The sequence below is a fragment of the Furipterus horrens genome, unplaced genomic scaffold (assembly GCF_987537825.1).
Source record: "Furipterus horrens unplaced genomic scaffold, mFurHor1.1.pri manual_scaffold_11, whole genome shotgun sequence".
NCBI lineage: Eukaryota > Metazoa > Chordata > Mammalia > Chiroptera > Furipteridae > Furipterus > Furipterus horrens.
In genome coordinates, this window is record NW_028327181.1 from 2,536,437 (window position 1) to 2,604,848 (window position 68,412).

Genomic DNA, 68,412 nt, shown 5'->3' on the forward strand with positions numbered 1-68,412 from the left:
ACTCCTGGCGCTAGACTTATAAAGCGTTAGTTCATACAGCTCCTTAAGGAACTCATACAAAGGCAATGGGTGATTTTTTTTTTAACTTAATTATTTTCCTTGAAACATTTACATAAGAGCCCAGCAGTTGCCTGGCTGGGGTGGCTCAGTGGATTGAGCACCAGCCTGCAAACCGAAAGGTCGCCAGTTTGATTTCGGTCAGGGCACAGGCCTGGGTTGTGGGCCAGGTCCCCAGATGGGGGCATGTGAGAAGCAACTACATATTGATCTTTCTCTCCCTCTCTTTCTCTCTCCCCTCCCTTCTCTAAAAATAAACTTTAAAAAATCTTAAAAAAAAAAAAAAAAAGCCCAGCATCCCAGTGAATGAGACCGTGGAAGCAGAACAGCACTCCATGTAATGGAAATTCTACCCAGACTAGCCCCGACAGGTAACCTCTCTTCAAGTGGAAACACATAAATTCAGAGAGCCTGCCCTATGCACTTGAAAGAATCCCATCGCTAAGGTTACATCTTCCTCTCTTCCAGATACATTTGGGGATTGTATCTTCTATAGCCTTGAAGGGAGTCTCGTGATATTTCTAGTGTTTAAAGATGTCATCATGACATCAAAATTGTCCACGACCACCTCAAGTCTGTCAAATTAAAGAACGGGGAGGTGGGGGTGGGGTGGCCAGGGAATGAGAAGCCAGAACAGCAACCACAGGAAGTCCAGAGAATGGGTGGGTAGAAGAGAGGGCAGGAGGCTATTACTTCAGGTTAAGTCCGTGGGATCACGACCAAGGGAGTGGCTAAGTAAAGGAGGGGTGCCCTTAGAATATCTTAGCTTGGTCTGCTATAACAGAAATACCATAGACCAGGTCCTTTATAAACTCAGGCATTTATTCCACATGTTTCTGGAGGCTGGGAAGTCCAAGGTCAAGGCACTGGCAGATTCAGGGTCTGGTGATGGCCATCTTCCTGTTTGAGAGATGGCTGCCTTTTTTGCTGGGTCCTCACATGGCAGCAGCTCATTGGGGTCTCTTTTACCAGGGCACTACTTCCATGCCTGGGGGCCCCAGCCTCATGACCTCACAGCTCCCAGAGTTCGCCCCCCCCCCAATCCCACTACATTGGGGCTAAGATTTCACCCCATGAATTAGGGGAAACACAACATCCAGTCCATGCGTAGTTAGTGGCAACTGCACAGGAAAGCTACTCCCGTGGCCCAGAGCTGCCTCTCAAGGCTGTGTGTGGGTTTTGAGGGCCCTGAGGCCTGATTTTCCAGGAAGCGGTGACTTCTCCTTCCACACAATCACGGCTTTCCTCTGTCATGTGCCCTGCCCGACTGACTCCCAGAGGGAGGAACCGCCTGTCATCTGCCCACAGCTCTTCCTCCTGCCCCTAACTGTGAGTGGTCCCCAGCACCCACTCGACCTTCCATTCCTGTTGGTGACATCAGATCTCTCTTCTTCAATCCATGGCTGAAGCAAGACTTGGGGTCATCCCAGGAAGTTAATACTTTGGCCTCCTTCAAGCCATAGTCTTTATAAAAAAAAATTATGAAAAATTGCTAATATTACCAAAGGAGGGAGAAGTGTAATGATCTTCCATGTTCCTATCACCCAGCTTCAATACTATTAACAAAATGGTCAGTCTTCATTTCATTCATATTCCTAGCCATCCCACCCTCCCAGGGGGTTATTTGAAAGCAATTCGCGGACATTATATAATTTTATTCTTAAAGATCTTAGGAAGCCCATACTCTTTAAATAGCTGTTCCTTGTTAGGGAGAAAAAGGCTGAGTGTCATGCGTGTGGAATGGATGAAGAAAGAGGCCCTCTAGTGGAGGGACCTTTGATCCCCCCATTCTATTGTTTCTCAAGAATTCTGCTCTGGCCCAAATTTGCATGCCCTCCTCCACAAGTCACACGTTGGTTCCTGCTCAAGCGTAGGAGCTGGCCTGCTAAGTGTGATTAATGAAATCATCCGGAAACTAGAGTGTGGTCATTACACAAGTTTGTGAATATACTAAAAACTACTGAATTTACCAGAGAAGGAAAACTCTGACTCCAAAAAACCTCCACTGCCTTGCGGCATACCTCTTCAGGGGAAAGGCTAAGGGAGTAAACCCCAACAGAAAATCCGGAGCAGGAGTCCCTAAGGCGGTTCGACGTTGTAGTCAACACCGGCAACTCCTGCGGCGCACCTGAAGCCAAGCTGTATTGACTCCGTCTTTCCCTTGGACCCTTCAGCTGCGAAGAGAGGGGGGGTCTGCTGCATGGGCAACAGCAGACCCTCCATATCACCCTGCCCAGGCTCTGTAGCTTCAGCTTCACTGGAGAGGACACTCCAGCGTCATCGCAAGATGTCGATTCAACACGGGAGGAGACAGATACCGTGTCACTCCCGAGTCGGACTGCACAACCATTCTCTGCGGTGCAGATAGACATTTAAGAAGCTACACCATCGTCTCTCGAGACGGACGGCTGCCGACGACGACGACGACGACGACTGAATTTACACATTAAAAGGGTGAATATTACTGCATGTGATTTATATCTAAATAAACATTAAAAATGAATTCCCCCCGCCCCCCGCAATCCTGGCTGCTGTGGCTCAGTGGATTGAGCGTCAGCCTGCAAACCAAGGGATGCTGGTTCAATTCCCAGTCAGGGCACAGGCCTGGGTTTTGGGCCAGGTCCCCAGTTAGGGGTTTGTGAGGAGCAACCACACGTTGATGATTCTCTCTCGTTCTTTCTTCCTCCCTTCTTCTCTCTCTAAAACTAAATAAAATATTTTTTAAGAATTAAAAAAAGAAAAAAAAAAAACAATTGAAGACCCTCGAGATTTTGTTCAGTGCATAGATCTATGGACATCAACTGTAACCGGAAACTTAAACTCATGTTTTTTTTAAAAATATTGATTACTTTAAAAATAGACATAACATGTCTTTATTTTTAAAAATTATTTGTTCATTTATTTTTTAGAGAGAGGAGAAAGGAAGGATGAAGAGAAGGAGAGAAACATCAATGTGGGAAACATGGATCAGTGGTATGTGCCCTGGCAGGGGACCAAATCTGCAACCCAGGCCTGTGCCCTGACCAGGAATCCAACCAGGGACAGCATCCAACCAAATGAGCCACACCATTCAGGGCTAACAGAAATATGTTTAAATAAAAATAACCTCTCCCCCAAACAACAAAGTACTGAGGCCAGTGACGTTATTTATATATTCATTATAAGAGCCAGATCCTCAAATCTGCTTCTGCATATTCAGTCTGTCGTGATGCGCTGTTTCACGGTAAGAACACAGAACATCTAGCCTCTCCCTCATAGAGCGGCACAAGGGACAAACTCAGAGACCCTTTGGATATTGGGGAACCCCGAGTCATCAGGCTGTACTTTGAAACTACATGGAGTAAGGATGAAATGAGGAAATATTTCCAAAGCACTTAGGATAATGCCTGACACATGGTAAGGATACGTATTATATATTTTAAAATAAAATATAAAACAAATGCCCTACACGTTTTAAATCCTAGTTTTAATCCACATGCGCCAGGTTGGAGTGGGCTTTATGATTCCAAGGGCATGGGGTTTTTTTTTCCGCCTTCAAGGAGTTCCCGGTTTGCTGGGGGCGTCATATGGGTAACCGCAAGGTTCCATCTCGATATGCTCATTTATGGGAGAAGGCAGCGGGCTGTGGGTGCGCAGGAAGGTCCCCAACCCCTGCGTGAGTGTAGGGGGGAGGGTAGTGACCCCAGGAGAGGCTCTCCTGGTGGTAGTGGGGCGTCTTGAAGGACGAGAGGGTTTAGCCAGGTCCAAAGGACAGGGGCCTTGGGAAGAGAAAGCTCGTGGGGCTGGGTGGGATCCAAACCCCGGCCTCGCCTTCTCTGTAAAGTAGCCTGTGTGGCACCAGGACCCCTCGACCCCTGCGCCCCTCCCCGGGGAGTGGGCGTGGGGGAAGCCTCTACTGGAGCGCAGGGTCCAGCGCGGCCAGGTCCGCCTGTGACCGGGCTGGCAGGAAGGGTCTGCGGGCCGGGCGTGGGGGCCCTCGCTTCCTCCCCATCCTGGAGCCCACCTCACGACCCCTCGTCCCCGGTGCTCTCCAACAAGGGGGCCGCCCCCACCCCACCCCTGGCCAGCGAGTCGTCCAGAAACAAGCGACCTCCGTCGGCGTCACCGCAGTCCCTTCACCTCCGCGATAGCTCGACCCCTCCGGGGCGGGAGTGGGAAAGGAGGAGCCAGGACCAGCGGGAGGAGGGGGCGGCGCGTCCGGACGCGCTCGGGGGGTGCTGGCGGGTGGGGAGAAGGTTGGCCGGGTGGAGCCGAGGTCGGGGGGGGGGGGGGGGGGGGGGACTCCCGAGTCGGCAGGTGGGAGGGGTCGGCGCCCGTGGGGACCTCAGGGCGCCCTCGGGCGGCTGAAGAGGGACGCGCCCCTCTCCAGGCCGGGATCGGGGCGGGGCGCGGCATCCCTGCGGGGGGAGTCGGCCACCCGGCTCCGCCGCAGCCAAAGTTTCCCGGAGCAGCGGCGGCTGCCCTTCCTTCCCAGGCCCTGCGCGTGGGCACGACACTCGCGCGAAAACTGTTTCCGAGGGCAGCGGGGCTCCCTCTCCAGCCAGACCCCGCGCCTCCATTGCTCCCAACTCGGATTCCCAACTTGGGAGGCGCCGCGGGCCTGCGCACGCGCGCCTTCCTCGCCTCCTCCACCTCCTCCTCCCCCGGCCTGGAAGCAGGATCCCGGCCGAGCCAGCGCCGAGACCCGCACCCTGCGCTCTCAGCCGGTTCCCGGGGCGCCGCTCCGCCCATGCCGACGCGGGCCGGCCGCCCGGTGCGCCCCCGCCCGAGGGCCAGCTAGGCGCGGGCCGGCGCGGCGGCGCGGGGTGGGCCCTGCGGGCGCTGCCCCCGACAGCGGCAAGTTTGGGAGTTGCACTAGTTTGCGGGGTCGGGGAGAGGCCGGGCGGGGGGCAATGGAGGAGGACCCGGGGTCGGCCGCCGACTCGGTGCTGGAGAAGAACGTGGCGGAACTCACAGTCATGGATGTGTACGACATCGCGTCGCTGGTGGGCCACGAGTTTGAGCGGGTCATCGACCAGCACGGCTGCGAGGCCATCGCGCGCCTCATGCCCAAGGTCGTGCGCGTCCTGGAGATCCTGGAGGTGCTGGTCAGCCGCCACCACGTCGCGCCCGAGCTGGACGAGTTGCGCCTGGAGCTAGACCGTCTGCGCCTGGAGAGGATGGACCGCATCGAGAAGGAGCGCAAGCACCAGAAGGTGAGCCGCGGCCTCCGCCGTCAGCCCATCCGGGCAGTGGGACCGGGACCCCAGGGCCTTTGAGCGCTGGGCACACACACGTGTGTGAACAGGGGGGACCAGATGAGAGGGGACCGACCGCGTGACAGACGAGTAAGGGAGGCCCCTGCTCCTCTTTTGCCCAGCTGGAGGCACCTGTCATAGACCACCCCAGGGAATAAGGGCAGTTCTATGGAGTCAGACCTGGGTTCCAATCCCACCTTTACCGTTTATTGGCTCTGTGACCTCGGGGGAGTTACTTAACCTCTCTGTGCTTTATTTCCTCATATGTCAAATGGTGGTAGTAGTAGGACCCACCTTACAAGAATTAAATGGGGTGTTACCTAAAATGCCTAGGTAATATTACCTTTTTTGAGAAGCGAAATCCGCTTCCTGCCCTTCGGTGTTACCCAAGACGACGAAATACCAAGCCCCTTTTTTCCTTCTCCCTCAGAACCCCCAGAGAGCAAAGGGGATGTGACCACCAACCACTGAGCTCACTGACTCCCCGTCTCTGGGTTCCTATTTGTAAATTGCTTCCCAAAGCTCCCTTCTGGTTTAGTAACCTGTGCTCTGAGGTGCTTTCCCCTCCTTGATTTTATCTTTAATCCTCACAGAACTGTGTGAGGTAGGAATTATTATCTTCATTTCACAGATTAAAAAAACAGAGGGGCTGTGTGGGAGGGGCGGATGTGTCCCCAGCTCCTGCTGAGAGAGCCCCCCCTGTGAGAGACCTCGAATGTGTGTTCCCCATCTGTTTAAATGGGGGCAGATTTAAAGCTAAGCTTCTGTCCTATGAACAACATTCCCTCTGGGCTCATGGATCAGGGCCTCCCCCTGGGCCAGGCGTCTAGACGAGGTCCCTGGAGAAAAGGAAGTGGGACTGTGGTTTCCTGCCCCAACCTCAGCCCAGGAAGCTCCTATCAGGCCGTTTCCACTGATAATAGGCGGAAACGTCATTCCTTGGGGGACCAGGGTGCCTAACCGGCTCTGGCTTGCTGTGTGGCCTCAGGAAACACACTTAGCCTCTCTGAACCTCGCAGGCAGGCCATCCCCTGTCGTGCAGGTACTTTGAGGTCCGAGTGTTTTCACGGACAGTAGCCCTGTCTGCATCCGTGGGGGGTCAGGGCGTGGGGGGTCAGGGGCACCAGGGTTTGTGAGGTTGGACTGTGTTTGTCCTCATGGGTCCCTGTGCCCTGGGGTCAGAAAGGAAACTCAAACACCCAAGTTAGGCAGCATTTCCCAGATCACAGTGGCCCATTTAAAACGGCCCAGGCCTGTAATTACTGTCAGGATTCCCAGGAGCGGGGACGTGGGAGCTAGAGAGCCTGGTTTCAAACCCTGCTGGTCACGGGCTCTGTGACGTTGGGCAGGTCACCCAGCCTCTCTGGGCCTCAGCATCCCCAGCTGTAAGATGGGGACAAGAGCCGCTCCCATCCTGTGGGGTGGGGGTGAGCATTAAAGCAGTTCACATCCATAAAGGGCCCAGGACAGAGCCTGGCTCATTGCGGCGGCAGTGGCGGGGGGGTGGGGGGGCTTACAAGTGTTAACCTTGTTTCAGGCCTGGAGGGGCTTCCACTGAGGTGCTCATAGTCTGATATTGGGGACCCACCCTCACCCCATCTCTCAGGGTGGGACGGGATCTTTGACTCCTCTCATGCAATCAGGGGCCAAGGGGCTCAGCTCAGGTCACGCAAGTCCTGGCACCCGCGTCCCCAGCCCTGGCATTTGGTTCTGCAGCGGGGCTGGGAGGCAGCGGAGGCCACAGGCCGGCGTCAGCTGGAGTTCCCGGCCCGCTGCACTTGTCGCCTGTGGAATGCTGTCAGCTGGGGAGTCAACACCAGGGAGCGCAGAGCAGGGCTTGTTTGTAAACACAGGAGGAGCGCTCATAAATCAGAGGGCTCCGTCCCTTTACCCGTCCCAGCCCCGGGCCCCTTTACTGAATTCATGGGGATCTGCGCCCCCACCCCCACTGTCTCAGAGGCTCTTCAAGGTGTTATTTCCACAGACGCGGAAAATGTCCTTGGTCTTACCGGCTTGTCTCTTCTTTCCTTCCTTCCTCCCTTCTTCTCTTCCTTGTTCTACCTGGTTACTGAGTCCGGAACCCCGTGGACACAGTGCAGCTAAACGCCCTCCTAGGTGACCTGTGCAGAGAGAGAACAGGAGAGCGGGTCCCCACCTTGGGCAGGGGCTGGGTGACAGGAAGGGCAGGGAAAACACAGATGGGCGTTAGAAAGCAGTGGCTGTGTGGGTACAGTTGCACATAATGTAAGTAGCATATGTTGTTCATTTAGTCATGAAGCAGATGTATTTATTGAGTACCTACTATGTGCCTGGCACTGCTCTGGGAGACAGCAGTGACCACCACAGATGAGGTCCTGGCCCTCGGGGACCCAAATGTTTACTACCGCGCTGTCCCACGGAAACATCACGTGGCTTGTCGCGTTAATGAAAAGACACAGATGAGGGTAACTTGTAACATCTCAAACCCAGTCCGTCCAAAATACAGGGATGGGCAGAAGTAGGATAACGGATATGAGTGACGTTCTTTTGAGTTCATGGAGCCTTTGTTCACGTCATCACGGTCATAACCTGCGTGTCTTTCCATGGGAAGAACTAACTGTAAACTGCTTTTGCCCATTCCTTTATGATTTCAACATGGGACCAATGTCACACGTTACTTTAATTGAGCTGTAATTGACATAGTGTATTAGTGTCAGGTGTACGACCTAAGGATTGGATACAAGTATATGTTCTGGTGAAATGATCGCCAGAATAAGTTTGGTTAACATTCATCCTCTCACGTAGTTACAAAACATATTATTAATTACATTATCTTTTTGTACTATGTCTTCTAAATCCATTGTTTGGCCTGCCCCAGCCCGTTATACTTGACTGATATGTGGGGGGGCTCTGTGCACTCCGCCCCTGCCGGGGGGGGGGTGCGCACAGGATCGGGCCCCCCAGCCTCCCCTGCACGGGGCAAGGTCGCATGCCCACTCTGTAATTCCGTCAGCACTTCTGCCTTCTGGCCTTGCTCTTCACCTCTCCTGGTGACCTTGAGCCAGCTCTGCAAACACTTGCTTGTGATCTCATTTCCTCAGTGCCGTGAGCTTCCTGACAAAGAGGATGGGATGTAGGGACTTACTTAGAAGGTGAATGGAGGTGATGCTGACATCCGGCCACCGGGGCTGGCGGAGGAACAGCAGTCTGCTCGCATGTTCTCCGCCCGCTCTGGGTGCTGGGCGCCGTTCCAGACGATTCACACCTATTAACCATTCAGTCCTCCCAGCAGCCCTCAGGGGTAGATATTACGCTATTTTCCTCATTTGCACGGCTCCCAACGATTGAATAACTTGTCCAAGATCAGCTAGTGATGGAAACAAATTGAATTGTATCCATGCTTTAAATATTTCATTTTATTTATTTACTTTTAGAGAGAGGGGCAGGGAGAGAGAAAGAGAGGGAGAGAAACATCGATGTGTGGTTGCCTCTCACGTGCCCCCAACTGGGGACCCGGCCCGCAACCCAGGCCTGTGCCCTGACTGGGACTCGAACCAGTGACCCTTTGGTTCGCAGGCTGGCGCTCAGTCCACTGAGCCACAGCAGCCAGGGCTGTATCCGTGCTTTAAACTGCAAGAACATCCGACACAGGCAACGGCGATGATGTTCTGTTCAGTTTATGGTTTTACAAAAGGCCTTTTATTTTCCTTTGGTAACAGCTTTATTGCATATAATTTGCATGTTATGCAATTCACCCATTTAAAGCATCCAATTCAATGTTTGTAGTCTATTCACAGAGTTGTCCAGCCGTCGCTACAATCAGTTTTAGAACACTTTCATTACTCAGAAAAGAAAACCCGTACCCCTTAATAGTCACTCCTTCCTGACCCCCCAGCTCTCTGGGCCTGGACAACTGCTGGTCTGCTTTCTGCCGCTGTGGACTTATCTCCTCTGGATATTGCACATTAGTGGGGTCCTACAATATGTGGCCCCTTGTGTCTGGCTGCTTTCACTTAGCGTAATGCTTTCAAGGATCATCCGCATTGTAGCAGGTGTCATAATTCGTTCCTTTTCATGGCTGAGTAATATTCCATTGCACGGAGAGGCCACATTGTATTCACACACGCAGTGCACGGATGGACATTGGGTTGTTTCGCTCTTTTGGCTGTTGTGTGTAGTGATGGGGTGAACGTCGACGTGTGTGTTTTGTGTGGACATGTTTTCATTTTCTCCTGGGAAGATCCTAGAAGTGGAATTGCCCAGTCATATGACCAAAAAAACAAACAATTTATTAATTAAACATTGTGTGTTTATTCTAACATGTTTAAGTTTCAGTCACCTTCAAAGTCCTCTCCTTTTGATGCAACACACCTATTGAGACTTTATTTTCCCACTGCTCACAGCAGTTTTGGAACTTACTGATTTTGATGCCTTTTAGTGCTTTTGACATTTTTTGTTTTACCTTTTCCACATCGGCCAGACATTTCCCTTTCAGGGCTTCCTTTATCCGGGGAAACAAAGAAAAGTCGCTCAGGGTGAGATGGGTGAATAGAGAGGGTGGGGCATGGGGGTCCTGCCGTTTTTGGTCCCAAACTGCTGAATGCGCAGCGCGGTGTGGGCAGGTGCGCCTGTAAATCACCCACCATGAAACGGGCAGGCGCACTGGAAGCCTGTCCTACAGAGCCCACCCTCCAGAGGATAATTCCGTTTTGAGGGGCCCCCCTAATATGGAAACTTTAACACTTGGAGGACCTGCCAGGCTGCCCTCCGTTTTGCACCCCACCCCCAGCAATGCGTGGGGTTTACAATTTCTTGTAGCCATGCCAGTACCTGTTATTATCTGTTTCTTTGATGACAGCTGTCCACGAAACTATTTTAATAGAGGAAGCTTGTGTGTGTTCACACGAGCCCGTGAGCCCCTATATGAGGGCGTCTGGGAGGGAGCCCTGCGTGAGACATACGGGGAGCTCTGGGGCCGCGCGGCCGCCCCAGGGTCTCTGCAGCCTCTTGTCTCCCTTGGAGGGAGGTTTGTCCTGGCTGAGGGTCTGTCCCAAGGTCAGGGATGAGGGCTCCCCGGAGAGAATGGGAATGTTGGGGTCCCCGTAGCTCCGGGCTGCTCACTCCTCTCTCCTGTCTAGATGGTCAGCAAGTGCAGTTGGGGCTCCGCATTGTCCTGGGGCGGTTCTGTCCTGGCCGGTCCTAACGCAGGAAGGGCGCCTCCTGGTCCTTGCAAAGTTGCCACGCAGGCCAGTGGTGGCTGAGGCCTGCCGGTCCTGGGGAACGCAGCCCGGGAGGAGGTGCCGCTCCTGCAGGCTGTGGCCCCACGCTGGCCTGTCCCCTCCGCAGGAGCTGGAGCTGGTGGAGGACGTGTGGCGAGGGGAAGCGCAGGACCTCCTGTCCCAGATCGCCCAGCTGCAGGAAGAGAACAAGCAGCTCATGACCAACCTCTCCCACAAGGACATCAGCCTTTCCGAGGAGGAGTTCCAGAAACACGAAGGTGAGAGGAGGGGTGGGCCTGGGGGGGTCAGGAGAAGGCTGTCCCCACGGTCCTCACCAGTGACTGATGGTGACGGTCCCTGAGCAGTGGCGTGCAGTGCTTTCTCCTTTCCAGACCTTCGTCTCCTATTGTCGCCGTCACTCTGCCCGAGGGACATTGTGTAGCCTAATGACAAATGTTGAAGCTGAGAGGTTCATTCAGTAGTTACAGATCCCTCACTTTTCTGGGCACTGGGGCTGCACCTTGGACAAGAGGCAGCATCTGTCCTCAGGAAGCTTGTGCTAGTGTGGAGCAGACAGGTGGTAACTATGGAAGCCAATGAATGGAGGACCCTGTTCCCGGTGGTGGCTGGTGGCATGGAAGAGGTAAAACGGGGATATGATAGAGGTGCTTTGGTGAAGGGCTTCTTTACATACGTCTATCAGAGAACCCTCCCTGATGAGTGACACTTGAGCACAAATGAAGTGATGGAGTGAGCCATGCAAATATCATGGGAGGGAAGCATGTGCAAAGGCCCTGGGGCATCAGTGTTTATGGAAAACCAAGGCCAGTGTAATGGAGAAGACGGTCAAGGGTTAAAGAAGAGGTTTGAAGGATCAGCAGGGGTCCAATCACATAGCTTCTTAGAGGCGCAGGTTTAGATTTTATTTGAAGTGTGTGGGGAGAAATTGGAGGTACCTGTCCTAGGCCTGTGTTTGGCAATGAGCACCCCAGGATAGCAACCCAGGTCTGAAGGGTGCTGGAGCCCTCAAGGGTCATTCATCCTACCAACAGTCATCTAGAACCTTCCATCCAGGCCCTCTGCTGGTGCTGGGGAAGCACACAGAGGGATCTGGTTGGACCCCCCCCCCGTGGGCTTCTTCCCACTCAGGGGCTGCCTGTGGTCCCCAGGGATTCTCAGACCCGTGCCTTTCGTCCAAGTAAACATCTTGGGTCCTCACGCAAGCCCCCTCCCCACGTTTGATGGGGTGGCGGATGGACGTTTGTGGGGTGCCTGAAGTGTGGTGACGACTCCCTGGGACTAAAGGAGCACACTGATGAGGAATGCAGGGACCAAGAGAAAAGGCGATGTTTGGTGCAGGTGCTGGAACTCTGTTCTCCTTGCGTTTCCTTGGTTGAGATGTGAAAACGGGGGTCTCAGTGGCTGTACGCATGGGCCCAGGTTCGACTCCTAGGCCCAGTACGTACTGCTGAGTGACCTTGGTCAGGCCACGTGACCTCTGTGTGCCTGAGCGCCCAACATAAAAACGGAAGTAACCACCTTTTCCTCATGAGCTTGCTGTGAGGGTTAAACGGATTAACGTGCGGACAGCACGTGCTCTTAGCACGTGTGAGCTGTTATTACTGTGACTAGTGCGGGCTCCTTATGGAACAGCTGAGAAAAGCGGAGGCAGAGATTTCCTTGCTCCTTTTCATGTCTTAGTAATATTCCACTGTGTGGCTAGACCACACTTGGCCTATATGTTCATCCGCTGGTGGACTTTTGGGTCGTTTCCAGCGTGGGGCTCTTAGGAAGAATGCTGCTGAGAACTTTCTGGTACGAGTGTTTGTGTGTACGTGCCATGTGGTCAGTTTGTCGAGCTCATCGGGGAGCCCGTAGCCATCTTTTCCTCTGGGACGTTTCTGCAGGGCATGGGAGGCCTCTGGGGCTGACCTGGGAACTCCCCTGCCGGCCCGAGGGTCACCCGGAGGCTCAGGGTCCCAGGGGTGGGCCCAAGTGCTGTGAGCTACTGCCGTGGGTGTCGCTGCTCCGTGTGCATGCCGCCGTGCGGGGAGCGTGGCTCAGCCTTCCGCGTCCTTGCCCAGTTTGCCATGAAACTGCCCACGAGGCGTGACTTGAGACGCCCTTCCTTGGCGTCTCGCATGGCGCCGGCTCCCAGAGGGTTAGCTCGGGGGGCTGGGTTGTCGCTCCCCAGCAGCCCCCACCGCGCGGAGAGGCTAGGCAGGCGCCAGGCTTGCCTTTAGTGGTTATGTTTGTTTTGCACGGGAAACCATGGGAACACAGGGACAAAGGCAGAGGGTCCCTGGCGGAAGGTGCGGCCTGCCGAGTGAGCCTGAGTGCCTCGGGGAAAGGCAGGGTTCAGGGGTGCCCCCGTGAGATGGGGTGAAGGGGCTGGCCCTGGGCGGCCCAGTGCTCAGAGCCGCCTCGGCAGTGCTCTGTCCCCCACGCCCTGAACATCTCCAGATGCAAAAGCATTTCCCTGCCCTCGGTTTCAGGCATCCGTCAGCTGGAGGGCAACGGTGGGACCTGCTTGTTAGCACACGCGGAAATAAATGACAGGTGGCCAAGCCGTTGGACTGGGAGATGGGGGCACAAAGCTATGCTCCAGGGTCTGGGAAATTCTTGGGCTCTGGGCAAATAACACCATCGCCAGGAAAGGAGGAAAACTGAGCTGGGATGTGCTTGCTGGTCCCATCCTGAAGTTCCTCACCTGCCAAATAGGAATGACAACTGCTGACTCCCAGGGCTGACTCCCAGGGCTGACTCCCAGGGCTGTGGAGAAGTACCTAACATGGCGCTGTCCGAGGACAGCTGTGCTGACTTTTCCTACCAGGGGAGATTCCTGTGGAAGCCAGGAGTCCCTGGTAGGAATGTCAGCTCAATAAAAATGGGCCCTGCACCCTCACATTAAAAGGAAAGGAAATACATTTTGTTTTTTTAATGATGTTTACTAAATGTGCAGAGTGGTACGTATAAGCATCACAACAATCTAATTTTAGAACTTGACGTCACCGCAAAAAGAAGCCTTGTGTCCAATTACAGGCCACTATTAATCAACTTTCTGTCCCTATTGATTTGCCCACGGTGGATATTTCAGATAAATGGAGTCGTGAAATATGTGGCCTTGGTGTCTGGCTTCCCTTACTCAGTATCATGTTTTCGAGGCTCATCTGTGGTGGAGCATGAATCAGTGCTCCACTCCTTTTTATGGGTAATAGTCCATTGGCTAGACCAGAGAGACCACCTTTTGTTTATCCAAACGTCAACGGATGTTTGGGCTCTTTCTTTCTTTCTTTCTTTCTTATTTTTTAAAAATTTTATTTATTTATTTTTAGAGAGAGGGGAAGGGAGGGAAAAGGAGAGGGAGAGAAACACCAATGTGTGGTTGCCTCTCACGCACTCCCAGCTGGGGACCTGGCCCACAACCCAGGCCTGTGCCCTGACTGGGACTCGAACCCGTGACTCTTTGGTTCTCAGGGTGAGCCACACCAGCCAGGGCTGGGCTCTTTCTACCCATTGCTACAATGTTTGGCCATTATGGATGGTGCTGCTGTGACTGCTACTCGCCATTCCCATGTAACATTGTATCTTAGTCTTTTAACCAGTGACATGGTGTCCCACCGTGTGGAAGGGCCTTGTTTATTTGACTGTGCACTTGCTGGGGGACGTTTAGATTGTTGCCGTTTTTTTGCGCTACAAAGGTGGCTCCTGCAACACCAGTCCCACGTGTCTCTTTAAATCTCCGCATCCCGAGTTGCGGGTGGGCTAAGCGATTGCTCAGAAGTCTCCCAGCCTGGGACAGAGTCCTTGAGTCTTTTAAAGACCCTTCACCCTCCTTTAATTTTTCAAGGCACTGTTGTTCCCACTCCGGGACTTTATTGTAGCTCCTGCCGCCTCTACCCTCCGGGGAGGGAGGACTGGTATTTCCATCTTACAGATAAAAGGACAGCTGATACTCACTCTCTGCCAGGCCTCCTGCAGGCACTGCTCACAGATTAACCCCTGCAACCTCACGGCCCCAGGTGGGGGACGCCACAGGATCTTCATTTGCAAGGGAGAAAACCAGCCACGGTCAATAGCAGATATGGGGCAAAGCCAGGATTGAGTCCCAGAAATCCAGCTTCAGCCCCGAACCCTGACCATTCTGTTCAGCGCCTCTGGGTCTTACAGCCACAGACGCCCATAAAGGTGGATGATACGTGGCTGCTGACAGCTGGGCTTCCTCTCTCTGATTCATGCTCCACCCGCCCCCACTTAGCTGGGCGTGGAGTCTGCCCCCCGCCAAGGATTAAGAGCTGGGCCCTTGGTGTCCCCCGCACCCTAGAGCCTGTTGTAGGGCAGGTGCTCAGAGAGCAAACAACAAACACTGCTGTGGCTTTTTCCCAGACTGCCCACATCCAGTTTCAGCCCCACCCCACACACGTGGATACCCGCTTCTGGGGGAAGATGTTAGCTGTGTCCTCTGGTCCCCAAACCGTGGCCCAGGCCCTGCCTTGCAGCAGTGGCCCAGGGGTGTTGGGGATGCTCATGTATGGGGGTGACCACCTGTTTGGGAATGCCCGGCCCAGGAGCGGCGAGGCCAGCAGAAAAGACTTGGATGGGACGGAGCAACGTGGGGCGGGGTGAACAGGAGCTGAGGCCGGAGGCGGCCCCGGGGCCCATTTCCCTCTCAGCAGGGAACTGGCAGGTGGTTCAAACAGGACAGGCAGGCGGACTCACCCCCAGGCCTCGCTTCCCACCCCCCAGGCATGTCGGAGCGGGAGCGGCAAGTGATGAAGAAGCTGAAGGAGGTGGTGGACAAACAGCGTGACGAGATCCGTGCTAAGGACCGGGAGCTCGGTCTGAAGAACGAGGACGTCGAGGCTGTAAGTGACGAGCCCGTATTCTGTGTCCACTCCCCCGGCCAGGAGGTTCCTGTCCCCACGGGTAGCATTCCGTGAGCTCCGTGGGGGTGGCGGGGAGTCCTGCCTGAGGCTGGCTGGCCTAGTCCTGAAACAGCAGGAGGGGGTGTGGCCCTTTCCTGTGACCTGACTCCTGCCACACACACCCTGGGGCGGTCCTGAGGCCCCATCAGCCTTTGCTGTGTCCATCCAGGGGAATATTACTCAGCCACGAAAAGGACGAATCACTGGCACCCGATACAACCTGCATAAACCTCAAAAACATGCTACATGAAAGTCAGCAGCACAAAGACCTCATACTGCATGATTCCATTTATTTGAAATGTCCAGAATAGGCCCCCCCTTGAATAAATGGTTCTGGGGCCCACCCCCTTCATGCCCACCAGGCTGCTCCAAGAACCTATACAATGTCTCTGCTTGAATTAGAAAGAGACACCCTAGTCCCTGGCTGGGTAGCGCAGTTGGTTAGAGCATCATCCCCATGCATCACAGTTGTGGGTTCAATCCCTGCTCAGAGCATATACAAGAAGCAACCAATGAATGCCTGGATGACTGGAACAATAAATCAATCTCCCTCTCTCTTCCTCCCTCCTTTTCTTCTCTCAAATCAAAAGAAAAAATAGAAAGAAAAGGACACCCCTTTCTCAAGGCATGTAACTTCCGTCTGCTGGGAAATTGTCACGTACTAACAAGGCACTTATCTTCCATCGGTCATCAGATTATCACAGTAAATACACAAAGTGCCCATCTCTGGCATCAACACCGTTCTGTGAACACACGCCAAGCAAGGGGAGGCGTGTGCGGCACGCGTGGCCCACGCGTGTAGCGGGGCACCTGTGCCAGGCGCTGCCTGAGCTCCCGTGCGTGGCACCCCACCCAGTGGCCTGTCTGTCCCCCCAGCTGCAGCAGCAGCAGACCCGGCTGATGAAGATCAACCACGACCTACGGCACCGCATCACCGTGGTGGAGGCCCAGGGGAAGTCCCTGATCGAGCAGAAGGTGGAGCTGGAGGCCGATCTGCAGACCAAGGAGCAGGAGATGGGCAGCCTGCGGGCCGAGCTGGGGAGGCTGCGGGAGAGGCTGCAGGGGGAGCTCGGCCAGAACGGCGAACCGGAGCCCCAGGTGAGGCGGGGCCGCGCTGAGGTCCGGGGTCTGCGAGCTGGCTCTGGCTGCACGGCCGCCTCGTTTTCCCCGCGGGGTGGGGGCGGCGGTGATCCCAAATATCAGAGCCATTAGAGAGGAGGAGGAGAAGCGAGCCGGGGGCGTGGGGTGGAGGTCGCGGCGGGCGCCTCTGAGCAGCACGCAGAGCGCCTTCCAGAACCTGTTTTCTGGGGGAGAAAGGCTCGGGACGTTTATCCCCCAGTGGCGGCCCCCGGCGCGCTAAGGGGGACGCCCTATGCTGCCCGTGTGGCGGAGATCCCGGGACAAAGATGGAAGGAAAGCGCGTGCCGGCGGGGGCGCCCTGTCGCGTGGATGGGATGACACGGCTGCAGCTGGCACCCGGGCACCAGAGGTGTCTGCCGTGTGGCCGTGTCCCCCGCTCCTTCCGCGGGTGTCGGCGTCTGGTGCATTTTGATAGGTGGGCGAGGGCAGACGTGCCGTCTCAGAGAAGCGCAGGCCTCGCTTTTTCCGCCAGCTGGTTCCTGAGCGTGTGGGGGTGCAGCTGGGGGCGCGGGCCGTGCTAGTCTCCCGGGCTCCAGGTGCGGGCGGTGACGCCGATGAGCTCACCGGCAGGTTGGCTCACGTCCTGGCACCGTTCTTAAGCAGCTTGTGAATTCAGGCCAGACACTGCTTGTTGTCTGAAGGACAGGCACCTGGGAAACGGGGAGGGAAGAGAGAGAGGTCTTCCGAGGGGAGGTCAGGGCCTGCTTTTGGCTAAAACTGACAGAAACCGAAGTTAAAATGGGGGAAGGATTTTTTCTTTCTTTCTTTCGTTCTTTCTCTCTTTTTTTAAGGAATTTTTAGCTGTGTAACTCAAAGCTTTGCGTTAAGGGTAGCTTCAGGTGTAGCTAGTCCCAGGTGCCCAAATGATGCCATCGGGAATTCATTTATGACCTTCTGTGTTGGTGTTGGGTTCACAGTGGCCCCTGGTTCTCGACCAGCTTTGTAACGGCAATGGAAAGAAATGGCCTCTTTCCCAAATTCCCAGCAAGAGTCCCTGGGAAGCCGCTCATCGGCCCACCGCTGAACCTGTCACTGTGGCCTGAGATCCTGAATGTGCATGTGGTCCATTCCGTGGCCACATGGCTGCCCCGGTGCCACCCATCCAAGCTGTGCGCCCCTGAAGTGAGAAAGCAGAGTTTCTCCAGGAGAACATTGCAACGCTCGGCCCAGAGAGTGTGGGAATGGATGCAGGCCAGGCAGAGACAACCGCCGCTGTCTGCGTGCCAGAGAGCCAGGGCCGAGCGTGCCACACACAGAACTAGGAGCAGTGGGGGAGAGGATCCCTTCACAGGGTCTCACCAGGGGCCGACGGGATCGCCCTGAGTTTATGGACGGCAGGTTGACCCGGGAAGGAGCTGGCAGCAGACATGGCTGTTGGGGGCCCTTTGCAATGATCCAGGCAGGAACGGTGAGGGCTGGACCAGACCTAGGGCAGCGGGATGGACTGGGAAGACGCCAAAGAGTCACAAGGCGAAGCCTGGGTGGTCACCCTTCCAAGCTCCCCGCCCCACGGAGCTCAGGCGGGACCAAACCTGGGCCGCAAGCCTCCGAGCCCTGCTCCAGGCCTCCTCAGCAACAAGGACAGGGACATCTCACACCTCCTTGGCCCGACTGCCTGTGGGTTTCAGTTTCCCGTCGGCACCCACGGGGCGGGACAGGAGCAGAGGAGTTACATCAGGTAACAACTGTGACTAATCCGCGGAGCTTCTTTCCAAACTCAGGGCAGCTTCACCGGGTTGGGCTCTGTCCCTCGGAGCCGGGTGGGATTCAGGAATCTCGTCACTCAAACAGGGAAGGCACTGGCGGTGGCTTTGCCACCTGCTGCCCTGTGACCTGGGGCCCGGCCATCTCCTCGGTGGTCAGTTTCCTGTCTGACCACTGAGGGGAACGGGCTTCACCTGACACAGTAGCTCCAGTAGCGGGCTGGGGTCGCGGGCCACGGGAGCGTGGCGGGGGCAGCGGGCAGCGGGTTCTGAGCGGACAGGCAAGGGCCGCGCAGGCCCTCGGGCGCTGAGGCGGGTTTTACGGGGTGGGTGGGGGGTGCAGGGGCGGAAAGTGGGGCCGGCCATGCCAGGCGGGAGGAAGAGCGCGAGCCAGACCAGAGGATGTGCAGGCTACGCTGGGCTGGGGGGCTGGATCGGGCAGGGCACATGGGAGCTACGGAGGGATCCGGGGCTGCGGTGGAATCGGTCGCCTCAGGCTCTCTAATTCACCCCTTGATTCCTACGATCATCTGTGGGCGGGGTCACTGCCCTTTGAGTGTGATCTCCAGTAGACGGGGCTCCCCATGTGTTTTATGACATCTTTATTAAGATAGAATTCATGTACCAAACCGTTCAACCAAGCAAAGTGTACAAGTCAGTGGTTTTTAGACATTCACTTCATTGTACAATCATCGCCACTTCCTAGAACATTTCCGTCACCCCAGAAAGCAGCCTGGGCCCAGGAACGGTCACTCCCATCTCTGTCCCCCGGCCCCCGCCACCACGGGTCCGCTTGCTGTCTCTCTGGAGTTGCCTGTTTCCAGACATTTCATGGGAATGGAATCAGACACCGGGTGGCCCTGGCTGGCTTCTCCACTCAGCAAGACTTCTAGTTCACCCAGTTCCCCATATTTTAACTGGAGATGTTCACAGACGTATACACCCTCAAGAAAATGAGGGGGACTCCTTGTCCAAAGGACTTAATATAAAATCCGTGAGAAAACTGGAAAGCTAATGGCTACCGCCTTGAAGTCTCTGTCTCCAGTCCTGACAGAAGCCTTCCCGGGAGGCTGGGTTTTCGGGCTGAACTCATGCATGGTAGTCCTCCCCTCCCAGCCCCCCATTGCTGGGCCCGGCGCACAGGACGTGGCCTTGATGTGCCAGGCAGCGGGGAGCGCGCCCAGGAGGCCAGGCCTCGGGCTGAAGGTCCTGATAGAGACAGGGCCTCCCTAACACCTCTCTGGACAGGCCCCACAGCCTGTGGGTCTGACTCAGGCCTCCCCAGGGAGAGCTGGGGCCTCGGGGCATCTCCCACAGGCTGTGCCTGCAGTGCCTCGTGGGACCAGCGGACGACCCACGATAGATAACCCGAGCCACCTCCGCGTCCCCGGAGCCGTAAGCCTAGAAGGCCCGCGGACAGGCCAGGTGCTGTGCTGGGACGAGCCTTCGCCGTCTCTCTCGGGCCGGCCGGGTGGGCGGGGCAGCCCTGGGCACCGCGTCAGGGCCCGGTGGCCTCTGGAGAAGCCGGAGCCCTGGGTGGTCCCACTGCTGCGCCCCCAGGCAGTGGCCCCAGAAGCCAGGACTTGGTGTCTGGGAAGCTCCCGTGCTTTCAGGGGATCACGGCACTCCCCCATAAAACAGCGCTCCTCCCCCTGAGAGAAAAAGAACCCAGGTTCTCAGGGACCTGGGGGGTAAGCAAGGAAGGACCCCAGCTTGAGCGCCAGTGTTCACGGGAACCCCCGATGTCTGGGCGGAAGGCGATACTGTTGGGTTAGCGGCCCCTGCCGCAGACGCGGGGAGACTCAGGACACAGCCCGGTGAACGGCAGGACCTGAGCTGTCGGGAGGCGGGGCTGGAGCGTGTGTAAGCCTGGGATTCGGGTCCAGGGAAGGGCCACTGGTGCCGAGGGGCCAGGCAGAAAGGGCGGAGGGGTGAGGTGTCAGCAGCCATGGGAAGGGCGTGTAGAAGGGAGCGGCAGCCACGCAGCATCCGCCCAGTGTCGCCGTGTGCGCCCGGGGTGACCCCATGCTCCCATTTTTACCCAAAACGAACCCCCAAACGCAGACTCTAGTGTGAAATCTTCCAATCTAAACTTCTTGATGAAACATTTTAGAATTCAGTGAGAGCCCAATGAAATGGGGCCGGGGGCTGGGGGAACGAGGGCCTAGCAAACTCCTACACATCCGTCAAGACCCCGTGCACAAAGACCACATCTGCAGTAACGCCGCCTCCTCTGATCCTCCCAGTTAGAGTTTGCCGTCCTCGCCCTGTAAGTTTCTATTCGTGTGTGCCGTCGCCCCACCTGCACCTGTCCGGGTCACCGCATCAGCTCAGTGACCGGCAGGCACAGCTACTGGGCATCAAGGACGCTCCGTGGTTGGCCTGGGGGAGTGCCTGCTGTATCCCAGGCACTTGCCGTCCACGGTCCTGGGCAGGGAGTACCGGCGAGCGTGTAGCTGTCCCGGGGAGCTGAACACCAGCTGCACCCTGACAACACGGCGCACCTGATGGGTGCCACCAGCAACACCTGCAGTGCCGTCTTGGGAAGTTCAGCCCCCAACCCCTCCTGCCCTGGTTCTTGGGTGGGAAGAGGCCCCCCTCTGTTGCCCGGCTGGCTTGGGGGGGGCGGCTGTGTCGGCCACCTGCTGCCCCCCTTGCCTGCTGACTCCAGGCCACACCCACTCCCCCTGCCCCTGCTGCCACTTGGCTCCTCTGTCACCTGATCTGCCCCGGTGGGTGGTGTCTCCTTTCAAGTGTCCTTTCCCAGAACAGCCTGTCCTGACGCTCCCAGGATGCCTTCTGGATCCTTCAACATCCTGACCTGGCGTCACCCCTCTAGGCTGAGGTCCTTTGTCACTGTGCTCTGCGGGGGGTCTTGAGGGGGGGGGATGGGGGCATGGGAGGGTCTCTCTTTCAATCCTTCACCCTGTTCCAGAGCTTCCCCACTCGTCCTGAGCTCCTGTCCACGCCTTCCAGTTGGTGATGGGACGCTGCAGCTCAGTACGGGCCTCCTGCAGGGTTGGCTGGCTGCCTCGAGGCAGCTTGCAAAAAACTTCCTTGCTTTCAAAAAAAAATGAGGGAAGAAATGTGTTGGTGACAAGGTGGAGAAAGCAGAACCCTCCTGCCCTGCTGGTGGGAACGGAAAGTGGGGCAGCTGTGGGGGACACAGTTTGGCAGCTCCTCAGAGTTAAACAGAGTTGCCCTGTGACCCAGCAGTTCTGCTCTTTAGGTGTGTACCCCAAAGAACTAAAAACAGGTGTCCCAACAAATCGCTGTACACAAATGTTCCTGGCACATCGGTTACAAGCGTCAGAAGCTAGAAGCAACCCCAGTGCCCATCAGTGGACTAAAGGATAAACAAGGGCGGGGGTGGCGTCTAGCCAGGCAGGGGAATATTACTCACCCAGGAAAAGGAACGAAGCACTGACACCTGCTACAATGTGGATGAACCATGAGAACATGCTGCCAAGTGAGAGGCCACACACAAAGGCCATGTGTTATGTGATTCCATTGATAGGAAACATCCAGAACAGGCAAATCCATAGAGAGGGAAAGCAGGCTGGGGGAGGGGCATGGGGCGTGACTGCTGATGGGGGTGGAGTTTCTTTTGTGGGTGATGAGAATGTTCTGGAACTACAACATTCTCTGCAGTTGTACAACATTGTGAATGTACTAAACAGTACCGAATTGTGTATCTTAAAATGGTAAATTGTATGTTAAGTGTACTTTATTATTTAAAAAATATTTTAATTTTAGAGAGGAGAAGAGAGGGAGAGAAATATTGATGTGTGAGAGATACATCAATCAATTCTCTCTTGCATGCCCCCAACTGGGGACCTGGCCCCCAACATATGCCCTGACTAGGAATCAAACCATCAACCACGAAGCCACACCAGCCAGGGCTATTTTATCATTTTTTAAAAACTCCTTTCTATGGCAGAGGGTGGGAGGGCCGGGTTTGGGTCTGGCCTGGATCAGGTGACTTAGCATGCTGGGATCCATACGTGTGACCCCTACCCCCACCCCCGTGCTGGGATTCCCCTGAACTCCAGTGACAATGCCCACAGCCACTGGGGAAGAAAGGACTTGACCAGAAGGCCGGTAACAATGGGAAAAGGCATGAGACTTAGTGTCAAGTGGAAAGAAACAGAATGATGCGTAGGCTGTGCTCCCAGCAACCTTGGCCAAGCCGGCAACGGTCGTGGTGGCAATAGGAGGAGAGGACACGGGGAAGGGCAAGCAGGCAGGTTTGCGGAGGTGGCGGCGGGGTGGGGATGCTGTTTCTCTTCCTTGGCGGCCTTTGAATGCTACTTGTAATGAGACCCTGAGTCTGGTGGGGAGGTGCGGGCGCCCTGGGCCCGGGGACTGAGAAGGCGAACGGTGAACAGGTGGCTGCTGGCTTCCGTCTCCCGGGGACTGACTGCACGGACCGGCAGCGGAGGCCCCCGCAAGTCCCTAAAATAGCGCCGTCGGCAGGCAGGTCTGTGTGACGGGGCGCGGAGTGGGCGCGGTGGTGGCCGCCAGGAACCCATTTCGGCATCTCTGCTTCCTGCAGGCCGAGCCGGGCGGAGAGGAGAGCATCTCAGAGGCGGAGAAGGCCGCCATGGACCTCAAAGACCCCAACCGCCCCCGATTCACGCTGCAGGAGCTGCGGGACGTGCTGCACGAGAGGAACGAGCTCAAGTCCAAGGTGTTCCTGCTGCAGGAGGAGCTGGCGTACTACAAGAGGTGGGTCCCTGGGGGCTCCCGGGCCGGCTCCTTCCGGGGCGTGCGGCGCTCCTGGATGACAAGGGTCGTGTCTGTGTCCGCTCTGGGGTCTCACAGCCCCTTCGGAGACTCTCAGGTTCGGGCGCATTTTACAGTTCAGACCTTCCCGGCTGTTGGGAAGGAATACTCTCTATCCTGTGTGTAACCTGCCCCCACCAGTGAGATCTGGGGCAGCTCCCCAAAATAAAATACATTAACAGATTTGCAGCAAAAGGTACTAAATGGGATAAATTAAGATTGTAAACAGCCTCACAAGAGTTCGTGTCAGGTTTTGCCCCCCACTGAGTGACCAAAAAGTGAATTTTGACTTTCAGAACTTTTGGGGGTTTTGGAATTGCAGCGAGGAGATGGGGGAGCTGTGCAGCCCACCTTCCGCTCCAAGGTCAATAACCTCCTTGCACGTAGGAAAGCCGCACTGCCCAGGATGGGAGCCGCCAGCCACGTGTCTGTGGGAGTGAGCGAAATCAAACACAATTTGAAATTCCGTTTCCCCGTTGCACTCGCTCCGTGTCCAGCGCTCCGTGGGCGCTGTGGCTGACCGCCGCCACACTGGACATTCAGGTCACTGTGCAGAGACCAACACGCAGCGCTGCCTTCCTCTTAACTGGCCAGACCCCAGGCAGAGAGGCTGTTGGCCACAGGCCGCTGGTGCCATCCTCCTAGGTCTCCTTATTCCAAGTACAAGCCTTCCCAGACAGACAGTCCCCTTCTGGAATATTCCAGCTCTCGTCGAATTTCTGACTTTTCTGTCTTACACCTCTCAATCCTTCCAGTGAAGAAACAGAAGAGGAAAATCGAATCCTTCAGCCTCCGCCCATCGCCCACCCGAGAATGTCCCCCCAGCCAGAGTCTGGGATCAAGCGACTGTAAGTGGTGTGCTTCCGGCACACGGGGCTGCTCGCTCGCGGCTGACCTGGCAGTTCACACGGCCTCTCACTTCCGGGCACCTGCTCCAGGACCGGGCTTGTCACTAACCACCTCCTGCTGAGACGGGCCTGACCCCAGAGCACGTGGGGCCTGGCCTTGACTTTGAGTTCATCTTCATACCCGGATGCTGAGCTCCCCCAACAGGCCCCTGGGCAGAGAAGTTTGGGAAAGGCCAAGAGGGGCGGGAAGGCCGTGGGGCCCGTGGCTGCGTCTCAGGTGTTCCTTGAGTGTATCAGGTGGGCTGTGTCCTTGAGAACAGCAGATACAGCGGGTGGGGGAGGTTCATGCTGCTTGAGGGCTTGGGACCCCAGCTCCGGGAGGTCTAGAATGGCCCTGGGTCCACACCATCTGTGCGTTCTTCTGGTGACTCACCACCTGTCCCTCTGTCTCTCCATTAAGTATTTATTGGTACATAATTCTGAACATGCAGAGTTGGGTGCTAAGTGGCGGGGTCGGGGGATCACCCAAGAAAGAGCAACCCAGTCCTTGCCCTCAACTAGACTTAAAGCTGCTCCTCGGTTGTTGGCATCCAAGGACCCCTTTGAGACGGTGATGAGAGTCTGTAGACCCTTTCCCTGTGTGGGGGAGGGGCATGGGCAATGTTGCAAACAATTTCAGGCTCATTGACCCCTGCAGCCCTTCAGATAGAGGGTTAAAAGCTCTGGTCTAGTTGGCCAGTGTCTACTGAGGACAGTGCCAGACCCTGTTCCTGCAGGTGACCTCACTGTGTCCTCACTGTGGCCCTGTCGTCCCGTTTCAGAGTCAAGGAGACGGAGGCCCTGAGAAGAACCACCTGCCTCGGGTCACACCACTAACGGGCGGCAGAGCTGGGGTTCGAACCCAGGCAGCCCGGCCCCGGCGCCGTGGCTTCAGCTCTTTGCAGGGAGCCTTGTGTTCTTCCTGCCTCTCGGCCTTCTGGCTGTACCGAGGCTAATTACAGGGGAGGCCTTGGCCCTTCCCCCCAAACCCCAGCGAAAGCGTTGGGGAAGCCCATGGTGTGGGTGGAAAGCCACCAGGCACATGGGGACAGGAACCGAGGTGTTACTTGGAGGCCACCTTTACATTCCAGTGCTGTTTGGAAATTCGTGGCTAGTCCTTATCCTGTGACTGGACTTAACGCTCAGCATTGGTGGACAGGGAGTGAGAAACGTCTGCCCTGTTAGGGCCAGACCTCCGCTCTGGGCGCGAGTGCCTCGTTCAGATGCTGGCCTGGTGGCCCGAGGGAAGCCGGCCGCCTCTACCGTGTGGGTCCATGTTGGCTCCTTTCCAGGCCTCTTGCCAGCTTCAGGGTGCTTGGTCCCGATCGTGCTGTGCTGGGTTGGCGGCAGGGGCCGCTTCCCAGTTCTGATTAGGGATAACTGTTTCCCAGAACCAGCAAGGTTAAAACCAGCTTCCTCCGCATCCCGACAGCGAGTGCAAGGCAGACAGGTCGTAGCCCATCTCGGGGGAGGGGAGCCCTTCGGCCTCGATTCTGTGAGGCCCTCGGTGCGCAGGAGACCCTCGCTGAGGGCTTCTCATCCAGAGGTTGGGAAGAAATGGGAGCAGCTTCGCTGAAATTCCCATCTCTCCGCCAGCCCCTGCCCGCCCGTGAGGATGAGCAGAATCCGTCTTGTGCTGTAATAGCGACGGCTTTGGGTTAAAACCTGGCGAAGCTGAGACAGTTTCCTAAGCCGCACAGGCCCTCCCGGGTGAGGCCAGGAGACCGGCGTCTGCTGCCTTCGGCTCGTCCCAGAGCTTCAAAAATCAGACCTTTCTAGCATTTTCATTCCCCGTGTGCCGCGTCTCCGTGCCTCCGGCGCCGCAGTTCTGAGTTGGACGTGGCTCTAAGGGCGCCTTCTGGAGCTCTGGTTCTGACCCCGGCCCCCTCGCCCTGAAACGGGCCCTTCAGAGTGGGCTTTTGCAAATCTCAAACTTGTGGAACCCCGAGGAAAGTTATCAGAAAGTAGCTTTTTTTCCACTAGTTCTTCTACCCGCGCCTGAATAGGTTGCAGTGTCTGATCCTCTATTTCCAGATCATTCCGGAAAGGACTCTGGGACCCCATTTTCCAAGTCCTTCTCCCGATTATCATGGGCTCTGGGACTGGCCGGAGAAGCAGCTGGAATTAGGGAGCCACAGACAGACAGACAGACAGGGAGACACATACAGAGCGATAGAGAGAGACAAAGAGGGAGGGAGGGAGGGAGAAATCAGAGTCTCCCATTCCCAGAGTGCAGGTGGCGCGCTCCGGGCCACCCTGGACTGAGAGGGGGTAACTAGAAAATCAAACTGGCACAAAAGGCTTTTGACCAGCCCAGGCAGGACACTGGTCGCCTTTGTCCCTCTTGGCTGCCGCCTGAGAGTGTCATCAGTGTGGCCCCGGAGCCCAGAGCCTGGGGCAGGGACGAGTCTTCCCTGGGGGCCAGGGAATGGCCGTTCTTCAGAGGTCTCCATGCCTGCGTCACGCTCCAGCCCTCACTCCTGGCACCCGTCTGGCCTGCCTGGTCCCTTGAGGTCCTTTCTTTTCAGGGTGTTGGTCACACGGTCCGTTGAGTGCAGCTCACGGCTGCGTCCCAGCTCAGCTCCGTGCCCTAGACCAGTTTCCCCGCCACCACTGCCGTGACGGCCGTAACTGCCGTGGAGGTTGGAAGGGGATTCACCGGCCTCGAGCGCTTGAACCGAGGCGTCTTCCCCCAATTCAGAGGTTCAGAGCTGAGCCCCATTTCTCAGATGAAGAAGGCGAGGCTGGGAGAAGTCCCTGGATGTCTTAGGTCCTGCTGCTGGGAAGGGCGGAGGTCAGGATGTAACCCGCGCCCTCCGCCTCCCGCCCGGCTCTCCTCACCCCCTCCCATCCAGCGCTGGCTGTGGGCTGGCTGCCCAGTTCCCTTATCTCCCAAGTGCCCGTGAGCCAGAGACGCCAGAGTCTGCATTTCTGGGCTGAGCAGCGCCAGGGAATTAGAAACCCTGCTGCCAGTCAAAACAGGGTGCCCAGGGGATGGTCCAAGAATAGCTTGTGACCAAGCAGCTGGCCCGAGAGGGCGGGCTGGCACCTCGCCGGCAGGTCACGCGGGAGCGTCTGAGCGGCTCCAGCCTCATCCGCAGTGGACGCCAGGCACCCGCGTCCCCTCTGTGTGGCCTTAGCTCTCCATCGGGGTCCCACGGATGTGCACACAGCTTGCTTTCCGCTGAGCAGGGCGGAAGGGCTGACCCGCAGGCAGGAAGCAGGCAGAGGGGACAGAGGGCCGGCCCGAGAGGCCATGGAGCAGACAGCTGGCCTTCCACGCCGGAGAGGCTGGCCCTGGGGTCGGCGCCACCCAGGTACCCAGCAGCAGTGGCAGCCGCTGTCCCCGCCCTCCTACCCGCCGCCCGCCCTGCCTCAGCCCAGAAATAGCTTCTTCACTGCGGCACATGCCACTGCCTGAACGCCGCTGCGGGAGCGTCCCTCGGTCTGTCTTCCAGACGTGTGGCAGGGGCTTCTAACCCACCACACCGTATCCAGGACATAAGCTTTTGCCAAAACAAGTCAGTCTTCTTCGGGCAAGCAGCTGTCCCTCTAGAGGAGGTGGCTTCTGCAGGGAGGCCCCTGCGGTGGGGAGGGCAAGGGGCTGTCCTTTAGTGAGCCCCATAGGCAGTCACCTGGCTGGAACCTTCCAAGTGTCCCCAGGCCCCTGGGCATCAGTCTGGCCCCAGTCACATCCCAAATGAAGTCCAGCATGTCCAGGTAGGCGAACATCTCTCTAGGCAGAACACCCTCCCCCCTACATCCGAGGCCACCCCGCACAGACTGTGTCTTTGGGGGCTCCCTGTCGTGCTAAGAGAGGGGTCCTGGCAAAGGTGGGTGCAGAACCGTGTGGCTTGGAGCCCTTGGAAACCTAACTGTGCCCTCTGGCCTGGCCTCCAGGGATCGGGCCCGTTCCTTTAGCAAGAGGTCTCCCCTCTTCTTGCTGTCACCATGAGATGTCATGCAGGTGGTTCTGCCACGATGCCAGCTACCCTGTGGGGTACATCAGAGGTGATCCAAACCTACAGGGAATGCCCAGACCTCATCTGAGACGGTCACTCTTGGGGGCGTTTCATGCCCCAGGCAGGCGGGCGGCCGAGGCGCCCAGCTTCAGCTCCCGTCCGCCTGGCTGCTCCGGCTGCCTCCAGGACACGGCGTCTGCAGCTCCGGCAGGCGGGGCAGACGTGCCGGGAGACACCCAGGGGCGTCACCACCGCCTCCCACAGCAGGTCTGGACTCTGTGCGTCCTTGCGCCCAGGCCTGCGAAGCCCCTGTCTTCCTTCGGCGGGTTGTCACGTACCATGGTGGTGTGCTAGGGACGCTATCACAAAAGTGCCACCAACCGGCGGCTTCAACAACAGAAGTGTGTTCTCATGGTTCTGGAGGCTCGACTGCCAGGGTCACAGTGTCGCAGGGTCGGTTCCTCCTGAGGCCGTGAGGGAGAACCTGTTCCAGACCTCTTCTTGCTTCCGGTGCTTTGCTGGCAGCCTCTGGCCTTGGTTGGCTTCCAGAAGCATGACCCTGGTCTCTCCCTTCATCTTCACGTGGCTTTCTTCCCGTGTGCACGCCTGTCCCCGAGGCCCCACCCTACTCCGGTATGGCTTCCTCTGAGCTAGTAACATCTGCAAGGACTCTGTTTCCAAAGAAGGTTGCGTTCCGAAGCCCTGGGGTTGGGACTTCAGCGTGTGAACGGTGGGGGCCCGGTTCCAGCCAGAAGGTGTCACCGAAGCCCGCCCCTGAGCTGGCACGTGGGAGGAGGGGGCCAGCGTCCATGCCCCCCGGGTTTATCTTCTCTGTGTCTGTCTGTACTTTCCCGACCAGGATCTTTACAGCCGTAATGCCCATGGTGGCGGCCGGACTGATCCTGGACGACCCCACGCTGCAGCCTGTGCGACGACTTGCGTCCCTCGTAGGCACTGCGTGTTTCTGGTCTTGTTTTGGGCTCTGCCTTCGGAATGCTCGCTGCGGCTGCCGCTGGGCTGGCCTGGCTCCCCCGGCCACGCGGGCTGCATGGCCGTCGCCGCGTGTGCCTCCGGGCCGCGGGTGTCGGGCGCGACTCCCGACACACCGCACGCGTGAGGCCTTGGCTGTCTCGGCTCCGTCACCGATAACTCTCTTTGTCTTTTCTGTTTCCATTCTAAAACCACCTTGTCCATGATCCAGTAAAGAAGTTCCGTTAAGTGACGGGTCAGTAATCACCGCCCGCTGTGACACCCCCGCCCCCAGAGTGATGCTAACACTGTGTCTAAGATCTTCACGCCCCAGCTTTCTAAACCGCTGTGTTTTGCCAAGCCGTCCTCAGGAAGCTATTTGATCTTGCTTTTTTTTAAAAAAAGAGAGAGAAGCAAAGGAGGGGACTGATGTGCTGATTCTGTCTGTGTCCCCTTGGACAGGAAGTAGCCAGTGGCATGTCCGCCTGAGTCAGGCTGAGGGGACCCATAACAGTGCGGTGTGGCTGCTCTGTTTGGCCAGCTCTGGGAAGTGCTCACAGTGACCCGGGACGGAAACTGTGCCTTCCTCAGCCACTGCACATCTGATGTAGAGAAAAGAGACCTTGGCCGGGAGGGCGAATTTCTCCAGCTAAAGTTGGCGTGTCCCGGCTTTACGATAAAAGACCACTTTATCCTGGTAGGAAGTGATTGTAGGATCTAGTAACCACAGACTAGTAAAATCATTTCACCCAGATGTGATTAAAACTGAACGCCACAGGCCACAGCATGCGCACGCACGCACGCACATACACACAGTGAGTGACACACACACACACACACACACACACACACACAGAGCTGATAGGTGAACAGACACAAGGAACTAAAAATAGTTGATCTGAAGCTTGGATTTCTCAGTGGTTCATTCCTGTCCCTGCCCCCGGGAAGCATAACAGCAATTACAGCGCTTACCAAGGTCAGAGACCAAAATGCACGCGTAGGAGAACTCCGTGAGAATGAAAGGAATCCTAGGGAAGGGCGGGAGGGTCAAAGGACAGCTGGCAGCTCAGAACGGGTTTTGGGAGAGGCTCACGCGTCTCTGCTGAGGTGGGGTTAAAGCAAACCTTGTATTAAATGGGCCACCTCCTAAGCTTTGGGCCTGTGATGTCTACCTTGATCTTTCTGGCATTGGATGGTTCACTCTGATCAGTGATCAATAGTCACAGCTGTTTTCAAAAGACCTCTTGGTCTCCGTTTGCTATTTCTAATAGAAGCAATAACTTCTAAAGGCTTTCACCATAAATGTTTGGGACACTCCAAAATGCGCTTTCCCAGATTTCACTCCCATGCGACATTCACAGTGAGCATCTAATCAGAGAACCAGGTGCCCTATTAATGTATCTTTTTAATGGTCTCATTTTCCTTCGGTACCTACTTTCGCTTCCCCCTCAGCAGTAATAGCCTTGGGACCTGGTTTCCTGAATCATTACACACACGACTACATGCAAACGTTCGCCTTTTATATCAGAATCATCCTACATCGCCCACGGCTTTCACCTGTCACTTCCTCTGCATCATTGGGGTTAAGAAACCCACCACGTGTGTTTCTAGTAGCTTTTTACTTGCACTTGTGAGGAGAAGCCCTCGTAGTGGTTGAGGTGTCGCGTGTCACACGCGTGCACACGCGCTCACACCGCCACCCCCGAGGTGCCGTGGCCATGATACACAGAACCCCAGCTGCTTTCTAGAACAGCCCGACCCACTTCCCCGTCCGCCTTCCACGCCCTGACTTGGTTTGCTCCCTCCTGCCGTTTGCTGCTGTTGTGTCCCTGGTGTGGCAGAGACCTGAAGTGTGTGCCCGAGGGCGGACGCTCACTTCTTTCTTTCCTTCCGAAGGTTTAGCTTCTTCTCCCGGGATAAGAAGCGTCTGGCCAACACGCAGAGGAACGTGCACATCCAGGAGTCTTTTGGCCAGTGGGCCAACTCCCACCGTGACGACGGGTACACGGAGCAAGGACAGGAAGCTCTGCAGCACCTGTGACCGTGGCCCCCCTCTGCCCTGAACCAGCCACCACCAGCACCCGCGACAGAACCTGGCAGCCCCGGGGGGGCTGCCGTGCACACCTCTCGGTTCAGGTATCCTCTCCAGCCTGACCCCACAAACCAACTGCTTTGAGGAAGCACATTGAAAAACTGATGCCAAACTCGACAGAAATGTTTATTTATCCCCATTGATAACAGACGACTGATCCCTTAGGATACATATTTAATAAGACCGTGCGTGGAGGCCAGACTTTTGCATTAACTTCAGTAACACACGCTTCTTTAAGCCAAATACATCACTTGCCACTATTTAACTGCTGTTTGACTGCTTGGTATGAACTGTGGGCAGAGGTGTTACCATCACTTCTGTCATTCTTAAGCGGGAGAGTAGGTTTTCCTTAGTTATGCTCATGAAATTGTTACGGTGACAGCATCTGTACAGGACGGGTCCATCAGACAAACAAATGGGGCCTCCGAAGTCACAGGACAAGACACAAAGCCACAGAAAACACGGACGGCGGTCCTCCCGCTTGAGACTGAGGCAGCTTTGCCAGAGCTGGTGCTCCTCTCCCGCCCGTCGCTGAGAGTGCCTGAGTGTCCCGTCCAAGGCCCGCGCCTGGGTGTCCGCTGTGAGTGACATGCAGTGCTACTAACCAAACAGAGTTGCTGAGGATGAGGTCGCAACGTTTCTCGTGTGGAGTTTTTTACTGGGCGTCTCTTCTCCTTGTAGCCTTCACTAGGTCAAATACGTGGTCCCCTGCGAAGAAGACAAATGTCCCAAAGCAGGTTGGGAACAGGGTGCTTGAGCCCAGGGGGTGGAGGATGGTGAGCGGGGGAGACTTGCCAGGACCGGGGTGGTAGGCGGGAAGACGGTGTGGGGGACGCACGTCCGGCTCACTCATGGGGCTGTGGTGGCAGGCGGGGAGCCAGACGCCCCGCCTGCACCTGGCAGGTTGGGAGTTGGCCCAAATGCTGCCCTCTCTCTGCACCCACTGCGCAGCCAGGGCCCAGGCTGGGTGCTCGCAGACTGAGAGAGGTGGCAGTCCCTAACAGGGCTGGAGCCCAGGGGCGGTGCTGCTCTTTTACACGCGCGACTCCGGTTTGCTAAGAAAGAAACCGTGGGGTCCGTGTGTAGTCTCCAGACTGTTCCCAGATTGCTGAAAAGAAGGCTCAGACAGGCTAGGGCGCTGACTGCCCGTGAGGACGACGGGTCTGTTCTCAGTCACGGCGGGTGTGCTGAGGAACCGCCCACCTTTCTTCGCCCTCCCAGGGGAACCAGCATGGCCAGTTTCTTGGGTGTCTTTCCTGAAGTCGTTTATATGCATCCGGTTATATAAGGAGAAAACATATTTTCATCCTTCCACATAAATGGCAGCTCACTGTGTACCTGCTGATCTGGCCCTTTTTTCTCAGACTGCCCTGGACACGACTTCCTATCAGTACACAGAGGGGGTCTCAACCAGGGAGAGGTAGTGTCACCCCCTGGGGACATCTGGCAATGCCTGGAGACACTCTGGGCTGTCACAGTGGGGGTGGTGGGGGTGCTGCTGTCATCCAGCAGGGGCTCAGGGTGCAGCTAAATGTCCTACACTGTCAGGACGGACCCTGCAACCAAGAGGTCTCCAGCCCCAAATGTCAGTGGCGCTGAGGCCGAGGAACCTGCCCCACCGCCCCTTCCTGTCGGGAACAGCACGGCACACGGTCACACACGTGCGCCCGTCTGCAGAACACACTGGGAGCAGAGTGGCTGGGGTGGAGGGTCCATGCCTTTGTCATGGGGATGCTACACGAAGGTCCCTGCCCTTGTTTTCCTTTTAAGTATTCAGCATCCAAACAAGACTAAGCCCGGATATCCAGGGCTGGGGTCTGAGTGTGCGTGTTTTTGATCCAGCAGTCCCCAACCTTTTTGGCACCAGGGACCGGTTTTGTGAAGACAATTTTGGGGCGTCAGGGAGTGGAGGGAGCTCAGGTGGTAACGCCAGTGCAGCTTTGCTCACTCAACCGCCGCTCACCTCCCGCTGTGCCGCCCGGGTCCTAGCAGGCCGTGGACGAGCACCCAGGGCCGGTCCGCAACCTGGGGCTCGGGGACCTGTTTCAGTCCATCCACGTCTGGGTACTTGGGGTTGACAAAACACCTCAGCTGAATTGGTGTCCCCGCGGTCCCCCAACACACGCTTCCTTAACGCGAAGCGCTCTGGCTCAGCTGAAGTCCCCGCGACCGCAGCCTGTGACGTACACTTTCGGTGCTGTCCTAGGGAGCGCCCGGTAAATGAAACGAGGCGAAAGCAGGCAGATGCGCCTGCAAGGCTCTTCTGAGACCAGAGATAGTAAAATTCTGCGCCGGAAATTTACAGAGAGATTTTCCTAACGCTGTTAACAGCTGACAGCCACGTTAAGGCCCAGCAGGTTCCTTATGGGACGAGATTCGTGCTCCTAATGCGAATCCTGGTGACGCATGTGTGATTCTTGACATTAAACCAGACATTTATTTCGCATGAAACATCTTGAATTTTAAGAACCTGAACTTTCCAACCAAACATGCTCAGTGTCACTTTTATGAGTGTCATGTGAACAATACGGCCCTCAGTCAAAGCCCTCAGAAGCTAAGGTCAATATACCCAGCTCTTAAAGGCCAGATGATCCAGAGGGAAAGGACCCATCAACCCATCAGCGCCTGACACAGTCTGTCGCTGGTCTGTCTGCATGTTCACCTCACCCTCGCTTTTCCTGAGCGTGCTTTCTGCCAAGGGCTGGAAGACCGCCACAGACCGCAGGCCCTAGCGCTGCCGCTCTGGCGTTCCACATCAAATGCCAGCCTCCCACCCAAAAAAGAAAAAGAAAGAAAGGCAGTCAGCACGCAGCTCAAGCACGGAGTGCCATCTGCTCGCAAGGCGCTGGCTGCGGACCCGAGTCGCTACTCAGACGGGTGCTGGCCCCCAGTCCCCGGACTCTCCCGGGGTGCACTTTCCCAGCCCGCTGTCCTTTCCATTCAGCAACCCCTTGCCCTGTGGACATCAAGACGGAAGAGATGCAGGCTCTTGTGACCACGTGCGGGTTCCCAGAAGCCGCAATTAACACAAAGGATTTTCGGTCATCACTTCTTTTTTGCCAAGCCCTCAAAATGGTCATTTTCCCAGAGATGGGAAAAAACCAAATTCTCAGAGCAAACTCCCCGCTGCCAAATTAGGGACCGGTGGCTCCCTGCATGCACCCTGCTGCCCAGAGGCTGGCGAGTACAAAATTGTTTCTCAGGCTCATCAAATAGCGTGTCCTTAGAACATGACGACAAGGAGAAACTGGTTAACGCTGGTGCGTTCACCTTGACCCTGGGTTTCAGGCTGGAAAGGAAACTTGCCCAGACCCCGGTATCATCAGCCAGTTTTATTCAGCATGGGACAGATCCCTCGTACAAAAGCCATGCAGACCCCCCTGTGCTTGTATTTCTGCGGTCCCTTCTCCTGGGCTCTGTGGGTGGCGGTGTTGAACCTCTACTTACTTCTGTCCCTCTTCTCCCTCCCCTTGGCCCTGTCCTCCCTGAAGTCCCTCTCTCTCTCCCAGTCACTTTCAGGCCACACCCTGGCCGGCTCTCTTTCCTGCCGCCTCTTCTCGCGGCCCCGGTCATGGTCACGATCCCGGTCCCGGTCATGGTCGCGATCCCTGTCCCTCGTCCTTGACTCCCAGCGCCTGTCTCGGGATCGGGACCGCTGCCCCTTGTCCCGTTTTCCCTCTCTGTACTGGTCGTTTTTAATAACGGGCAAGTTAATGGGTTTCCGGAAAGGCCGATCCCGCCCCCCAAATCTCAGCTGCCCAGACTCCTTCTTCCCCCCCAGGCCTCCTCCGAGTCGCCGAGGGAGCCACCCCTTGAGAGTCCTTTCCAGTTCGTAGTCCACAAAGATCTCGTGCTGGTCGATGACCAGGCCGTCGGCGTCCCGGTAGGCTTTCAGCAGGGACCGCTCCTCTTTGTATTCGATGAAGGCGTAGCCCTTGGAAAAGCCCGTGACCAAGTCCCGCACCAGCCGCAGCCGCCGGATGTCGCCGTAGCGGGAAAACACTTCCTTCAGCTTCTCCTCCTTGGTCTGCAAGTTCAGTCTCGCCACAAACAGAGTGAGGAGGGGGTCTCCCGTGACGCCTTTGTTGGGGGCGTACCGCGCCAACATCGCCCGCCAGACCGCGCGGTCGTGGGGCTCTTCATCGGTGCCGTCGATGCTGCCCGCTTTAAGGGGGTCATACTCCTTGGCGATGGGCACCCAGTCGTTCATGTCCTAGGAGAGACCACAGCAGTCGTTTCTGGGGCACCGACTGAGAGCTGCTCCTGCGACCCTCACAACCACCCCAGGAAGCGGACACCGCCATTCACCCTTCTTCTGTGGGGAAGGAGCTGGGTCCCCAGAGGATGAGACCCCCCCCAGCGAGAAGGTGGAGGAGACAGTATCACAGCCAGGCAGTGGAGCCCCGAGATGCTCTTACCCACACCCGCCCCCCCAGGAGGAAGAAGAAGACAGCCATGCCTGAGTTTGATGCATGTGTGTGTCACCCAGCTTAGCCGCCACAGGGCACTTACTAATGACACTGTGACATGGAGGCAGGAATCAAAGTCCAGGCTCTCCTTTTAGAGACTTTACAGTGGTCATAGGAAAACCAGCCTGGGAACTGCTATGGAAATGTCACTTTTCAAAACTCCTCTATAAAGAATTTTAAACTTTTCTATGTAGAACGTGGCATAACCTTCTACAAATTCCTCATGCGGGTTCAACTATGACTAACATGTGGCCGGTCTCCTTTCATCTGCGCTTCCACTCACGTCCCCACGCCCGGAGGGTTCGGGAGCAAATGCTAGACCTCGCCTGGCTCCCGCCTGGCTCCTGCGTCAACACTTCAGTATGCGTCACTCAGAGATAAGGGCTCTCTCAAAGCAGCACCAGGAGGGAGGACCTGCCTGGACTGCGGCCGTTCACATCTGTCAGTGAACTGGCGGCAAAGCTAAAAGGTCAGTCCCCCAGGACAGGCTCTTGGGTTCAAAGGAAATGAGATTTCTTCCCAGTTCCCGAGCTGGTAACAGTCTATGCTGTGGAGCCGGAGGACAGGTTGCAATGGTCATTTCAGTACAGCAAACACACAGCAATTGTCACTCGTTCCAATATGTCATCATTGCTTTGGAAACCAGGCGGGTAAGTTCGGGTCTGACCCGTGATCGCTGATTCCTGCGAGCCTGCTGGAATAATACAGTACTTGCCCACACTTCAGACACAGCTAATGACCTGTACATCTTTAGAGCCAAGGCTGCAAGATGTCACCTAAAATCCAGGGCTCTTTGCTAACAGCATCTTCCCATGGTATTTGTTCCGATCGTACCTACAACTTTCTCCTCTTTCTAAAGTTTTCCCACAGGATCTTTTTGCTTTTGTTCTTCGGTTTGTGGGTTATGTAGGACGAGTGACTGTTTGGGGCAACACTGAAGAATTCTCTCTCCCAGTAAAAAGCCGAACTACAGAATAAAGCCCGGAGTCAACGGGCTCGGCCCTCTGACCCTCATCACCATGTTCCACTGCAAAACCTCTCCTACCCAGCCTGTCCCCCGGGCCTTGCCTGCCGTGCAGTGTCCTCTGCTGGGAGTATTCTCTCCCTCGCCGCCTCCTGCCTCCCCACCAGTGGGAACTCTGCTGGCCTCTCCGCGTTCAGCCTGCAGCCTCCCCACCATGAAGCCAACTGGTCTCCTCTGTCATACTCGTCACTTTTTACTCCCAACGCACAGCAAACGCCCCTCAGCCTAGGGCTGCCTCCCTTCATCCCCAGAGCCTTGGGCCCTTCCTGACACGCTGGGGACTGGACCCACGGCAATCGTAATTCACTGAACTTGTGGTCCGAATCACACGAGGAGCCCGTCACTGAGAGCTGAGGGGCAGGACGCGACACTGTCACCACTTGGTAAAAGGAACGCATGTGTGTCTGTCATCAGTAACAAGCGGCCTGGGAGAAGACACCTCTGGAATCCTCGTCAGTAAAAGGCCGATGAACAGCTGGAAGGAGCAGCAGCCACAGTGAGACCATTTCGGTCTGGTCTGGGCTCCAGGTGCTCTGGCAGGAATATCTCGTGAAAAAGAAAAAAAGAAAAAAAAAGGAAAAAAGAAGCCCCACTATGTGGTTTGAATCTCTGCTCTAATATTCTCTATATCAGTTCCATTCTACTGGCCCTAAAATCCTTAGAATTCTAGATTCTAACCTCCATCACAGGGTTGCAGGAAAGCAAAAAAAGCCCATTCTAACTACAGTGAACTTGTATTGAATCCTTAGGAAGTACAAGGCACTGTGCTAAGCACTTAATTGCCCTCATTTCTCAATAATACCAGGAAATAGAGACTACTATTACTGCCATTTCTGATGTAGAAGGTGAAAATAAAAAGCTGTCTTTTAAGCCAAATCACAAAGCTAAGAAGTCGCCCAGCTGGGGAGTTTTTCGCCTCCAGAGCTTGAGGCTTAACCCTTTCCTTAGATGGCCCGTTGTCATAAACTACAACCCCATGGAGATGGGGGTAGGGAAAAAAACGATTAGGCCTCTGGGAGTTTGAGGCTGAGACCCTTTCCCCATTCTACATGACAGGGTCACCAAGAGCCATCAAATAAAAATGATACTGTGCACGGGCAGAGCTCCAGTTCAGGGCTTAAGGAGTTCTTCCAATTAATATCGGGACACTTGCCAAGGGGAAGCGTGGATCTTGTTTTCTCCCTCATCTGCACACGGTTCCATCAACACCCAATACCCAGAGAGCAGCGTTCACCTTTGTGAGTGTATTTCCTCTGTGGCAGCGTTACGGCGACATTTCCCACAGTGCCCTCTTGGAGTTCTAGATTCTCGGCTTTATTTTATAAATGGGGTCAGGATGGGAGAGTGTTGAATGGTGCCGGGTGGAGGTGGGCGGGCCAGTTGACCCTTAAAGATAACAAGCGTGGAAAGTGAAAAAGAGCATTAGCTTGGGAATCAGAACACCCAGGTTTCAGGCCTCCTCTTGGGTTGGGCAAAACGTAAACCATCTGTAAAATGTAGCTGAAGGCCACTTCATTAGGTTTTTGTGAAGATCAGATAAGTGTCTCTGGAAGTGCTTTATAACTATACATTATTATACACAGAAAAGTTATTATTAAGCAAACAAAGCACACCTCTCCCTACTGCGTCTGTAAAACAAGACGTTCCGAGCTAAAGGCGACAAAATCGAACCAGGGGCAGTGAAACAAGGAACAGACTGACAGCGACCACGGGGGAGGGAGGAAAGAAAGGGAAGGGACTAATCAAGGAACATGTATTTATTAATGACCCATGGACACCGACAACAGGGTGGGGACTGACTGGCGGGGGGCGTTGGGCGGAGGGCGCAAAGGGGAAGAAATTGGGGCAACTGGACTAGAACAACCATAAAATATTTAAAAACAAAAAACAAAAAACCGTAGCTGGTGTCGCTCAGCGGATTGAATGCCTCTGAGAAACAAACAGTCATCGGTTCGATTCCCAGTCGGGGCACGTGCCTGGGTTGCGGGCCAGGTCCCCAGCTGGGGGCGTGCGCGAGGCGACCACACATTTGTGTTTCTCTCCCTCCCTTTCTCCCTCCCTTCCCCTCTCTAAAAATAAATAAAATCTTAAAAAAAAAACACTGAAGACGAAACCCACAGCCCCGCCGAGCATGCGCAGTGGCGCCGCGGACGCTAAGGCGGAAGTCTCCGCGGAAAGGCCTGCGCCCCCCAAACCCTGACGCGCCTCCGGCTTGGCCGCGGCCCCGCCCCTTCTGGGTGGGCATCGCGGGGGCACGCGCCGCTCTCCGACCCAGCTATCGCCCCAGCTCCCCGAAACACAGCACCAGAAGGTCTCCCCGCTTTGCCAGGCTCCAACACGGCGGCCCACGCGCGAGCGCACTCACCGTGCCGGCCGGAATGAGTCCGTCCTTCCCTCCGCGCCTTCCCCGCGGACGCCGCGCCGCCGCCGGCCTGGCCGGGCCTTCCCGTTGGCGGAAGCAGATTCGTCACGGCCCGTGTCCGCCTTGCTCCTGTTTGCGGAAGTGCAGTCCCCCGTGTGCGCTCCGAAGGCGCGTTACTTCCCAGGGAAATAACAGTCCCAATTTTTTTCCACGAAGGCAAGACCTGCCTTGGAAAACTATCGAATGTGCAGTTGGGCGTCTGGGAGCCGCCGGGTCCCCCTGCGCCCTGGGCGCTGGCTCTCGCGCTCCCCGCGGCCGTGGCTTTGGGGTTCTTTAAATTACGGTTTCTGCGCAAAATGCGTGTGCAGACGTTTGGTGCGTTTTCCCCGGGTTCCCCTGGCCCCTGGATTTAATAAGTGCGCTTCGCACAAGCCGGGCAGCCCTTCAGAGCGCGGGGACGGGAGCGCGTGGGGATTTGTCACAGTGCGGTTCCCCGGTCCCGCCGGCGCCTGAGGCCTCGGGACCGACGGACACTTGCATGTTTTTCCCAAGTCCCAGGTGATCCTGGAAGCTACCGAAGGGCCCTTGCCCATACGTGGCGGGACGGGAAGGCCCCGCGTGGTCAGTAACTAGTCGTAGGACTGGGAGGTGGGAGCCTTTTGATGATGTTTCTTTTTTGATCGGTGAAGATACTCGGGTGCGTTGCGGCCTGATTGTGTCCCACCCTTAAATGCGATGGTGGGTGCCTGGTGATGCTCGTCAGCCGCTCATTTTCTGATTAATCCTCGCAGGTGGGTCGTTGCTGCCAACACCTGATCTCACTTCCATTCTAGTGTTATCCTTGGAGGGTGAGTCTCTCTCCCATCACTAAGGATGTGTTGCCGCCACCTAGTCTGCGTGGGGTCCCTATTTTGTAGGCGAGACAGGGGTTCTAAATAGCTATGGCTTGCTTTAAGTACATTTTCTTGAAATATATTAATAAAAATTTGATTGAATTAAAAAATAAGCAATAGCTATAGTTTAAACGTTTATGTTTAAAAATATATGCAGTATATATACGTACACACATACATGTACATACACGCACACACATGTACATTCACACATACATACACAGACATTGCAGTGGAAAGCTGCTCAGCCCTGAAAAGGAAATTCTGGTAACTCCAGCGACATGGATGAACTTAAAGGACATTCTACAGGGTGAAATGAGCCAAACACAAAAGGTCAAATGTTGTATGATATGATTTACACGCGCGATCTAGAACAGTTAAATTCCCGGAGATGGGGGGTAGAATGGCAGTTACCAAGGGCTGTGGGTTTTAGGGGGCAGTTATTTAATGAGTACAGGGGTTCAGTCTAGCACCTAGATCTTGGTGTCTAATGTCATTTTCCAACAAAAGCAGCCGTTGCTCCTTGGAGAGATGACGGGAGCTAAGGCTGCGGCAAGGAGAATACAAACTGAGCTTGGAGCAGCCTGTGGAGCCGGAAGTTAAAGGCCCACAGGGGTGAAGATGTCTGGGGTTCACAGAACGAACGGCAGGCTCCCAATGAGCAAAGCAGAACAGTGTGAGCAACAACCTAGTGTTTGATTATAGCCCAAAATGTAAGACAGACCGGGTGGAAGAGGCAAATCTCCAATGCAGAATTCCAAATAATTTACGTAGCTAGCTCCCCTCTCGTGAAGACGGAGGGTACTCCTCTACCTTACGTGTGGACTCAGCCTAGGACTTCCAGAGAATCCAGTGTGGGAAAGCGGGGAGAGAGGAGGAACTTGAGAGAAACCTGATAAACAGGCCCTGGGCCAGGTGATCAAGGTCATCATCTCCAGTGTAGTCATGGCCATAGTATGTGCCTTCCAGGCGACGTGATGAAAGGGGCCCTTAAGCCCTGTGATCGTTCTCCCCAAACTCATACTCCCAGTCTAATCATGACAAAAACATCAGACAAATGCCAAGGAACGTTCTACAAAACACCTGGCTGGCACTCGTCAAAACTGTCAAGGTCACGAAAAACAAGGAAAGCCAAGAGGGGCCTACACGGTTACTGTCCTACCTGGTAGCCTCTAGCCACTTGAGGCTGCATACATTTCAACTTAATTAAAATTTTAGGCCCTGGCGGGTGGCTCGGTTGAAACATCATCCCGTACATCAAAAAGTGGGTTCAGTCTTCGGTTAGGGCCTAGGTTGTGGGTTCAATCCCAGGTTGGGGTTTGTGTGGGAGGCAACCAGTCGATGTTTCTCTCCCTCCCTCCCTCCCTCTCCCTCTCAAATCAATAAGCATATCCTCAGGTGAGGGTTTAAAAACATTTTTTTTAACTCAGTTGCATCAGCCACATTTCAGGTATTCAGTAGCCACGTGTGGTAGCTAGTGGGGACCCTATTCAACTTCTGTCACTTAGCATAATGCCCTCAATGTTCATCCACATTGTAGCATGTGCCAGAATCTTCTTCCTTGTTAAGGCTGAATAATATTCCACTGCATGGAAAAAGGACACTTTCTTTGCTCATTTATTTGTCAGTGGGTCCCTGATTACTCCCACCCAGGAACATAGTGTGCAAATCAACATCTGTCTGAGTCCCTTACACCACGAAACACTGGTTTCCTCTCCCTCTGCCCCCAGTCCCGGTAACCACCTGTGTGCTTTGTGTTTCTGTGATGTTGACTACTTTGGATATTTTGTATGAGTGGAGTCTTACAGTATTTGTCCTTTTGTGACTGGCTGACTGATTGCACTTAGCAGAATGTCCTCGATGTTCATGCAGGTGGTAGCCTGTGTCAGAGTTTCCTGCCTTTTTAAGGCTGCATGGTATTCCATTGTGTGGCCACGTCACGTTGTCTTTGTCCATTCAGCCGATGGACATTTGGGTCGCTTCCCCCCGTTGGCTGTTGTGAACTGTGCTGCAGTTAACATGGGTGTACGGATATCTTCTCCAGATTCCTCTTTCGATTCTTCTCGTTCTGTACCCAGAAGTTGTTCTATTTTTAACTGATTGAGAAACCCTCAAACTGTTTTCCATAGCAGTTGCCCCATTTTGCCTTCCCACCAGTCATGCACGAGGGTTCCAGTTTCTTCACGTACGTCCTTGCCAACACCTGTATTTTCTGATTTTTTGTGTGTTTTTTAATAGTCATGCTAACGGGTGCGAGGTGACCTCCGCACGTGGGTTTGATTTGCATTTCTCTAGTGAGTGATGTTGAGCCTCTTTTCGTGTGCTTGTTGGCTTCTGGGGGGGCGGTCATCTGAAAGGCACCGCCAAGACTGCCACATCTATAGAACTAAAAGTTAATTATATACAAAATTAAATATATACCAAAGTACTTTATAAACCAAGCAGAAGGTCTGGAGGGCAACACGGCCTACTCTACCAGAGATTTCTCTGAAAGTTTCACACCAGTACAGTCTTAAAGCAGCCACGGAGCATTGGGCTGGGGAGAAGCTCCTTTGGTTTTCTCACCTTTGAGGAGCATATTGTTACTTTCGGGGGAGCACTGGCGGGCGGGGAAGGCAGGATGGAGGACCTGAGTGTCTCCACCACCATGATCTCCTTTAACGTGTCCCCAACACTTTACCGTGAAGAAGCAGTTCACCTGGGGGTTTTTTTGTGTGTGTTTCTTTAACTGGGCTCTTATGCAAACACGAACTCAAAACAGTGCCCTTGGCCTCACCCTTCCTGCCATCAGATTCTTTTCTGAAGACCTTTAACTGCAAGAGATGATGTCACTGCCCCAGGATTGCATGCATTTAACCCAAACTGGGAAGATCTCCAAATCTTTGCTGTTCCCATGCAGGATGTGAGGGTACCAAGACCAGAAAGTCGCCGGGAGAACAGGAAGAAAGCCACCAAGTGCGCAACTCAGGAAATTCCTGCCGCCACAGACACGCAGGAGGGCCCGCAGCTCGCTGGGCGTGACGCACCAAACTAGGACCAGCAGGTACCTGCCCTGGAACTTCCCTGTTGGCGGACTAACGTAGCCCCCCAGCTTTTTTACCGTTCCAGTTTTTAAGCGCGACCCACCCACTTCTTTTTGCTTCCTGGTTCAGTTTTTCCTTTGCCTAACCACGAATAAGCCATGACCCAACTTTGGACTCTCTTGTATAGTCATTGTGGTTTCTACCAAAAAAAGGCACAACTGCCTATTGCTGCATGCCTGTCTTAAGTCTCAGGGGAAGAGTGTTTTTGAAATTTTTGGTTTTTGTATTTTTTATTAATTTATGTTCATTGTATTTTTTCCATTACCATTCATCCCCCTTGGGCCCTTGTCCACCTCCACCCACCCCCTGCCCCCCAAAAGTATTTTTAAAACTTCACGCAGTGACGTATCATCAGGACTTTTATAAAAAGCTTTTTGTAGACATTCTGTGTGAGTTACTGATCCAGCTTTCTGTCTCTTCTTCCCATACGAGGATACGGACCTGGGAAATGCCCTGTATTTCTTATTTTAGCGGTAAAAGTGGCTGATAATAATAGCCGCCATCTGTTGAGCGCTTCCCAGGTGAGCACTTCACGAGTCTCATGATGTCTCTTCTATCCTCGTCCCCATTTTACAGCTGGGAAAACTGCGCTGGGAGCCGGAGCCTAATTTACGTGCCTAATATAACGCAGCTTGCCAGTGGCTGGGCCAGTCAAGACCTGAGCACTTGGGGTCCCGCCCAGAACCCACCCTGTTGATCACTACGCTATCGCTGGTCGCCTTTCACACTTGAGTGTGCTCAGAATTACCTAGAGGGCTTGTTCAAACACAGATTGCTGGGGCCCACCCCCAAAGTTTCTGATTCAGCGGGTCTTGGATTTGCATTTCTGAAAAGTTTCCAGGTGAGCCCTGGGCATTGTGGCTCCGTGGGTTGGAGCGCCGTCCTGTAAACTGAAAGGTCGTTTGTTCGATTCCCAGTGAGGGCACAGGCCTGGGTTGTGGGTTAGGTCCCTGGTTGAGACACTGTGATCCATGTCTCTCTCTCATGTTGATGTTTCTCTCCCTCTCTTCCCCTGTTCTGCTCTGTCTAAAGCCAATAAGCGTGTCCTCAGGTGAGGATTTTTTTTTTTTAAGTTTCCAAGTGATGCCAAAGTGGCTGGTCTGGGGCCACTGTGTTTATCCATTCATCCGTGGATGGGCACTTGGGTGCCTTCCCCCTTTTGACTGTTGAGGATTAATGGAGCGCACGTTAAGAACCTCTACTGTGACGCATAATTGTTTTCATAATTTCCCAAGGAGAAAGGAGGGTCCTGATTACCTGCCAGCGGGGCCGAGGAATTGTAGGAGGGATCCAGAACTTAAGGTCATTAACTCTTACTTTATAATAATGGCCCATATCCATTCATTCTTATGAAGTGCTAGACATCGGAGCAGGCACTTTGTGTGCCTCATCTAATCCTTACACCAGTCTTGGGGACTATTTTTACTCCCCCCACTTTACCGAGAGGAAATAGGGGTGTGCAGAGATTAAGGAACTTGATCCAATTTCTGTACCAGCAAGCAGGGGCTGTGAGGTCCAAGCCAAGACCATCTGCACGCCGTGCTCCTGTTGACCGACACACTGCAGGCTTTGCACACAGTAAATGTTCAGTAAATAAATTAATTGAATGAACAAAAAGAATCTTTTACAGCAAAAGCACAGCTGCTCGATGGAAGACCTCGACATTCTAAGGGGCATGGCCGACTAGGTGTCGCTATGTGGCAGGGGGCACGGAGCACGAAGGACGGAAGGAAGGTGCCTTCGAGGGTGAGTCTGGAGGGAGATTCCGGGCGACACCCGGAGGCCCGCGACGGGGCCGAGCAGAGCCGGTCAAAGGGTGGCCACGGTCCCGAAGGCCGAGAAGGGCGCGGCAGCGCTGCATCCTTTCTGACCGCGCTGCCCTGGGCGCGCTGCTTCCCCTACGGGGCCGGACGTCACTCATGTGTCACAGAGGTAACCCGCCTAAGGCGCGCGTAGGCCGGCGGTTTCGGGGGGTCCCCAGAGCTGCGCCACCGTCGCCAGTGTAACTTCTGATCATCTCCATGACCCCCCGAAAGAACCCTGTTCTATGAACAGTCACTCACCGCCCGTCCTCCCCCAGCTCCAGGCAACAACTAACCTACGTTTTTTTTTTAAGGTTTTATTTATTCACTTCTTAGAGAGGGGCAGGGAGGGAGAAGAGAGAGAGAGGAACATCCATGTGTGGGAGAGACATCAGTCAATCGCATGCCTCCCGCACACCCCGACCCGGGGGCAGGCGCGCAGCGCAGCACGTGCCCTGACCGGGGTCCCCCAGCCCTCGGCCCACGGAGCCGCGCCTCGAGGCTAACCTACTTCCTGTCCCCGCGGAATAGATTTGCTGTTCTACACATTTCACGTGCATGGAATCGTACAAATGGCCGCCTTTCCTGGCTGGCTTTTTTCACCCACGACATGTAGCGCGTGTCAATGCTTCATTCCTAACCGCCCCCCGCCCCCAGCACTTTATCAAGGTATTCATTGCCCTACGGGAAATGCACACATACCGTGTACAGTCTTTACCTGTGTGTGTGCCCGTGTGACCGCCGCTGAAGTCACCACATGGCACGTGTTCGGCACTCCCGAGAGCTCCCTTAACACTTGAGTCGAGTATACATAGTATAAAGTGTATCACCAAAGCTTTTCAGGGGCACAGTTCGGTGGTGTTAAGTACACACACTGTGCCCCTGACCTCCAGAATTTCTTCTCGCAAATCTCGAATTCTATATTCATTACGCAACCGTTTCCTGCCCGCCCACCATTCTAGTTCCTGTTTCTAAGTTTGTACCTCGTCTCAGTGAAATCACTCCGTTTACCTTTCCGTCAGTGTTCTATTTCAGTTAGCATAATGTTCGCCAGGTTCGTTCACTATAGCCTGAGTCATGATTTCCATCCTTGACAAGGCCCATCACTATTACGTTATGCAGTACATACATATGGCGCCTTGTTTATCTGTTCCTCCGTGGGTGGACGTTGGGGTCACATCCTCCTTTTGGCCAGCGGGCATTAACGCTGCCATGAACACCCTGCGCCAGTATCTCCCGGAGACCCTGCTCTCCATTCTTTTGGACATACCCTCACGGGGGATTGCTGGGTCACACGATAATTCCATTTTTAATTTTTCAAAGAACCACCACACTGTTTCCCATAGTGGCTACATTTTACGTTCCTGCCAGCATTGCCACGAGGTCCAGCTTCTCCATATCCTTGCCAACACATGTTATTGTTGTTTTTAAAAATAGTGACCACTCTAATGGGTGGTTTCAAGTTGCACTTCCCTGCGGATTAGTGACACTGAGCCTCTTTTCCTGTGCTTACTGGCCACTTGTGTATCTTCTTTGAAGGAATGTCTATTTAAGTTCTTTGCCGTTATTTTTTATTTTTTAACAATAGATTATTAAAATATAATTCACATGCCATGTAGTTCACCCACTTGAAGTGTAAAATTCAAAGGTTTTTTGGCAGGGGGGAGGGTGGGTGGAGGTGGAAGAGGGTATAGGGGAATAAATGGTAATGGAAAAATACAATAACAATAAACTTAAAACCAGGTTTTTTGTATACTTACAGAGTTACCACCATAATCGATTTTAGAACATTTTTATCACCCCCCAAATAAACCCCATACCCTCTGGCTATCACACCCCAGACCCCTCATGCCTATACCTTCCAGCCTTAGGCAACCACCCATCTGCCTCCTGTCTGTGCATTTGCCTGTTCTGGACATTTCATAGACTCGGAATCGCACGCTATGAGGTCCCTGTGACAGGCTGCTTTGACTCAGCATAACTTCCCAGCGAGAGTTGTGACGCACGTGAAATACCATTCACGAGGGAGGCGCACGGGAGATGGTGCCGAAGGCGTTTATGGGGCGGGTCCTGCAGGCACCCTTTGCCCAGCGCACACCCAAATCCCGGACTCCCGGGAGGGAAGCCGGGGTCCACCGTGAACTCTGGTGTCTGTGCAGACAGCTAAGGCACTCCTATCAGTTGGGGTGCTGGGAACCGTCCCCATACCAGGTTCCCAGAATCTTGCCAAGGGCCAGCCCTGCAGGTTCGATTTTCAAGTGACAGCATTCTCGGGCCTGCGATGTTAACTGTTTTCTGCATAGATTTTGATAGGCATTCTACTGATTCTGTAGATCCGTTGGAGATGTCATATGGGGAATGTGGCCATCTGAATGTTAAGTGTTACAGTCACCAACCGGGACGTCTTTCCGTTTATTTAGGTCTTTCATTCCTCTCAGTGATGTTTTGCAGTTTCCGGTGTACAGGTCTTGGACTTCTTTTTTTTAATTTATTCCCTCAGTATTTTATTCTTTTCAATGCCATTTTAGGTGGATTATTCTTCATTTCGTTTTCAGATGATTTCTTGCAAGCTTTAGAAATGCAATTAAGTTTTGTACATTGATCTTGTGTTCTGCCACCTTGAGATTTATTATTCTAATAGTTTGTGTGTGGGGGGGGGGTTCTTCTGCCTGTTAATATGGCGGAATACATAGCCTGATTCTTTTGCACTAGCCTTGTACCCCTGGAATAAGCCCCTCTTGGTCATGGTATATAACGCTTTTTATGTTGCGCCACGTTCTGTTTGCTGATAGTATGCTGCTAAGGGTTTTGCATTGATTTGTCCGTCGTTTGGGTCTGTTAATGCGCTGTCGGAGCTCCTTATGTATTCTAGATATGAGCCCCCTGTCGATATGATTTGCAAATACTTCCTCTCATTCTGTAGGCTGCCTTTTCACTCTGTTAATTGTGTTCTTTGATGACCAAGTTTTCAATGTTGGTGTGATCCAGTTTTTCTTCCTCTGGTTGCCTGTGCTGTTGAAAAAATTATCGCCAAGTCCAAGGGCATAAAGCTTTCCCGCTCTGTTTTCTTCCAAGAGTCCTCTTGGTTTAGATTTTTGATCCATTTTTCATCCATGTTTGTGTATGGTGTAAGGTATAGATCCCGCTTCATTCTTTTGCACGTGGGTGTCCAGTTTTCCCAGCACGACTTGTTGAAAAGACTGTCTCTTCTGCAGTGAGTGGCCTTGGCCCCCTCCTTGAAAACCACTTGACCTCGTGGAAAACCATGTGACGTTTTATTTCTGAGCTCTCTAGTCCATCCCGTCACGGCTTTTATGGCTGAATAATACTCCACTGTGTGGCCACACCGGTTGTCTTGACGGCAAACCTAGTGTTTTGCCTCGGCGTGTAATCACCGGGTGTTGTAACCTCAGACTTCCAGATCACTGAGCCCTGCCCGGGAGCCTCCCCTTGGTCGCCAGAAGGCCGCACCCTCTGAAAACAGTGTCCGTGCGGCTTATTTGCTTTGCGCTTTGTTTGCTTTGCCCTCGTCCGCTCTGCGTCGTGATTCTAGAACTTCGTGCGGCGGAAATCGGCGCTCGGCCGCGCAGAAGGCCAGCCGGCGTTCCGGGGACAGACAGGCTCCGCGCCGGGCTCTGTCCCGGTTACGACGCTCTCGCCTGCCCGGGCAGCTCTTGCTGCAACCCACGCGGGCGGCGCTCAGTCACCCGTGTCCCTGTGGGTGCTTCCTCGTTTCCCAGCGGACGGAGCTTTGGTTGATTACCCCCCCCCCCACCGAGTGCCTGGCACACGAGCCTAATGCTTTTTCGTTGGCTCCTTAGCGTTCAGGGAAGAAGAGAGCCAGCTAACGTTTTTGAGCGGTTCCTGAGTGTTTCTGCGGCACGCACTCGCATGATTTCTCCTGACGCATCCCTCCAGCAGCCCCGGCGCCCCGGGGCCCGGTGACTTAACGAGGAAACCAGCCTTGGAGGGCTGCGGTACCGAGGCCGAGGCCACTCGGGGGTTCAGTGGGGGCGCCCAGGAGCCAGCAGCGGCGCAGCGCGAGGGGTCCGCGTCTCACTGAGGGTCAGATGTCCCCGGGGTCCTGGCCACGCGCCGCCCCCAGCCGCCTTCGCTTTTGCCGCAGGTCTCCGCAAACACCCGCGGAGGCCCAGCTCGGCCTCCAGGTGCAATGCAAATGCTCAGACCCGCAGGCCCGGGTGTGGAAAGGAAAGGGGTGCGGGCTTTCTCCCCTCTTTCCCCGGCGCGTGGGAAGTGCCGCCCCGTCTCCATGGAAACCCGGCGCGGGTCGCGGGTCGCGGCGGTCGCCAGGGGCGGGGCTCCGGGCCGCAGCTCCGCCCCCGGGTTTGCAACCGCTCTTAGGCTTGGGGCCGCACTGTCACCCCGTAACCTCTCCGTTCCTCTTCTCGGCGGCCCGGCCTTCGCGTTGTCCTCCGTGCCCCAGGCCACGTCCTGGAGGCGCTCCCCTGCTCCGTCCTCAGGACGCACGGCCGGGCCGAGTGGCCCCCGGTCCCCGCCGCGGCCTCACCCCGCGGCTGCGCTGCGTGGCCTCCCCGGGCCACCACCCCCGCCGCCGGCGCCGGCGGGCAGGGTCCTCTGCTCGGCGGAAAGTTTTCTGTGTCCGGAAGGGGCTGGACGTCTGGAGCCTCGGAGGCTGCAGGGCTCCGCGCGGCCATGGAGCAGGCCTCTTTGCGAGAGGAGGAGGAAGAGGAAGAGGAAGAAGAGGAGGGGGACGAGGCTGGGCCCGAGGGGGCTCTGCGCAAGAGCCCCTTCCAGCTGACCGCCGAGGACGTGTACGACATCTCCTACGTGGTGGGCCGCGAGCTGATGGCCCTGGGCAGTGACCCCCGCGTGACACAGCTCCAGTTCAAAATCGTGCGCGTCCTGGAGATGCTGGAGACGCTGGTGAACGAGGGCAGCCTGGTGGCGGAGGAGCTGAGGATGGAGCGGGACAGCCTCCGCCAGGAGGTGGAGGGGCTGCGGAGGCAGAGCGCGGCGGCCAGCGCGGAGGTGAGTGCGGACGGGCAGCGGCCGCGGGCAGGGGGGCCGCCTTCCTCCCGGCGCGCCGGGGCCCTGCCCGCAGCCCGGGAGCGCTGCGCTCGCAAACATTGGCGGAGCACTTACTCCGTGGACGGGCTGGGCCCTCCGCTGAGTGTGTTCTGAATCCGTTGCCTGGAGCCTCGGTGACCATGACTTGGGGCCCCGGTTCTCACGCTTTCGCAGGCCACGCAATCGCTAGGGTTCCTTAGAACAGTCCGTGGGCCCAGCCCGAGTTTCTGGTTCAGCAGGTCTGGACTGGGACCTGAGAATACGCTTCTCAAGAAGTTTCCAGATGCAGGTGTTGTTGGCCCAGGCGTCACACTTTTGAGTGTCTTTGACCTTGATTAGGAAATAAAATTTAACAAAAAACGAGTGAGTGCTTATGACCACAAAAAGACTCATGCAAGAATATTCAGAGCACCTTTATTATAATTGTGCCGAACTGGAAAGAATCCAGATGTAACAGAGAAATGCATGGGCTTTTTAGCTGTGCTTCATTCCTACAGTGGAATACTACACGGCCATGAAAAAGAACAGTGCCACCGCCCGCACATGTGTTACGCTGAGACACGGAGGCACAGAAGGGAGCCTACTTTCAGTGAGATTCAAGAACAGGCAAAATAATCTTTACTTACAGAAGACAGATTGATGCTAACCCCAGGGAGGGGATAGTGAGAAGGAGCAGGAAGGAAGTGTATCGTGGTTACATGGGTGGATACATACGGCAAGAATCTTCAAACCATAAACTCAAGATGACTGCATTTTACTGCATGTATGTTATACCTCCATTCTGCCAAATTATATTTTGAGAAACAGTTTACCCCAGCTCAACATGATATGCACAGTCATACTCTCGTATTTTATGGGTTTTTAAATTCTTCTTGTAACCTGCTAAATTAACATCATACTCAGTAGTGGGTCTCTAAGCACTGTTTAAAAAGATATGCCCTAAGTGGGCTCTCTCAGTGAACCTTCATACTAAATTATACGCCGTTTACAGAAATGGAGGCATAGGACAGGTGAATAATTTACCTAAGGCCTTAGAGCATGGAAGAGGCGGCGGCAGGGTTTGAGCTCAGAGAAGCTGGTTTTTACCACGCTCTGCTAAAACAGGCCTTTGACCTTATTGTTGTACTGACATTTGATGGGCGGCTGCACTGTGTGGGCGCCGGGGCCGTGGAAGTGAATCAGACCAGGGCCCTGCCCTCCCAGAGCGCACATCTATTGGGAGAGGTAAGAACTCGAATACAAGATTACAGGCTGAGGAGCCCTGGCTGCTGTGGCTCAGTGGATTGAGCGCCGGCCTGTGAGCCAAAAGGTCGCCGGTTTGGTTCCCAACCAGGGCACGTGCCTGGGTTGCAGGCCAGGTCCCCTAGCTGGGGGCCTGCGAGAGGCAACTGATCGATGCATCTCTCTCACATCGAGGTTTCTTTCTCTCTCTTTCTCCCTCCCTTCCCTTCTCTCTAAAAAGTGAATACATACAATCTTTTAAAACAAGATACACAGGCTGAGGAGTGAGCCATGGGAGCCCACGGGTCAGGGTCGCTAAGATCCACAGGTTTCTGGTAGCTTCCCTGGTACAGTTGGACTTCACCCACTCGGCAGGCCTGGTGACAGTTACATTTACGGAGAAGGTTCTACTTTTGTGTCCATCATATGAGATGGTTGAATAGCATGATGAATGGTGGCTTTTGAGGCTCAAGAGCAGTTACATGACTTTCCCAGCATCACTCAGCTCACGTCCCGGGCTCTGCCTGTCTCCTTCAACGCCAGGCACAAGGATGTGGAGGAGCCCCAGCACGGACCGTCAGCAGTGCAGTCTGCCCAGGGGCCGGTGACATCCCACTTGGGGCACAGTGGGCAAGCTTCATCAGCCGGCAGATGAGATGGCACATTTTCCTCCCAAAGCACAGTCGTAAGAACGGGGTGGGGGGGAATGACAGAGGGAGTGACTGTTCACTGCCCTTAGACGCTGCATACAGATGGGCCTTATTGGCTTCTCTCTTTCTAATTATTATTTTTAATTGTGATGAAGTACACGTAAAACTTAGCATCTCAGCCATCTTAAAATTCAGTAGCATCGGGCACACTCACATGGCTGGGCAGCCATCCCGCCATCCTCTCCAGGACTCTTCGTCTTGCAAAACCGAACCTCCGTCCGTGGGAAACACCAGCTCCACTCCCCCCTCCCCCCAGCCTTTGGTAACTGCTGGCCTACTTTCTATTTCTATGAATTTGCCTACTTGAGGTACTTCCTGTAAGTACACCCATGTGACATCTGTCCTTTTGTGACTGGCTTGTTTCACTTAGCATAAAGCTCTAGGGCTCTTAAGGTTCTTCCGCGGTGCAGCACGCGTCAGAATTTCCTTACTGTTAAAGGCTGACTAATGTCCCTCCGGACGGACGGGCCGCGTTCTGCTCATCCATTTATCTGTTGGTGACGTTTGCGTGGCAGCCACCCCTTAGCTGTTGTGCACAGTGCTGCTGTGAACATGGGCTTGCAAATATCCTTTCAAGGCCCTGCTTTCGATGCTAGTGGGTGTATACGCCCAAGTGGAATGGCTGGCCGTGTGATACTTTTATTTTTAATTGTTCAGGGACCTGCCATCCAGTTTGGCACAGTGACGGTGCCATTTTCCCCTTCACAGGGCACAGCGTTCCAGGTTCTCCACGTCCTCGTCAACACTTGCTATTTTCTGTTCTGTTTGTTTACAGTTGCCACCCTAATGGTGTGAGGTGATTTTTTTCCTTTTAAATTCAAACGTTAAAAGGTACAACAGTATTTGCCTTGAAAACCTCTCTCCCCATCTCTCTCTACCTCCAGCTACCCACTTCCCGTCCCTGGAAAAAAAGGTAAACCTGTTTCTTGTATATCCTCCCAGAGATGTCTTACACACGCACAAGCAGATATGCGTATATGTCCCGTATTTCATACAGACGGTGTTATAACAGCTGCGCTGCTCTGCCTCTGCTTGCTCTCACCGAGCACAGCCCGGAGGTTGTACTGGTCACAGCATAAAGGGCTTCCTCACCCTCTGATGGCTTTTGAAGACTTCCGTTGTACAGTATTACCGCTTGTCCGGCCCGAAGGTCCTTGGGCTTTTGGACCTCCCTCGGGAATCGTGATGCTACTCCAAGAGGTCCAGGAACCTGCATGGGGGAAAAAGTTTGTTTTTATTTTCACCAGCCTTCGTATCGGTGTCTCCCGTTGTGAATGTAAGTGGCCAACTGCGGGGACCCGAGCACCCCATGACGCTTGCCGCTGGTGAGCACAGGCGTTGTCCCGGCCCCGCGGCAGGGAGCTGCAGCGCACCCCACCCTCCGCATCGTCGGTGGGGCCTGCGGCCTGGGGCTGGCTCGTGGGGTTCAGTGGGGACATGGGGACCTGTCATAAATCTGTTTTTAGAGGAGTTTAAGGAGCGTCTGTCATCTTCGTTGGTTTCTTTGTGATCCTGTGCCTTTAATTTTGCACATTTAAAAACACCGTTCTGAGGAGTCCGTGTGGCCGTTACCAGGCTGCCCAGGAGGGCCCATGGCTCAGGAAAAGGTAAAGCCTCTCCGCATTCACTAACCTCCGATCAAAAGATGTTTGTGTCCCAGTCATTTGCTTTTAGCACATGCAACAGTGAACAGCCCTGACATGTGCCATTTCGCCCCCAAAGGCTGGTATCTTGGGGAAATGGACTCCCTGGGTCAAGGGAAGGTGCTTTTCAAATTTTGAGAAGCGTCGCCACCTTGCACTCCCGGGAGGGGAAGGAGATCTGCCCTGCTCGCAGCCAGTGTGGCTGCGGGGCTGCCCACGGCCCCACGGCCCGGTGTGGTTTCAGGCCCGCCGTCCTTGTCAGTCTGATGGGAGGGACGTGATTGCTGCGGCATTTCTCTTCTTAGTACGCCTTATTCTCTTTGTCTCTTGTAGAACATTCCAGAGTGTCACTGTGTCCTAGTTTATCTAACTAGGCTTCTATTAAAGGACCCTTGGGTTGATTTCCAAACATTTATTTAACTTTAGTTTGAAACCTACAGAAGAGTTGCAAGTCCAATGAACATCTGCATGCCTATCACCTCGATTCGGGTGAACACAGCATTTACAGGTGCACATATGTACAGAAGTGTGTGTGTGTGCTGTTCATTGTTCTCGCATGTATTTTTGCTGAGCCGTTGGAGCAGGTATGTTTGTTGCAGGATTAGTAAAAGATGAAGGTCATTTACCCTAAATACTTCACTGTGTATCTCCAAAGACAGACTATCACATGACTGTAACTAACAGTCAGACTCAGGGGGAAAGTTGATAGAATAATAAGATCTGATATACCGTCCATATTCAAAATTCACAAGAATGTTCTTCATAGCATTTTTTTCTTAATGCAGGGTCCAGTCCAGGGTCACATGGAATCTTTACTTGGCACATCTCTGTAGCCACTTGGAATGTGATAGTTCCATAGTTTTTTCTTATCTGTTATGACCTTGACATTCTTGAAGATGACCCATCAGTTGGTCTGTGGAATGTCCTTCAGCTTGTTCCGATGCTCCCACACGATTAGACTGAAGTTCTGCGTGTTCTGGCAGAAACACCCCTGAGGTGATGCTGTGGCCTTCTCCGCACCCTGTGTCAGGAGGCACTTGATGTCCAGTTGCCACTGTTGATGATGTCAGCCTGATCCCGTGGTTGAGGCGGTGTGCGCATTGTAGAGATGCCTTTATCCCTCTGTAGTTAATGACTAGCCCGTGGGAAGCTACTTTGAAACTGTGGAAGGTGTCCTGCTCCACAACAACTTTTCACCCAAAGGTTTTAGATCCGTTTATTAGACTGGCCTAAGATGATGGCAGAGGAAGACTGTTCACCTCTGTCCTCCTCTACACTTATTAACTGGCATCCTGCTCTGAAGTACAGATGCCCTTCTGCCTCCCCTGGGCGAGTCAGTTCTCCAGAGAAACGGAATGAGTAGGATATAGATAGACGCAGGTGCAGGTGCAGGTGCTGGTACAGATGCAGGTGCAGGTACAGGTGCAGGTATAGGAATAGGTATAGGAACAGGTACAGGTACAGATGTAGGTACAGGTACAGGTAGGTGCAGGTACCGATGCAGGTATAGGCACAGGTATAGGCCCAGGTATACACACAGACGTAAGAGGAGGGTTTTCATGGGACCTGGCTCACGCAGTGCCAGAGTCTAAGCCCCACAACATGCCGTCTGCAGGCGGGAGAGCCAGGAAAGGCAGCGGCGTAGTGCGGTCTGAGTGAGAAAGCCCGAGAATCGAGAGGCTGGCGGTGTAAGTCCTGGTCTGCACCCAGGAAGCCCGAGACCCTGAGAACGGGAGCGGGAGAAGTGGGTTCACCCTCTGCCTTCCTGTCCTCCTCAGGCCCGCTGTTGATCGGGCGATGTTTTAAATTTTAAGTACGGATTCCTGAATTCTCTTTTCATTTGCTGTATTACTGTCCATTCCTGTTACTATCCATTTTGATACTCAAATTATTCTCAGTGTGGCCAGTAGGAGCTCCTTCAAATTGCGTCATTTTGATATGTCTCCATCCAGTAGTACCACGGGGGTCCCAGGGGCGTCCTGGACTTCCCCTGTTCCGGCCCCGGAACCAGCCCGTCCCCCGGAGCTTTCCCTTCACCACCACCGAGCCAACGCTTGCACCAGGCAGTGCCCCACCTCATCGGGGCCCCGGGAGTACAAAACCAGAGACCTTTCCTTTCTGGGATGGGTAGTCCGTTGAGGGAAACTGCCTCAGCGACATCTTTTCCTGCAGGTGAACCTGGGGCCGGACCAGATGGTGGTGGACCTGAGAGACCCCAACCGCCCGCGCTTCACGCTGCAGGAGCTGCGGGACGTGCTGCAGGAGCGCAACAAGCTGAAGGGCCAGCTGCTGCTGGTGCAGGAGGAGCTGCAGTGCTGCAAGAGGTGGGCCCCGCCCCCCGTCTTCCCTCAGCCTGGTCGCCCCAGACCCGCCCTTCCTGGGGGGCGGGGGCGGGGCGCAACCGAAACAGGGGCGCACCTGCTCATCCTGGGGGGACCGGCAGGCAGCAAGGAGGCCTGCGCTAAACAGACCCTCGGGATAATGGTGTGAGCGCTGCAGAGATAAAACAGGGGGCCGTGACCGAGCCGGAACTGCTGAGGGAGTTGCCGGCAGGGCCCATTTTAGATCAGGTGGTCAGGGACGTCCCCACTGCGGTGAACGACAAGAAGCAGCCAGCCCCAGAAAGATGGGGAGGACGCAGCGTGGCGGAACCCGGAACCCAGGGGAGCGTGGTCGGGAAGAGACGGGGGCCTGCGCCTTGTTGGCCACAGGAAGGAGCTCGGGTTTTGTTTTAAGTGTAACAAGAAGTCGGATTTCGTGTCTTAAACGATCGGTGTGGTGATTTTGACGACCGAACTATTTGGTTGTGTAAGGATACCCTTGTCCTCAGGAAACACACGCTGAGCCCTTTAGGAATGAAGGAGTAAGATGTGTCCAACTTACTCTCAAGTGGGTCAGAAAGAACACGGGTGTGTGGGAGGGGGGCGGGTAGATGAGGCCAACAGCTGAACGTTGTAAAAGACTAGAAATGTGGCGAGGCTTTGGGACGAGGAAAAGAGGGGACCGACGTCGCTGGGTCTCGGGTCTGGACGTGGCTGTATTCCCTGAGCCCCTGTCCCCCCAACACTGTCTCTCGTGTCAGTGTTTCTGGAAGTGTGGGGCTCTGGTCGAATAACTCTGGGAAGCACTGAGTTAGATAAAGTGGGTTCCTTCCGCGGCAGAGGAAGGAAAAAGCGAGACAGTGAAAGCACGGTGCCAGCCGACGTGTGTCGGTGGCCGCCGTGTGCCAGGCACTCTGCTGGGTCCTCCCAGCGTCACTTCAGCGCGTGTCCCCAGCAATGCTGTGCGCAGGGCGGTGGTAATTGCAGGAGGCTCTACAGCTCGGATTTGTCAGGCACGTGCTCCCAGTCCACGGCCGGTGGCGGCCCCAGTGACACGTGTCCTCAGACGCCGTCAGAGCCTGCGCACCTCACTCTCGCGCCACGTTCGGGCTCCAGGAGCTCGGAAGTCGGGACACACGCTGATTTAGACCGAAGCCCAAGTACTGTGGCTCTTTAAGCTCTTTCACTGGAGCGTCAAGACGAGAACAGCAGTGAAGCCCCAACATCCTAGGGAGCCCGTGCAGAGGGCCGAGTTCTGCCGACAGAAGCGCGTCATTGTCTTCCCCCTGCCGGCTGGAGCCCTGCTCGCGGGAAGACCCGTAGCTGTCCCCTCCGGTCAGCGTTTCAGACACAGGCAGCTGACGCGGCCGGCAGCTTGTCAGTGCGCGGAGCACCAGCCCTGCGTCCCGCCGTGAGTCCCCAGAGAACGACAGATGGTCCCGTCCCACCCGCCACAGGCCTGGGGACAGACAGCAGGACTCTGTGTGGTCCCTCGTGCTGCGTGCTCTGGGGGAGCCAGCACGTCCGCTGAGCGGCAGCAGCGGCCGCAGGTGGAGGCCCCGCTCGTCCCGACGGCCCTTTCCGAGGGAAGGCCGGGGTGGCAGGCGGTCCCCACGCATGGCCGCGGCAGCCTGCCCTGGCCTGCTGCTTTCTGCAGTGACGCTTTTCCGCTCCTCTCCTCAAGCAGCAGCGACTGTTCCCTCCACGAGCATCTGCGTGGCCCTGTGACCTGCTCTGGCCGACGGAATGTCTGTTTGGCCTCCGGGGCTGGGGCTCCAAGAGGCCTTGAGGTTTCCATTTTTATGCTTTTGGAATGCGGCCTTGAGACCAGCGTGCTGTGAAGAAGCTCAAGGTAGTCACACGGAGCCGTCACAAGGTGGTCACAAGGTGCCCCAGCTGACAGCCCCCGCTGTGCCCAGCCCCCAGCTCGTCCGCCCGGAACCAGCGGGGACCCGCAGTCCAGCCGTAAGGGACCGGGCCGCCACGAGAGCGTAGACCTTCCCTGTTGTCAGTCACCGAGTTTGCGGTGCTCTGTAACAGCAGAGAGTGGAAAGGGGGAGTTTTTAGATGATGCCTCGTATGAAATAACACCAATATAATAAAATACAGGTGATGATATTAAATAATAGAAGCCCACTGTCTGCAGAGAAGGAGCGAGAAGGCGAGCCCTGCTCTCCGAGCTCACGTGGGAAGGGCCTCGGTCAGCCCGCGCCGCCATAACAGCGCCGTAGCCGGGGGCCCACGCACCAGAAACTGGAAGCTACAAACCCAAGGTCAAGGTGCCGCATGGTTGGTGCTGACTCTTCTTGGCTCGTGGACGCTTCCCTCGGGCTGCGTCCTCACAGGGGAGAGAGAGCAAGCCCTCGGGTCTCCTTACGAGTGCCCCAATCTCAAGTTGAGGGCCCCGCCCCCGTGACCTCACCTACACCCGACTGGCCCCCAGAGGCCAGCACATCAGAGGGCAGAGCTTTCCCACGTGAGCCCCGGGCTACACACTCGTTCGCAGCAGGGAGGAGACACCACAGGCCCACGTCTACCCGTAGGCCCCCCAACAAAATGCCTGAGTGGGTCTCACGAGCTTCCTGGATCTTACACTGAAATTCTTCTCTGTGGTCAGGTTCTTTAGGTTGCAAGTGACAGACGTCCAGTTCAAACTGGCTTAAGGGCCAGAGGGAACGTATTGGTGCTCACAGCGGGGAAGGATCCTGGAATTGCCCTCAGAAATAAAGAAACAACTGCAGCTAAGACCGCAGGCTCGGCACCGGGGACTAGGCGCCTCCTCCGTTCCTCTTTGCTCCTCTTTGTCCTCGCTGTCTTGTATTACACGCAGTCCTTCTCTGAGCCTTAGCAGCTATGACTGCGGGCAGTCCCGGGTGAGCGTGGGAGAGAGAACAGCCTTCTCCCCGCGCCTGTCCGTCAAGGCCAGGGACACACACTCTGGTCCTGCGGGGGTCACCTGACCTGAATATCTTCTCAGTCAAAATCAGCCTAGCTCTTATCACCGTCTGACTTACTGTATTATTTTATTTTACTAATTGATTTATGTTTTACTGACCATTTCCTTCCCCACTGGAATGTAGCTTGCATGAGAGAACATAGTTTCTGTTCTGCTCATTGCTGTATCTGTAGCACCCTGGCCCAGTATGTAGCTTAATAAATATTTGTTGAATTAATGAGTGCCATGCATTATTGTCCCAATCCTAGGAGGTATGTCCTCTTATTTTCCTCATTTACCATTTAGGAAGTCAAAGCTTCAGTTAGAGGATTGGTACATGGTCATATTCTTACAAAATGGAGAAGCTTGAACTACTAGCCAATGCAATTAGACAAGAGAAAGGAAGAAGAGGAATCAACACTGGGAACAGGGAGGGAAGAGTCTCATGATCTGGGGCAGCTTCTTTCGGACTCCAGAGCTTTCAATGCTAAAATGATTAAATAATAATATTAAGATTCTTTACTTTCAGGGCTGCACAGATAAGTGCATTACGACAACCCATTTACTTGTCCCCCTTTTCCCAGTGGCCTGATTCCGGCCAGAGCAGGCCCAGGAGGAAGAAGAGAAAAGGAAACCGTGGCAGCCAGGGCCAGCAACGCCGGCAGAAGCAAGGAGGAGAAGACCATCATAAGGAAGCTGTAAGTCACCTTGCTGCTCCTGCTGCCACTAAACAAGTGCCCGAGGATGGAGTTGGGGTTGGGGGGAGGCTGACCAGCCGCCAGGCATGAGGCGGCGCTGCCCTCCTGGCGGCGGAGCTGCAGCGGGTAAGAGAATTCAGTCCCCGTGCATTGTAACAGCTGCCGGGGAGTAGTCGAAGCACTTGATGTGTATTAATTTATGGACTCACTGCAATGGCCCTGGGAGGCAGGAACTACCATTACCCCCATTTTATAGCTGTCCACCAAGAGGTGAAGTGATGTGTCCAAGGTCACACAGATCGTCAATAGTGACGTCAGGGTTTAAACCCAAGCAAGTCCAGATTCTACATTCCACTGTCTCCCCTTGATATAATAACCATAATCAAAAAATAATAAAATTATAAGAAAAACACAAAAGTTACTGGAGTTTAAGTGGCAAATCCATAACCCCTTTCCTCCCATTTCAGAGGACCCCGTGTCCCAGTATTGGGGCAGGTGATAAAGCTCCCTTTGAACACCCGCCTCCAGCTCACGCACCACCGCTGACCCCCCTCATGTGTCCGGCGCTACCTCTCACACCGCAGAGCGGGGGGCCCTGGCTTAAAAGTCAGTGTCTCAGAAATCACGTCTGGTTTGAGGACGCGCCTTCTCGGTGGCCAGGCGTGGGTACAATGCGACACGCCTTTCCCCCAGGCCCCGAAGCAGATAGACTGTTTGCCTGGGTCGCTTTGAGAATGCCCAGCCTGGGGACAGCTTACCAGCCCCTGGCTTCTTCAGTGGAAAATGAGGAACACCCTGGTTCAGGGATTTCAGACTCGAATGCCTTTCGGGGCCAGGCACTTAAGGCAGACGAGTGGGGGGGGTGTAGGGGCGTGCAGGGCGAGGGGGACCGTCCGGTCCTCAGTTCCGTCTGGCCAAGGGATAAGGTGCTGCCAGAGCTTCTGATTCTCAGGCCCAGAAACCGGGTTTGTTCGTGGAATCTGATTTTCAAGTGCTGGCAAATAATTTAAAAAGGAAAGACTGTGCAGTCCAGAGGAGCCGCCGGCGCAGGCTTCGCCGGGCCCTCCTGAGGCTGCCTCCTCTGCTCTGCCCCCTCAGCCCGGCCTCTGAGGGGCGCTGCCCAGCGAGGGACCGAGGGGACCTCCCTTCCATTCATGGGGCTCGCTCAGAAGGAGGGACTGAAACAGTTTAAAGAAGCTGCGTTTTACAGAAGCGTGAGCAGAGTTCAGGGGCGCACTGCCTGGCCTCACGGGAGGGCCAGGTGACAGCTGCGTTGTCAGACACCGCCCCCTGAAACCAAGTTCCTTCGTTCCTTACCGAAGAGGTATTGAAGGCTGCTGGGTGCCAGGCACTGTGCTAGGTGCTGGGCATGCCGTGAGCTGCCAGAGACCCTGCCCGCGTGGGCTTGCACTCCGGCCAGGGGCCTGAGAGTGAGCGTGGAAGGGGAGGTGGCAACAGGACGCCTGCAGACAGCCGTACGCCAGGAAGGCCATTACATAGGGAGCTGAGGGACAGGTTGATGGGGCTGCTTTACAACTGGGCATCCTGGAAGGCTTCTCGGAGGAGGTGGCATTCAAGCTGAGCCCTGAAAGACCACACAGGCCCGAGGCTGGAGAGGGCTTTGTGGAGCAGACCGTATTGGCTGGAGGCGCAGAGGGGAGGGAAGGTTGGAGAGGCCCAGGGGGTCCCGGTGAGGACTTGGGGTTTTACTGTCGGTGCCTTGGTGAAGGCTGTAAGCAGGAGTGACGGGCTGTTTTTACATACAGACACTCACTCTGACTGCCTTGGGAGCAGGGGTGGGGAGCAGAGTTGGAGCAGGGTCAGGGGCATGTTTCTACCCCAAGGTCGGGTCTCCTGAGGTTAGAGGTGCGCAGGAGCGTCTCCGCCTGCCCCAGGCGGCCATCTGAGTGTGTTTACTCAGGACTTGCACTGGCTGCGTGTCCCGTTGTAAAGGCTCCCAGAAGGCATCGATGGCAGTTTCTTTCTGCCTCTTCTAGGGAAGTCTTTGGGTTACTTCATTGGAGTTTGAGCCGGATAGGGCAACAGTGAAATGCTTGTCCCGGGCACCAGCCAGCCTGTGGACACACGTATGAAGGGCAGGAGGCCGTGGTTTCCTGCTCAGACAAGCTTACTGAGCCGGTGAATGAATGAGTGACTTTCTGAAGAAGCAGGTCATGTGAAGGAGGACTCTTGTCTTTGTCCTGCAGGTGGGAGCCATGGGAGGGCTTAAGCTGGGGAAAGACTGACTTCTGCAGAGTGACAGGGACATTCTGGCTGCTACCAGTGGATTGCAGGGGCTGACGGGGAGGCTGTTGTGGCTTGGACTGGGAGTGGCAGTGGCGGAGAGGACAGTGGTGGGAGCGGGGACCTGTTTGGGTCGCGATGACTGAACTGGAGCAGATGGAGGGAGGGAGGCGTTGAGAACAACCCCCAGGTTCCCGGCTGGAATGACTGGGTGGTGGCTGATGTCACTTCCGGAGACAGGGCAGCAGGGTGGGGGAGGGGGAGGGGGAGGGGTGGCCCAGCACTGGCCACGCGTCCCAGGCCCAGCCCTGCCCTGCCTGAGCAGCCCCGGCTGACGCTGGAGTTGTGCTGGGTCACGTACCAGCCTTCCCTTTCAGGACTGCACGGGGCGGACGGGGCACAGCTAGAATGTTCGCTGTTCCTGCCTCGGGGGATGGCTCTGTATGTTGTATCTGTCTTATCCGAGAACATAAATGTCCAACTTTACTTCTGCAAAGATCTGCTTTATTATATAATTGTAGGGAACATCGAGAAGTTATTGCTTCCCCTACAGTAAAACCACCTACAATTAAAAAATAGAAGTGGCAGAGTCCATCTGTATGCGCAGTGGTAGGTGGGCCCTGGGCCCCTGGCTTTCACTGTGACCCCGGGCCTGGTGCTTGCCCTCACAGGACCCAGCTGGCTCATCTGTAAACGGGGGCCAGGGTCGTCCTCGCCCTCCGGGCTGTTACGAGTGTGCAGTGAGCAGGTGGACGAGAAGCCCCGGGCGGCGCCCGTCCGCAGTGAGAGTGCGAGTCTGTGTCCTGTGCTCCCTGCCTCGCTCTGCCTGCTCCCTCTGACCCCTCTCTCTCCTCCCAGGTTCTCCTTCCGGTCAGGGAAGCAGACATAGACCTCAGGCAGCGGTTCTCAGACTCGAGAAGACGGCCCACCGGGAAGACCGCAAACTCCGCTCAGCGCCACGCAGATCCACGCCCTCACTCACCTGCTCCCCCTCAAAGCCGCCTGAGGAGGGAGGAGGTGGGGCTCTCACCGTCACTGTCTCCTGGCTGCAGGGCTGGGCGCCCCGGAGGCTGGGCCAGGGCAGGGGGAGAGGCCTCAAGAAAGCAGAAGACAGGGCGGCCACCCCCTGCCCACGCCAGCCGCCCAGAGGGGCTCCGGGCCCTGCTGCTCTGGTCCCGCCCGTGGCCTTGCTCTTCGCCACGTAGCAGCCTTGCCCCGGGGGAGGGACTGCGGGGACGCACGGTATTGACCTTCCCGTGCCTTCACTGACGTTTAGTGAACGTCCGACTGTGTAACACGGCTTTCTTTTTGTGGTTTTTGTATTCGAGTAAAATGACTTTCCTACTTCAGGTAGTTTAGAGTGGTCTCTTAGAGCGTGGCCCGTGTAAGGCCCTTTCACCTGTGCAGTCTTGGTTTCCAGGTCCGTAAACCGCGTGCATACACGTGGTGGTGTGTGTACGGCACGTGTGGACTTCGTTGAATCTGAGTGACGTGCCGTTGTTTTCTGTGTTGGTACGAGAAAAGAACGCTACAAATTATAACATCCAGACCCCAGTGACTTTAAGGCTCCTTCTGATTTCAGAGGTGATAAATGTGAAAAAGTGGACATTTAGGAACCGAGGAAATACAGTGTCTAGACAGCGGTGCCTGCACTTTGCAAAGGAACGAACGAGGCCGTGAAACGCCCGCGCCCTGAGCCCGAGTCCTCAGAAGCCCTGTGTGCTCACTGCTCCGTGCCTCTCCTTTTATTCCTGCAACGACTCGCGGAGATGGGGACTGGCACAAACCCCCCAGGTTGCAGAATTGGAACCAAGACTCCAAGAGGCTCCCTGCACGAGGTCGCGTCGCCTGGAGGCGGCGGTCGAAGGCCTGGCCCTCGCCCGTGCGCTGTGTCCGCCCGGTTCTCCAGAGCGCTGGCGTTAATAGCGAGCACAAGTCACGGCAGGCCTTGCCCGCGCCACCTTAAGCGGGGGCCCCGGTCCCCGGGCCGTGGACCAGTGCTGGCTGTGGCTTGTGGGGACCCAGGCCGCACAGTAGGGGGTGAGCGGAGCTTCACCCCGCTCCCCATCGCTCCCATTACCCCCGAGCTCCATCCCACCCCACCCCCACCCCCGTCCGCGGAAAACTGTCTTCCAGAAAACCAGTCCCTGGTGCCAAGAGGGTTGGGGACCACTGACCTTAAGCACTTCCCACACATTGCCTCGCCATCCCCCTGTGGGCTGGGGCGTGTACACCAAGGTCACAGCACAGTGAGGCAAAGGGCCTTGTCCCGGGTCCCAGCTAGAGCGTGGGGAAGCGGGGCCTGAGCCTGGGTGTGGGCTCCACAGCCCAGCCTTCAGCCTCGTGGCTTCCCGAGGAAAACCAGCCGCAGGAAGGAGCCTGGCCCGGAGTGCCGCCTCCGCAGACTCTGGCCAAGGCCCCGGGTCCTAACTCATGCAACACCGCAACCCTGACTGGGTGCTCCCCTCTTAATGGGGGAGGGTGGGGTTCCTGCACTTTAGGGAACAGATCTGGGGCCTGACTTCAGAACCACATGGACCAGACCAACACAGGGAGGTCAGAGAAGCGGCGGGGGAAGGGCTGCAGCGCAGGGTCAGGTCCTGGGACTGACGCTAGAAGCCCAGCCCTGGGACCCGACCTCCACGGCACCAGCCTTACATCCTGGAGCCCCAACTACGGCAGCTGGACAGCTGACCTCCAGGGCGAGGATGTAACAGAACACGGTGGCAGACTCTGGGTGACTCCTGCCAACGGGCGGGCAGAGGCAGTTCCCATTGAGGGACAACTTCCAGAGGGTGACGTGTCCACCTCTCAGAGGTGGTGCCGGAACCAGATGCTTTGCTCCTAAACCAAGGACTCCACTCACAGTCCCAACTTGCCCCCAGCGCCCGGGGCTAAGGGAAGAGCCTATCAGGGGCGGGTGGTGGTGTGTGCAGTGGGGACAGATCTGGGCTGGCAGGAGGGACTGCCGGCACCAGGCAGGCACAGAGGATGACTGAGGGGCCCAGTACATTAGAAACAAGTGCCAGTCACAGCTCACATGTATGTTTACTGGGAGCCAGGTGGCCACTCTAAGGGTTCCACATGCATGAACTCTTCATCTTCACAAGCACCCATGACCCACCATACAAGTGAAGAAACTGTCCCATAGGACAGTCACCAAAACTTAAGGCTCAAACTGGTGTGTGACCCTTTGGTAAGAAAGGAAACTGAAGACCCAGCCCCACTCCTCCCTACCGCCACACCTCGTAAAGAACACACAGGTAGCCTCGCCTGGCAATAAATATTTTAATTTGTTTCATTTTTATGATGACAAATAATTTTCAAGTTTATTTCCTTTTTTAAATACAAAGCTAAACCACAAACAGGTACAACCAAGACATTCTATCTCACATGGACATACTCCGTCGGATCCTCCTCCAACTGGCTGACCGCTGACCAGGCAGGTGTGGGCTGGGGAAGACTTCCTTAGGTAGCACCGTGGCGAGGCGGGGGCGGCGGGCGGGGGCTGGCGGGCAGCGGGGCTGAGGACAGACTCTCACAGCGGCTCCGTTCACATTTCCCTGCAGACCCCAGGGCCCGGGTCCCCGCACCGCAGGTAACAGAGTGAGAATCGGTCCCCCTTCAGGAGGGAGGAGGAAGCTGCCTACCGGCTCCTCCTGCCATCACAGTTGAGGTGAAAACTACCCTTAGCCTTGACCCCTGGCTGCTGGGCCGGCCTGCTCCCCTGGGGTGGTGGCGGCCTGCACTTCAGGGCGTGTAGGTTCCCCACCCACCTGCCCCGTCCCAGGGCTGTGAGGTCTGATTTCACAGCAACCACACCAGGCAGCCTGACAGCAGGCCTGGAACTTCCAACCCGGCAGAACCTGGTCGGGGTGGGGGCGGGGTGGGGCGGGGCTGGGTAAGTAATTTCTGGTCCCACTACAAAACTTTATTTTTGATTAGAATAGAGTGCCACCTCAAATCTCTTCTACAAAAACAAACCAAAAAACCAAACCAAAAGAAAAAAAGGATGCAGCCACTCCATTCCCTTTAAGACCTAGGTACATGTAAGTTGTTTTCTGTGGTTTTTTTTTCTTTTTTTTCTTTTTTGTTTTTTGATTTTTATTACTTTTTAAAATAAATTCAGTGTTCACATTTCTATAAAGAATCACCCCCGCTTCGGGAAGCCCTGCCCCGGCAGGGCCAGCTAAGCAATGCCTTTCCCTGCCCGCGTCTCGCTAGATGACCCGCCCTGATGCTCCGAGGCGCCCGGCCAAGCGGCGCCCGTGGAGGAGTAAACCTAGGCCCGGCCTGCGCCCAGGGGCCGCCGGGGCAGCAAGCTTTCAAGAAAGTGGAGGGGAAGACTAACTGCGAAACCCTTTTAAAAAATATTCGTACACTTCCATGTGCGCCTGTCGAGACGTCAGGAAAACAAGAGCTTGGGAACGTCCCGTCCAGGCCATCGGGGGTGGCATGCCCCCAGGCCACCTGCGCTCGGACAGCGGGGCTGGGGCCGAGTCCTGGCTCTGCAGCCGGAGGCAGGAGTGTCACCCAGCTTCCCAGCTCCCGTGCGACTCTTCCCTCGGAAACCTGCGCCGAGGCTCCGCCCGCGTGCCCGGGAAGCACGGCCGCCCCACTTGTATGCAAAAAAGGTACAAAACAACCCGGATATAAAAGTTTTGGTAATATAAGGCCATCTGTTCAAGTCCACCTTGGAAACCTGTAACAGATATTTAAATACTACAGTGAAAAGGCATCTTAATATACTTTTTAAAAACATCTGAAGTCATCTGCTAAGATTAAGTGTGTAAAAAAAAAAAAAAAAAAAAATCCGTTCCCTCGGAGCGCACTCCGCCCGCGGGAGAAGGGCGGTCAGTGCTTCAGCCAGGGGTAGGCCTCGATGGAAGCCCGGCTGCGGTCCCCGTAGTCGTACAGGAGCTCCTCCCCGGCCTCGATGTCGCGGGCGGCGACGAGGATGAGGTGCGGCACCCCGCGGATGTCGTGCAGCTTGGTCTGGCAGTTCCCGCACTTGCTGTGATTGATCAGTCTTCCCAGGCGGTCGGTCTCTCTGGTCGCGTCCACGCTGGCGGGGAGGGCGGGCAACAGAGGGTTACGGAACCGATGCGGAGGCCTTGGAACCCAGCCAGAGTCCCGCGCGCTCTCAGCGCTGGTGGGATGCTGATGCACGGCCACGTTTGGGGCAAAGCAATTCACCTCAAAAAAATAACTTTAAGAGCCCAGAGAGGCGGTGGGGGAGCGCCTGGCGGGGACGGGGCTGGGAGCCACAGGGCTCTTTGGGGAGGCCCCCGGGGCCACTGGAGTGCTCTGCACAATGAAGACGTGAATGAAGTCAACTGTGCCCCGTGGGGGCGGTGATGTGTGTGGGGGGCCATGGGAACCCTCTGTACCTTCCACTCAGTTTCCCTGGGGACCTAACCTGCTATTAAAAAAACAAAAAGGCGTTCAGCTACACTGGCCACATGGAGAAGGGAGCAGCGGGCGACGTCCAGGCTGCCCTGGCCCCTGCCGAGGGGGGAGGCCAGGGGAGCCTCGGAGCCGGGGTCACGCGGCCACTGCCGGGCGCACCCAGAACAGCTCCAGCCCCGCAGATGAAAGACGGGGGGCGGGGCAGCGGCTTCCAGCAGCCAACGGGAAGCCAGAGCCGCAGCCGGGTGCTTGTGCCCTTGGCCGTGTGGCCTGTACCCCCTGCCGCTTGCAGCTCTCGGGGACTTACCAGTAGGTTTTGCTCAAGTACTGGAAATAGTACATGTAGCAGCCGGTGGAGGGGTCCTGGGCGTACAGAGCCTCCCGCTTCCTGGCGTCGGTGATCTCGATGAGGTCCCCGTGGTACTCCACCACGAACTCACCCCGGGAGAACTGCTTGGTGGCGATCACGCCCCGGCCCTTGCCGTCGATGAGGTCAATCTGTTGGGAGGTGACGGGAGACAGAAGGTTAGGAACAGCCAGATGCCACCGTGCGTGGCCGGCTCGGGGCGCGAGGTGCTGGCGCCCCTCCCGTGACCAGCTTTGCCGCGCCACGCCACAGGATTCATTTGCTTTACCCGCACACTTCAATGCGTATTAACGTCTCCGGCTGTGCCACTATCGCCCGGGTCCATCCCCCCTTGTGAGAAATCTGCCCTTATGTGGGCGTCTCCCCATTTTACAGGCGAGAAAACTGAGGCTCAGAGAGGCAGCCATGTCCAAGGCCACGTGGCCAGGACATGGCGTAGCGCAGACTGACACCCACGCAGCTGGCCTCCTAGAGGACAGCAGAACCGGCACTGAGTTTCCCCTCCGTGCCATAATTTATTTACCTCCCTGGGTTCCTCCACAGCTATAAACGCAGGGGAAGGCACTGCTGCAGGGGCCCTCGATGGAGGGTGGAGACTGGGGCTCTCTGACCCCTCCACCCCAGCCCAGGCCCGTCTGGCCACCAGAGTTCCCCTCCTCTCACCCACCCAAACGTGTCTGAAGTTTACCAAGAGAAAAGCATACTTCTGGGGCATTGCCACTTCCCAGGAAAACAGTTTATGAAAAATGTATTCGTTTTTTTCTTTTAAAAGTTTCCCCAGGCATCGTGCTAAATGAAAGACGCTAGGTACAACGGCTACGTATTCTGTGATGCCGTTTGCATGAAATGTCCAAACAGGCAGATCCACCGGGACGGAGAGCAGACTGGTGGGTGCCGGGGCTGGGTGCCGCCTGCCAGTGGGGACAGGGTCCGTCTGGGAGGGTACAGAGGCTCGGGAAGCCGCCTGGGGTGACGCTTGCACAACATTGTGAATGTGCTGAATGCCACTGATTTGTACCCGGAAATGGCTAAGATTCTTAGTTCTGTGCTGCATGTATTTTAACACAATTTAAAAAACGTTCCCTTGGGATAACATTTCACTACGAGGCCTACCTACGTTTCCTCCACGAGACGGGCCCTTAACAAGGGTTTTAGCATCAGGCCCCGCGACAGCCTAGGGTTACAGCCACCTGGTGTCGCCCGACCCGAAGCCCCGAAACCCCACAT

At 55.5% G+C, this 68,412-nt stretch overlaps 4 protein-coding genes across 9 annotated transcripts in view; 2 read left to right on the forward strand and 2 right to left on the reverse strand.

The window, feature by feature from the left end:
• The first annotated feature begins 4,367 nt into the window (after positions 1-4,367).
• RILPL1 (Rab interacting lysosomal protein like 1) lies at positions 4,368-31,091 on the forward strand. 2 transcript variants are annotated; one of them, XM_090290718.1, is made up of 8 exons: positions 4,368-5,252; positions 10,620-10,770; positions 15,239-15,357; positions 16,294-16,515; positions 22,816-22,988; positions 23,801-23,893; positions 29,096-29,119; positions 30,760-31,091. In XM_090290718.1, the coding sequence occupies exons 1-8, from the start codon at positions 4,950-4,952 to the stop codon at positions 30,902-30,904; spliced, it is 1,230 nt and encodes a 409-aa protein (XP_090146844.1). In that variant the 5' UTR covers positions 4,368-4,949; the 3' UTR covers positions 30,905-31,091. The 2 variants fall into 2 exon arrangements, with proteins under 2 accessions (XP_090146844.1, XP_090146845.1); XM_090290719.1 differs by lacking the exon at positions 29,096-29,119 and having other exon boundaries at positions 4,370-5,252.
• Positions 31,092-34,272: 3,181 nt separating this feature from the next.
• SNRNP35 (small nuclear ribonucleoprotein U11/U12 subunit 35) lies at positions 34,273-37,759 on the reverse strand. 2 transcript variants are annotated; one of them, XM_090291809.1, is made up of 3 exons: positions 37,683-37,759; positions 36,761-36,923; positions 34,273-35,168 (listed from the first exon to the last, which is right to left on the reverse strand). In XM_090291809.1, the coding sequence occupies exon 3, from the start codon at positions 35,163-35,165 to the stop codon at positions 34,395-34,397; it is 771 nt and encodes a 256-aa protein (XP_090147935.1). In that variant the 5' UTR covers positions 35,166-35,168; positions 36,761-36,923; positions 37,683-37,759; the 3' UTR covers positions 34,273-34,394. The 2 variants fall into 2 exon arrangements, with proteins under 2 accessions (XP_090147935.1, XP_090147934.1); XM_090291808.1 differs by lacking the exon at positions 36,761-36,923.
• An 11,157-nt stretch (positions 37,760-48,916) lies between these two features.
• RILPL2 (Rab interacting lysosomal protein like 2) lies at positions 48,917-62,758 on the forward strand. 2 transcript variants are annotated; one of them, XM_090291931.1, is made up of 4 exons: positions 48,921-49,598; positions 55,384-55,535; positions 59,052-59,165; positions 62,268-62,758. In XM_090291931.1, the coding sequence occupies exons 1-4, from the start codon at positions 49,263-49,265 to the stop codon at positions 62,296-62,298; spliced, it is 633 nt and encodes a 210-aa protein (XP_090148057.1). In that variant the 5' UTR covers positions 48,921-49,262; the 3' UTR covers positions 62,299-62,758. The 2 variants fall into 2 exon arrangements, with proteins under 2 accessions (XP_090148056.1, XP_090148057.1); XM_090291930.1 differs by lacking the exons at positions 59,052-59,165; positions 62,268-62,758 and having other exon boundaries at positions 48,917-49,598; positions 55,384-55,731.
• A 3,442-nt stretch (positions 62,759-66,200) lies between these two features.
• Positions 66,201-68,412, reverse strand: part of KMT5A (lysine methyltransferase 5A) — a 15,895-nt gene continuing 13,683 nt past the window's right edge. For all 3 annotated transcript variants that reach the window (XM_090291498.1, XM_090291497.1, XM_090291496.1), the window contains 2 exons: positions 67,126-67,316; positions 66,201-66,474 (listed from right to left, as the gene is read on the reverse strand). In XM_090291498.1, coding sequence (XP_090147624.1) covers positions 66,264-66,474; positions 67,126-67,316 — 402 coding nt within the window. In that variant the 3' untranslated portion in view covers positions 66,201-66,263. The remainder of the gene's footprint in view (positions 66,475-67,125; positions 67,317-68,412) is intronic.

Coding starts and splice junctions, on each gene's coding strand:
- RILPL1 (XM_090290718.1), top strand. CDS start 4,950: ATGGAGGAGGACCCGGGGTCGGCCGCCGACTCGGTGCTGGAGAAGAAC. Junction 15,358..16,293: donor AGAACGAGGACGTCGAGGCT/GTAAGTGACGAG, acceptor CTGTCCCCCCAG/CTGCAGCAGCAGCAGACCCG. Junction 29,120..30,759: donor GAAGTTCCGTTAAGTGACGG/GTCAGTAATCAC, acceptor TTCCTTCCGAAG/GTTTAGCTTCTTCTCCCGGG.
- SNRNP35 (XM_090291808.1), bottom strand. CDS start 35,165: ATGAACGACTGGGTGCCCATCGCCAAGGAGTATGACCCCCTTAAAGCG.
- RILPL2 (XM_090291930.1), top strand. CDS start 49,263: ATGGAGCAGGCCTCTTTGCGAGAGGAGGAGGAAGAGGAAGAGGAAGAA. Junction 49,599..55,383: donor GCGCGGCGGCCAGCGCGGAG/GTGAGTGCGGAC, acceptor CTTTTCCTGCAG/GTGAACCTGGGGCCGGACCA.